This window comes from Choloepus didactylus, chromosome 3 (genome assembly GCF_015220235.1).
Source record: "Choloepus didactylus isolate mChoDid1 chromosome 3, mChoDid1.pri, whole genome shotgun sequence".
In the NCBI taxonomy this organism is placed as follows: domain Eukaryota; kingdom Metazoa; phylum Chordata; class Mammalia; order Pilosa; family Megalonychidae; genus Choloepus; species Choloepus didactylus.
This window is the reverse complement of record NC_051309.1, coordinates 4,459,969-4,529,364: the sequence shown is the minus strand read 5'-3', so window position 1 is coordinate 4,529,364 and position 69,396 is coordinate 4,459,969. Positions and strand designations below refer to the sequence as shown.

Below are 69,396 nucleotides of genomic sequence, written 5' to 3'. Positions count from 1 at the left end.
AAATGACGACAAGTTACAGAATACCAGCAGAATCCTTGGTGCCAGCAGGCTTCATCTCACACCATCCTGCAGCCGCTCTGTAAGGTGTGGTCATTCTTAGCCCCATTTTACAGAGGAGGAAACTGAGGCACAGGGGAGTTTGGAAGTTGCTTGGGTCACACAGCGAGGCTGCAGTGGAGCTCTGGCTGGTGGCACCAGGCATCTCACCCCCAGATGGGTGTCTTGTTGGTCCCTCCCCGAGTTCCACAAGCCCCTCATTTCAGCCTTGGCAGCGCCCGAGGGTCCCCTGGCCCAGACTGCTCGCTGGCAGCCGGGAAGTGAGGTTCAGGGTGGGGTGTGGGGGTTTGCAGGGAGACCCGGCTGCTGATTCCTGGTGCAGACCCTCTGGGTGATGCCTCACAGAGACGTGCCAGCACAACCTGGAGCACAAAGTACACCTTATCCAGGAACCTGTCCCCTCCGGGAACTCCTGAGGAAGCCGCGGGCTGTGTGGCTCACAGTGAACCCCCAGAGGTGGTCGGCCCTGGTGTCGAACAAGTGTGACTAAGATGGACAATGTCTGCTGTCCCATGGGACTTTAGGATGGTTCAGGTAACACAGAGTTAAGATACTTAAGATACATGATGAAGATCTGTGTGAGCTAGGGGCACACAAGCCCCAGAGAAGCTGAACCGAGCTGTGGGCTGGAGGTGATGGGGAGTGGGCTCTTGGAGGGGTCACCACTGAACTGAGACCCAGGGGATGAGATGGAGCCAGGCTTGTGAGCACCCAGCCAGAGAAGAAGGTACAGCAAGTGCAAAGGCACTGGGGCAGAAGGAGCCCATCGCGTCCGAGGACAGTGGGGCCAGGGAGGGGAGGACAGGAGAGGGCTGGAGGCGGCAGAGCCGGAGCAGGAGGTTCTGCGCAAAGGCTCTTCCACACCTGACTGTTTCTCAGCAAGGTGAAGGCCTGGCCCCCTGCCCTGGCCTTGGGGCCCTGGGGGAAGGATGGAAACCCTCAGGCAAGTGGGGGGTCCCGAGGGCTGGAAGGACCACAGCCTGACTTCACCAGGAGACTGAAAAACTACTCAAGGGGCAGCCCTGTCCCTCACAGCCCCTGAGTGCGTGTGCATGTGTATGTGTGTGTACGACTGCATGCGTGCGTGTGTGCATGTGAACATACATGTTTGTGAGTGTGTAAGCATGTGTGAGCATGTGCATGTGTGACTGCACGTGTGAATATGTGTGAGTGAGAGCACGGGTGTGCATGTGTGAACATGTGTTTTCTGTGAGCGTGCTCACATGAGTATGTGTGAGAAGGTGTGCAAGTAACTGTGGGACTGTGCATGCATGTGTGTGGTGAGTGCATGTGTGAGTGCGGGTGTGCTTGTGTGAGTGTGCAAGTGGGTGTGGCTATGTGAATGTGTGTATGAGTGTGTGCACATCTGTGGGTGTGAGTGTGTGGTGAGTGCATGGGTGTGAGTGGGTGTGCCCGCAGGTGTATGTGCACACACCTGTGCCTGTGTTTGGAGACTTCAGGTTGACCAGGTGGCCGTGCACGAGGAGCCGGGTTCCACGTGGAAAGGGGCAGCGTGGCCCGAGGAGTCGGTGCCTGTCTCCCCTGCAGGGAGAAGTGGGCTGCTGAGCTGTGGAGCTCCGCTGGGGGGGCGTGGAGGGAGCTGCGTTTCTGCACACCCAGGCCTTGTGCCCTGTGACAGCGTGGAGCGCTCACCTGCATCAGCACAGGACCCTCCCCTCACCGTCATCGTGGGCACAGAGCCCGGGAGCGGAGGACAGGCCTGCTGAAGAGGCACCACGTGCTCAAGCCCCGCAGAAGCTGCTGGGCACCTGGCCCTGGGTCTCCTCTGGGTTACCCCTTCTTCTGAGCAGCCCTGAGTCAGGGGCGAGGATGCAGACTCCACTCACACGGGGTTTGAGGTCCTACCATGGAGGGGTCAGGGCACCAGGAACAGCCCAGGGCTGGGAGGTGGCGAGGACCCCAACGTGAGGTCCCAAACCCAGGCTCTTCCCCAAGTGCTGGGAGAGCAGTTTCCCTCCTCCCCCTGGCCCACGGGTCCCCCCAGCAGTGACATACCGAGAAGAACGTGTGATGTGATGGGGCTGGTGGCATCCCGCCCACCCTGACACCTACCGTCAGCACGCCCCGTCCACCTCGGGTCTGCAAGTACCACTACCCTCATTCACCTCCGTGCCAGCCCTGCCCCTGGAGGACCACAAACCCCTCCGGCCTGCTGTCCGGGTCTCCCAGGGGAGGCACTAACAGGACCATGCCCGACGGGGGTCCTGCTTGGCTGCCCGCCTGTCCACCCCACCCCGTGTCACATCAAAGAAGACGCAATGGCTCTTCATTTGGGCTCCTGGTTACAGTTCATTGGGGGAGCCGGGTCTGGGTCCCGGGACCCCAGCCTTCAGCCCACCCAGCCGTTGGTGCTCAGCCCGTCCTCTCCTGCCTGAGTCCCCAAGCTCGAGTCCTTTCCATGGAGTCAGTTTACTCCTTTGTTTTTTACCCCTGAGGGCCGGCCTCACTTGCGACCACCCTGCTCCATTTTCCCCACTCCAGACCCAGGAGAGGCCTTGGGGTACCCGCTCTTCTCTCCAAGGCCTTGAGGCAAACTGAGCCCCCTCTTCCCCAGCCCCCAGCTTGGCCTGCCAGGGGTAGTGTTGGGGTCTATGTTTCGCGCTGTTCCATGGGGTGGGGGATGGACGCGCTCAGGTGACTCCCAGGAGGGCAAAGTGTGTGCATCAAGGTGACCCTCTGCACGGGCCTCCACTGGGCAGGTTTAAAATCGGCCACCTCGGCCCTCGCGCAGCTCACGCCCCTACCTGGTCCCGGGAAGGCAGGCATGGCCCCCGCCCTCCTGGAGCACCCAGCACCCAGCCAAGCTCTGCCTTCAATGTGCCGTTATTAAAAATTCACCAGGAGCTCACACGTGAAGGTGCTGGGGAGAGGGGACTGGAGTGTGCCACTGGGAGCCCGTGACTTGGGGACTGTGCCAGTTTGGATGTATTATGTTCCCCAAGACACCATGTTCTTTGATGCAGTCTTTTGAGGGCAGACATATAAGTGTTGATTAGGTTTCCATGAATGTTCTGATGAGTGTTTCCATGGAGATGTGACCCACCCAACTGTGAGTGACATCTTTGGTTAGGGTGTGACCTCTGATTGAATGTTTCCATGGAGGTGTGGCCCCGCCCATTCAGGTTGGGTCTTGATTTAATCACTGGAGTCCTATAAAAGAGCTCACAGACAGAAGGAGCTCAGAGCAGCTGGGAGGGATGTTTTGGAGACAGCTGCTGGAAGCAGACTTTTGCTGACACTTTGGAGACGCCAGCCCAGTGTTTGCTCTGGAGAAGCTAAGAGAGGACAAAACGCCCCAAGAGCAACATTTTGAAGAACACACAGGAGCTGAGAGAGGAGCTGGAGCACAACCCGGGATCAGCAGATGCCAGCCACATGCCTTCCCGGCTAACAGAGATTTTCTGGATGCCATTGGCCTTCTTTTGGTGAAGGTATACCCGTTATGATGCCTTAATTTGGACATCCTCATGGCCTTCAGACTATAAATTTGTAACTGAATAAACCCCCTTTACAAAAGCCAATCCATTCCTGGTGTTTTGCATGACAGCAGCGTCAGCAAACTGGAACAGGGACTGAATAGATTTTGTGGGGTCAGGGCGTTATGCACTGCAGGAGACCTGGTTGAAGACTCAGAATTATTTCAGTGCCCAGCCCAGGGGGCAGGAGGCAGGGAGCTCGTGGCCACATCTGCACAGGGTGGGAGGCAGCCAGGGGACAGGAGGTGTCTGGAGTTTTCAGATGTCACATCCAGCCCTCGTCAGTAGCTGCCCCGGAACCTGACAAGGATCCCGGGTCATCAGTGGTGGATCTGTAATTTCCCTGCAATTCTCTTCCCTGCCCCTGCCCTCACAGTGCTTTCCTGTGGTGATGAAGGCTGGGATGCCCTGCAGGGTGGAAGCTGGGAGCAGGCGACGGGGCCTGGGTCCGAGCTCTGCTCGAGGCTGGGTTTGGCTGGACACCACCCCCTCTCCAGCCGCCGTCACTGGGGACCCCGGTCAGCAGCTTCAGCCCGCCCAGCCAGGGCAGTGACAGGGCAGCGAGGGCTGCAGGGCTGTCGGGACCTCGGAGGGCACCTCGCCTGCTTGGGGAGGGCTCTGTGAAGGTTTCCGAGGGGTGAGACCCGAAGGAGGGTTGGAGTCGGCCGGGGGAGTTGGAGGAGAACCAAGGGGAGGGGCAGCAAGTGCAAAGAACGAAGGGGAAGGGGAAGGACTTCTGAAAAATCAGAATAAGGGGATGAGCCACCTTACTAGCAAGTGAGCTGCTCGTTCCCAGAGGCATCCAAGCAAGGATGGATGTCCAAGGAGATGGACAGGATCTGCACAGCTACAGAAACACAGAAATAATATATGGGCGGTGGCTTATGCCCCCCAGTTTGTGGTAATGTGTTGTGAAGAATAGATGACGAATGCATAAATGAAACGGAGTAACATCAAACGCCTTCACCCAGACTTCAGGGTCCTTAGTGAACCCCAATGCCCCTTGCTCTCTCCTGCTATGTGCTTGCCGCAGGACGTTTCTCCCTAACCTCCCCTCCCCCGAGACACTGCTGTCACCTGGTTAAGCCGCATTCGTCCCCCCAGGCTCTGTTCAGTCGTGCCTCGGGTGGCCCCAGCAGCCCAGAGCTCCGGCCCCGCTGGCTTCGTGGCACCAGCCCTGCACCCAGCGGCAGAGCCTCCACCCAGCTGCCTCCCGCGTTAGCCGCCCCCCCGGCAGTGCCTCCAGCTTTTTAATGACAGAAAACAAGAGCTCCCTGGGGCTTTCCAAGCCACCAGCGCGGTCTTGGGGCTGTGGGGGGCCAGAAGCGAAGGTGTTGGGGAGTTTCTCCATCAGCCAGGTCAGTGTTGGCACAAACCTGTCCCGTGTGCCCGACGTGGCTGTGCGGGAGGAGGGGAGCAGCTGGGGTGCAGGGCTGGGCCCGGCAAGAGGTGGTGAAGCCTGAACCAAGAAGTCAGCCCACAGCTCCGCAAACAGACTGTGGTTAGAGACCTGGGCAGGTTACTCAGGGGGTCCTTACGAGGTTCAGGGCACTAGGGTGTGTGAAATGCTGGTGACAGTGCCTGCAAGGAGTCAGGGCTGTATCCCTGAGGGGCAGATTCTGGAAGGTGGAATTCTGAGATGGCCCTGAGCCTCCCCTCTGTGCGCATGCCCTGTGTAATGCCTCCCCTCCAGTGGGCACCAGGAGGGTGACTCTGATGGGATTTCCCAGCTGACTTTAAGAAAGAACAAGTATCCTGGGTGGGCCTAACCTGATCAGGCGAGCCTTCAAGGGGACTGAGCCTCTCGTGAAGAGCGGGATATGACTACAGGGAGATTATCCATCACCGACTTTGGAGCTGGAGGGGGCTGAGTGACTAGGGCCTGAGAGCAGCCTCCAGAAGCTAAGAATGGTGCTGGTGGCAAACTGGATTCTGCCAACAGCCCCGTGAGCTTGGAAGAGGACCCCGGGTTCCAGATAGACCACAGCCTCAGCCAACGCCTTGGCTGCAGAGGACACAGCAACGTCAGGCTGGACTCAGACCTAAAGAAACGCCAAGGTCATAACTGGGCTGGTTTAAGCCGCTATGTTTGGGGCAATTTGTTACATAGTATAGAAAAGGAATGTAGAAATAAAATGCAGTAACAGCGAACTTCATCAGGACTTCCAGGTCCTTGGAAGATGAGCTGACGGCCCTGGTTCTCTGGGCCATGTGCTTCTGTGCAACTCCCCCTCCCACTTTGTTTCCACCCGGGCAAGTGCCCCTTGCAAGGCTCTGTTCAGCCATCCTCGGAGAAGCCTCCCAGACCCCTTGACTGGTGCCCCTGAGCTACTTCTGTGGGTGACGCTGCCTGTGGGTGGCAGCTTCTTAGGGACCGAAGCCTGGGGGTTGCCGGACCACCCTGGCATGCAGGACAGCCTCCGCCTTGGAGGAGCCCCCACAAGTGTGCATTGAATCAATGGCATTGTAACCAGAGCCTAACGACAGCCCTCGGGGCTGCCGCCCTCTCCCCACAGTGTCCCTTGGCTGGGGCAGGTGGCACAGCCAGGTAGGAGGCCTCCCAGCCTGCCAAGGACATGACTCCAACCTGTTCAAGCTGGAAAGAACCTAAAAGAACTGATGGGTAATTTTCCATGCCTTCCTTGGGGTGGCTATATGGAGAATTGCTTGGAAAATAGCTTTTACAAAATCAAAACTGGAAATTCAGAAAAGAAAACAAAATCAGGCTGAACCCCATCCCCCAAATAGAGCAGTGTTGAACCTTTGGTTGGATGTTATGCCAGTTTGGATGTGTTGTCCCCCAGAATGCCATTATCTTTGATGCAATCTTGTGTGGGCAGATGTATCGGCGTTGATTAGATTGTAATTCTTTGAGTGTTTTCACGGAGATGTGACCCACCCAACTGTAGGTGATAACTCTGATTAGATAATTTCCATGGAGGTGTGGCCCTGCCTATTCAGCATGGGCCTTGATTAGTTTCCTGGAGCACTATATAAGTTCAGACAGAAGGAGCGAGCTTGCTACAGCCAAGAGAGACACTTAGAAGAACACACAGGAGCTGAGAGAGGAGCTGCAGATGAGAGAGAGTTTGAAGATGCCTTTGAAAGCAGACTCTTGTTCTGGAGAAGCTAAGAGAGGAAAAATGCTCCAAGAGCAACTAAGAGTGACATTTCTGAGGAACTGCAGTCTAGAGAGGAACATCCTGGGAGAAAGCCATTTTGAAACCAGAACTTTGGAGCAGACGCCAGCCACATGCCTTCCCAGCTAACAGAGGTTTTGTGGACACCATTGGCCATCCTCCAGTGAAGGTACCTGATTGTTGATGCCTTACCTTGGACACTTTATGGCCTTAAGACTGTAACTGTGTAGCCAAATAAACCCCCTTTATAAAAGCCAATCCATTTCTGGTGTTTTGCATTCCGGCAGCATTAGCAAACTAGAACAGATGTCATTTCGGGGTTGTTCTGGGCACACACGCCGTCACTCCATGCACACGCTCACCCCGCCCCCCCATAGACATGGGCACATGCTGAGATGGGAGCAGGGCACGCGGTACATTTTCTCACTCAAGAATGTGCCTGGACAGATTCTGCATCACACACTCCGAACTAATCTGCGCTCTCCTCAGCTCCCTCGCCTTCCCTGGGGAGGGGAATTGATCGTCTCCAGGTGTGTGGGTTGACAGCACCCCCACCTGCTGGAGCTGTAATCTTGTGTGGGCAGACATATCAGTGTTGATTAGATTGTAATTCTCCGAGTGTTTCCATGGAGATGCAACCCACCCAACTGTAGGTGACGACTCTGATTGGATAATTTCCATGGAGGTGTTGGCCCACCCATTGGGTGGGTCTGAATTAAGTTACTGGAGCACTGTATAAGCTCAGACAGAAGGAGCGAGCTTGCTACAGCCAAGAGGGACACATCCGGGAATCGCGTACCCATCTCATTGGCGTTGAATTCCTGGGTGAGAGTCCATCAGAAGGTTGGGGGCACTCAAGAAACACTGGCAGGATGGGTTTCGGCATTTCTGGGCCAAAGGGCAAGGCTTTGTGAGCACCCACTGGCAGAGCAGGTGGTGCCAGCTCACCTTCGTGCCCCCACCGGGAAGCAGCCCCACACCCAGGGGCACTGCCAGGCTCTCCTTTCCTGGGGACCGGTGATTGCTAGCAGTTGGAACAGCTTCCCACCTCATTTTTCATTAGCAATTTGTTTTCACTTTTTATGGGCCTTTACCTTGCATGTTTTTCTATTGAATATTCTAAACAATTTAAAACAATTCTGAGAGGTCCAGCTGGCTGGGTCCCGGCGCTCAAATGTGAGAAGCAGCCTGAGCCTTTGGTGCTGAGAGCCCAGGGCAGGGGTGGCAGGGCCTGCCGGGGGGTGTGAGCCCGGCTGCTGCGGCCACCCCTCTCTCCCAGGGGAAGCAGAGAGCCAGCTACCGGGGAGAACCTCTAGTCCAAAGGAGGATCTCGGGGGCCAGTCCTTCTTGGAATGTAGAAGGAGAAATGACCCACCCAAAGATGATCAAAAGGAAGCCAAACTTGGTGGTGGTGGTGGTGGGCTTTCTTGCCTCAGTTTTCTCATCTGTGAAATGGAATGGGTGATCACCTACCCCCACCCCTCCGCCCCCGCCAGCTCCCAGGCTCGGGTGCTTGTTGGCTTCTCACCAGAAAAACGCAGCAGGTCCCCACCAGCCTCGGGGCTCCCCTACACACACACACACACACACACACACACACACACACTCACCAGTGTCCCCTACCTGGCACCAGAGGGAGCCTTCTAAAGACCTGCTTTGGGATCAAGTCCCCAAGTCCCACTTCGCACACATGCCCTCTGAGGGGTGCTTTGGGCTCTGGCGCAAGCCCCTGCCCCCCGACACCTCAGCTCCCTCTCCTGGGACACTATCCCTTCGTCTTCACCAGCCCCCCCCAACCCTTGTCTCCCTGCGCACGGGGTCTGTTCATGGCCCCCGCAGGGCTGTAGGATCTGGAGGCCGCAGCCGCGTCTCTTGGATGTGTTGCTGTGGACCCAGGGCTGCTCAGTCCCCAGGACGGGCTTACTGGCTGGCAGCAGAATGTGGCAATAATGAAGAATAATTGCGAGGGGCCAGAGCTGGGCTTCCTGGAAGGGGCAGCGGCCGGGACAGGCTGCACGAGCTGGCCCCGCAAACTCCTCGCCCTGCCACGCTGCCAGCCCCTCCCTCTCGCTCAGCCTCGGTTTGCCCCTGAGGGATCGGGATGAAGCATCTCCTTGTTCCCAATTTTCAGGGAAGGATTCAGGGGCCCAGGAGGAACTGGGGGCGGCCTGGGCTTTACACCGGGGAAAGGCTGTTAGAATTGCAATGCTGATGGCCACCTCCCTGCTCCCGCCCCGTGCTGCCCGTCCCTGAGCCACCCGGCCCCTTCCGGGAAGCTGGCCAGAGCCTTCCGCAGAATTCAGTCCTCCCGACTGTGGAGCCACGTCCAGCCCTGGGGGGCGCAGCTCGGCACCAGGACCCACGCTAGCCCAGGCCCCCCGGCCAGCCCCAAGCTATGGGATGAGGGGGAGAGTCGCACGGCAGTGAACAGTTGCTCTAGAGAACACTGTGTGAGTAGTGTCATCAACCCATTCCACAGATTAGGAAACTGAGGCTCAGTGAGGCAAAGCGGCACACTGAGCTCCCAGAGACCCGCAAGCTGTGTCTTCTGGCTCCAAGTCCAGGGATGCCCCCACCACCTTATGCTGCTGCAGGTTGGGACCTGGAGCCCTCCACAGAGGCACACGCTATGCCAGGAGGGCAACAAGTCAGAAAGCAGGCAGGGGTGGGCGGTCAGCTGGCAGAGAGCCAGCTCTTGGGGACAGGACCCCCCATGGGCCCAAGGGCTGATGCCCAGCCCTCCTCTCCTGGACCAGCAGACATGGGCATCCGTTCTGGCACTTGATGGACAACAGTCAATCTCAAAGGCTCACCTGTGACAGCGGACACGAGAGCCTCCCTGTGGTCCCAGCCTCGTCCTCCCTGCCGGCCCCTCCTGGCGCAGGGCTGCATGGGGCCGAGCCGTCAGCGGCAGCTCAGCGCAGGCCCTGGTGGGCAGTTGCCTCTCCCGGTCAGCACCGTGCTGGTAAATGTTGCACAACCAGCTCCCCAGGACCACAGAGAGGCCCTGGTTTGTCATGTTTGCCAACTTCCATGGCATAAGCACCCCCCCACCCCAGCCTATTTCAAGCTCCCTGCACGAGATTACTGATCGCAGAGTTGAGAGGTGTGCAAGGCCAGCACCTCTGCCGGGCCAGGCTTCTCAGGGGCTCGGCTGCTGCAGGGGTGCAGGCTCCTCCTGGGGAAGGGGCAGTGTGGAGAGGGGCCCGAGGCGCCCAGGGCCCTGGGTGCAGTCCAGCTCACTGGGCACAGGCCTGGGGCTTTCCCTAGGAGCCCCCAGCCTTCCTGGGCCCCTCAGTAAATATTTATTGAGTAATAAATGATGGATGTTAACGCAGCTAAGCAAACCTGGCTCTGGCCTGAGTCAGTCTGTTTGATGTGGGCTCAGGGCTGCAGGGTTTTCCAAAGTGGTATCTAAAGATATTTAGTTATTTCACTGATGCCTCAATTCTAATTTCCAACCCCCCTGTGAGCTGAACCAGGCCTCTCTAGCCTGGGTTCCAGGCAGGGTCTTCAGGCCTGGTCACCGTCCTTCCCTCGTACCTTGTGGTGTGCCCCAAGTGCTTGCTTCCTGCTGAAAAGTTGCCAACAGCCTCCAGCCTGAAGCCAAGCCGTGTCTGTGTGGGTCTCAGGCTCTCCCTCCGGGGTGGCCCTGCTGCCCCCCACAGCCCCCTCCCTTTCCCCTCCTGTCCCACTGCTGCTTGCCACTGCCTGCATCCTGCACCCTGCTCTCCCTCTGCCTGCAAAGTCCTACCCGTCCTGCAATTTTGCCATCACCTCCACAGGGGCACGGATTTCTCCCCTCTGCTCTCCTGGCAGTGGCTGCCAACTGCTTACACTGCTTTGGGGAGCCCTGTTCCTGCTTCTGTCCTCGTCTTCCTGCTTCGTGGGGCTATGCAAGGGAACAGGTGCTGTGCCCCCAGTGCCCAGCTCGGAGGTGGCCAGAGTGGGGTTCACTCCATCCTGGGGGGTGGCTGGCCGAGGGACTGGGTGCTGTGCACCACCCCCGTCCACACTCCCCTTCCATGTTGTAATCCCCTCTCCTTGCCCCACTGCAGAGACAGGGCATGGCCGTTCCGGAATCTGCTGGTGAAAACTCCCCCTCCCCTTTCCACACTCAGGGCTTGGGGAGGGGGAGGGCACCGACATCTAGTTGGCACCTGCTGTATGCTCAGTGACAGCTGCTTTTACTTTGTCTGATCTCATTGCTCCTCTGCGAGAACACTCAGGAGATGGCAGCTCTTGCCATTTTTCAGATGAGGAAACCAAGGCTCAGAGAGAGGATGTGGCTTGTCCAAGTCACACGGTGACCAAGTGGCCCAGCCAGAGCTGGACTTGCTCTGTCAGATGCCTGGCTCCGGATGCTGGCAGCGCGCGTCTCCCAGGCTGACCCTGAGTCACCACCGCAGAGTGAAGCTCGGTTTGACTCATGTGTTTATCCTACTCAGGGCTTTAATTACCCATCTCTGCTTCCCGTGCCCTGTTCTGGTCAGTTATCAAGGCCTCTCGCCTGGGGCAGCTCCCGCGCCCCTCAGACAAAGGCTTTCGGAAGTTTGGGGTGATGTTCATCGGTGGCTGAAGCAGAAATGATAAGTGGGTTCTGGGTTGCACAAAGCGACAGGGGGTTTGAGTTCCCTCCAGGAAACGTGGCTTGCAGTTCAGCAAGTAGAATTCCCGGAAGTCTGGCTGCGGCGATGGGGAGGAGAGGGCAGGGCCCTGCAGCCAGCTGGCGCCCGGGGGCAGGGGCTGGGGCTCGGCGCCCAGGCGCTCTGGCTCTTGCCAGCTGTGCAGTCTCAGGTGAGACCCTCTGGGTCTCAGTTTCTCTGGTGGCAAAGTGGGGCGAGCCCTTCCCACCCAGGCGTGTGCACGCCACATCAGAGGGCATGAGCAGGTGAGCTGCCGGCTAAACTCTCAGGGATTGTAAAAATGGTTTCTCCTGCACCTTTGTCTGGTCACCATATGTGTGCAGTGGCTGAGCAGGTGTGGTCAGGGGGACCCGGGCAGGAGGACCCACAGCTCACTGGGCAGCCGGGCAAGTGGACAAGGGGATGTGTGCCAAGCCCCCTCCGGCCAGCCCTGGCTCTAACTGTCATCATTAAAACCAAACTATGAACTATGAGTTACTGATTCTCATGATCTCTGGAGACACATTTTGTTGAAGGTGGGGGGCTGCCCTTGCCCTTGGTGGCTCATCATGGGTGAACCAGGCACCTTGGGGTGCAAGGCTCATTCTGGATGCAGTGGAGGGCGTGAGGGAACACTGTCGGGGTGGGGTTGGGGGGCTACAGCAAACTTCATGTCGATTCTGTTGAAAAGCGTCACTGAGCTTGGAATCAGTGGACCTGAGTTCCAGCCCAGGTTTTTCTGGGTCATCCCATCCCAAGTCCTCAACAGAGACGTGTGCTGCACACACGAAGTGTACACTGCGAGCCCCACGTAGACGCGGGCCCCAGGCTGTGCTCCAAGCACGTGGTGCCTGGCCGGGGCCTCCGCCGTGTGCACGCCGCAGCCAGCTTCTCGCGTGGGCCCACCGTGCCCGGCACACTCCAGGTAAAGCGCCTGCCTTAGGCAATGGCATCTTGAGTGTTTATGGAGCACAGTCCGTTTAGGACCTAAATTGCGAATCCCCAGAGGACCGACATCACCTCAACCCATCTGAGACCTCAGACCCGCACTGGCTGTTTCCTGGATGAATGTATGAGTGAACAAATGGAATATTTATCTATACTAGATGGACCCAGCTTGAGCAAGGGGTCCTGCTTTCTGACGCAGGGAGCCAGGGTACATGGGGTTGGGGGTGTCAGGCTCTCCGGCCGGCCACGGTGCCTATTTCTGTCTGGCTCTGAGTCGGCCACGTGGCCATCAGTCCCCATCTGCTCTGGGCAGGTCGGGGGTTGCTGGGGGGGGGGGCACCCTGGCTTTGCACAGGCCATCAAACTTCAGACCAGATTCCCTTAGCCCTGAATGGGGAGACTCACAGATGCAGTGTGTGCTCTGCTTGGAGGCGTCCGCAGAAAGCAGCCTTCATCCTGGTGGGGGGACCGGATGCAGGAGCACAACGTTGCCTCTGATGACATGGGTGCCAGAAGTCTTCCCAGCTCATTCCATGGGGAGCTCCCCCTCCCCATGCCCTCGGGGCCTTGCACTTGGCAGTTGCTCCAGGAACACGTTCGGTGGAATCAGAGCCACGAGGACTGGGCTTGGCCAGTGGGTCCGGAGGGAGATACACTTGCTCAGGTGGCCTGAAGGAATTTTCTGGAATGGGCAACACATGTCCTCCAAGTGACCTGGGAGCACTTCTAGAGGAGGAAGGAGACGTGGCAGCCATTATGGGTGATGGGCGTGGGTCCCTTGGTTATGAACTGACGAGACTGCATGAGCTGGTTCCTTTCCCCCGTCACTTCTGCAGAGGCCCTGGTCATCTGTGGGCACGAGTCTCACCCACCCGGCCCCAAGCTGCCTGCCTCGTGCTCGGCACTGCGATGGTCCAACAGCCCCTTCCCCTGGGGTGAGGCAGGAAGGGGCAGGGGGCAGGGGGCAGGGGCAGCCGCTTGTTGTGGACTGACCTCCATCAGCCAGGCTTTGCAAGAACCAACACAATGGCTCCACAGGGCATTGCCACCCCTTTTACAGATGGGGAGACTGAGGCTGGGGATCAGAACTTTCCCCCAGGCCAGATAGCTGCCAGGAGGGGTTTAAGGGTGAAAATCCTGTCTCTGGTTCTGGCTTTTATGCTCAGGACACGAGGCAGTGTGGGGTTCTGCTCTAAAGCCGTTGCCATCCCAAATCCTGGGCCCAGCACGGCCCCTCACTGGACCTGACCTCCTTGTCTGCAAACACCAGCCTCCTCAGCTCACCTGATGCCTATTTAAAGATTCGGCTCCAACTCCCCTCCCTTGGCCGGAATGATAATTGAACGTTTCTTCTGGCGTATGTAATGCTTCCTGTGTCTGGGCTGGGCTGGGTGTACGTGCAGGATCCCACTCAGCCCCAATGCACGGCACGAGGTTGTTCCTCCCACAAGGATGAGCAACGCTCAGAATGGGTGCGGGACTTGCCAGGGCCACAATTGTCGAGGCCGCGGGGAGAGGGGGATTTGAACCCTCGTCCTTCTGACTTCAAAGCCCACCTGAGGCTGTTCTTGACTGTGCTGGTTGTGGCCAGTGCCCCTCCTCTGAGCCCCAGTGTCTCCCCTCCCCTGGTGGCACACTAGGCGGGAAGGGCGCTCGCTGTCCTCACATCCCTGGTTCGGCCCTGGGGCATCGGAGGTGCTGACACCTGTGGAATGAATGCAGGGCAGGAGACTGCAAGTTTCCTGTCCCCTAGACTCCTGGTTAACACGTCCACCCCAGCTCCGCTGTCTGTGCACCGTGGAGCATGTCAGTGTTTCTGGATGATGAGTGTGGACAGGCAGCTGCACGCATGGCCTCTTTTGATCGTCACAGAGACCCTGCAGGGGAGGAGCCCTGTTCTCATTTTATAGACCAGGAAACTGCGGCTCTGCAGTCTGAGGCCACGCCTGGGAAGGGACTGAGCCAGAATCTGAGCCCAGGTCCGAACAGTCCTGTCTTACTTTCCCAGCTGCTAAAACAAATACCACCTACTGCATTGGCTTAAAATGTGGGTGTTCTAGTTTGCTAAAGCTGCTGGAATGCAAAATACCAGAAATGGATTGGCTTTTATAAAGGGGGTTTATTTGGTTACACAGTTACAGTCTTAAGGCCATAAAGTGTCCAAGGTAAGGCATCAACAATCGGGTACCTTCACTGGAGGATGGCCAATGGTGTCCGGAAAATCTCTGTTAGCTGGGAAGGCACATGGCTGGCAGCTGCTCCAAAGTTCTGGTTTCAAAATGGCTTTCTCCCATTTCTCTCCTAGAGACGTTCCTCTCTAGGTTGCAGTTCCTCAAAAATGTCACTCTGAGTTGCTCTTGGGATGTTTGTCCTCTCTTAGCTTCTCCGGAGCTTTCAATGGCCATCTTCAAACTGTCTCTCATCTGCAGCTACTCTCTCAGCTTCTCTCAGCGTTCTTCAAAGTGTCCCTCTTGGCTGTAGCAAGCTCGCTCCTTCTGTCTGAGCTTACATAGTGCTCCAGTAAACTAATCAAGGCCCATGATGAATGGGTGGGGCCGCACCTCCATGGAAATCATCCATTCAGAGTTATCACCTACATTTGGGTGGATCAGATCTCCATGGAAACACTCAAAGGATTCCAATCTAATTAGCACTGACACATCTGCCTCACAAGATTGCATCAAAGATACGGCTTTTTCTGGGGGACACAATACATTCGAACTGGCATAGTGGGTATATCTTGGCTCACAGTTTCAGAGGCTAGAAAACTGGCTTCCTCCCGGAGTCGGTCGTGGTCTGGAGGGCCGGCAGTCTTTGGGGTTCCTTGGCTTTCCTGTCACATGGCATGTTCTCTCCTTTCTCTTTTGGGTTCGGTTGACTTCCAGCTTCTGCACCCCACCCCTCCCGTGGCTTTGTCTCCCTAAAGCCTCCAGGAATAAGATTACGACCCAGTCTATTCCATTGGGCCAGACTTTAAATCAAAATATCTTCAAAGAGTCCTACTTACCATGGGTTCACACTCCCAGGAATGGATTTAGATTAAGAACATGTCTTTCTGGAACCCTTCCTTAGCCCCTTGCAGTTTCCGGGTGTTGATGGCAAAGGGCACCCCTCAATGCTGGCTTGGGGAGCCCACCCAGCAGGAATCTTTCCATCCCACTGTCTAGGAAGGAGGCTCCATCTCCTTTCTTATGTGGGTTGGGGAGGGGGAAAGCAGGAGGCAGGGCCAGGACATGTCCCCTTGAGGGGTCAGAGCGGCCCCCAGAGCGTCAGCTGCTGACTGTTCTCAGGTGCCTCTGGGAACAGCTTTCCCAGATTGCGAGTGCTCCAGGGAGTGGAACTGGGCTGGGAGGATCCATGGGCTCTCCTGGCAGCAGGGCTGCCCTTCTGAGGATGAATGGGGGTGGCGCAGGCAGGGGTCTCCAGGACGCTTTGCTGAACTCCAGCCACTGCACCAGGGCCCCTTGTGGACTCTTCTGATGGCTCTCCCCCGTCCCTCACCCTCCTGGGGGAACCTTCACACAGGGTGGGTTCCCATGCAGAGCTGACCGGTCCCTTCGGGGGACCCTCAGCAGCGGGAGCCCAAGCCTGGGCTCACCTAGCCTGGCCCTGGCTCTTCAGGGCCCGCCCCATTCACCACCTCCGGAGCGTCGTATCCCACCAGACCCTTCTGACCTCCCTCTTTAGGCTCTAAGTGTCTCTTGCTTTGTCCCTCTTTGGCCTGACTCTTGTCCTTGAAATCCCCTTGCTCTGGGGACACACTGGCTGGGTCAGGCTCTGCCCCCAGCTCCTCCAGGAGCCTGGGCCTCCCTCTGTCTTGGCCTCCATCCCATGGGTCAGGCAGGGGGTCAAGTCCCACATCTGGTCCACACCCCATCTCCACCCTGCTGGGTCTGCTCATCCTGGCACTCGCAGGTCCCGCTCTGCACCGGCTCACTGAGAAATTAATAGGAATGTGCTTCAGCGAAGAGGTGGAGATTACTGGTGAGAACAGATGATCTCACTGACTTCAATACTTTCTTACCCTTCTGCTATTTTAAGGAATTCCCTCTCCTTCTTTCTCTCCCTCTCCCTCCCCCTCCCTCCCCCCTCCATCTTTCTCCCTCACACACTCTCTCCTCTCCCTTCCAAGAAGTCGGTTTCTACTAAGATCTCACAAAACTTAAGATGCCCCAAAGCTAGAAAACCACAGCCAGCCGCAGCAGCAGAAACCAAGGTCTGGAAGGAACAATGTTGCTGAGTTTTAAAGGAGGACTTGAATGCCGATCTTTGTTGAATTATTTCCTTGATTTCAAAGCAGCCCAGAGAATATGGAAGTTATAGGAAAGTAAAAAGAAAGAGGAGAAAAAAAACCCAAAAAACTCATAATCTTCTCAGCCCCAGGTGACGCCGGCTGACAGTTTGGTATATTTCTATCCAATACAAAAACGCCCTCCTTTCCCTATTCCTTGCCCACCCCTGTTTCCACTTCCTGTGGCTCTTCTTGGTCCAGCAAGCATCTGTCTGGGTCCTGCCCGGAGGTGGGCACCGGGGATGAGGGAATGAATCCAGTCTGCACCTCCTCAGCTCCCTGCCCGTGGCGCTTCTGTTTCTTCTCCTCCTGCCATCCCTACACAGCTCCCCTCACCCACATCTGTGTCTCATCACCTCCCCCAAACCATCCGACTACTCCCATTTGGTGTCAGGGCCTGGGGAGGGAGAGGAGCACGGCCGGAGGCGATGCCTGTGAGGAGGCGGGGCCCGGCGATCCCGCTGCTGCGATCCGGCTGATCTCAACCGGTCCGAGTCACCAGCAGGAGGCTCAGGCGGAGAGGGTGTGACCAAGGCAAGGACTGACCCAGTGGGAGGCAGAGGGGCCCGGGTTTCCCTCCTGCCACAGCGCCAGGAGGGAAGGAGAGAGAAGGCGGCATCAGGGACATCTCCGTCCGTGGGCGCGCGCGCTCTCCCGCTTCGTTTCCCGCGTGGCACCGGCGGTGGCCGGCAGTCAGCGGGTCCTCAGGACGCCCGGCGCGGGGCCGGCGAGAGCGCTCAGCACCCTGGACAGCGCCACGCCCGGCGCTCAACCCCGAGGGCCTCCGCGGCCGCGCTCCGCCTGCCCAGCGCGCCCGGGTCCCGCCCACGGCTCTGGCACCCCGGGACTCCGCGGGCGCCTGGCGAGCTCTCCCCGGCCCGCCCGCAGCCGAACCACGAGAGCGCCGGGCCCCGCCGGCCCAGGCGCCAGCCAGGGCGCCCCTGGCCCGGCTGCTGCGCTGGTACCGGCCGTGGCGCCGCTGTCCCAAGCGCGAGTGCTGCGTGCGCGCGCCTCTCCCCGGTGCGCCTGACTCGGGGCCACCTGCTGCTGGCCGCGCTCCACCTGCCTGTCACTGCGCTCGGCGTGCTGCGCGGGCGGCCGCCGTCGGGGCCCGGCGCCGACCAAGTCGTGGGCTTCCCGGACCACTCCTGGCGTCCCCCGCGGCGCTGAGCACCTACCCGTAGCTGGTCGTGGGCTGCTCGGGGCGCTGCGGCCGGCGCCTGCGACCCGGCGGTGTCCGCCTGCCGCTAGCCTAGGCCCGGGGACCGTCGCCGCGTTCGCCTGCTCGTGGCTCGCTACGGCGGCGCCTTGGCATCCTGCTCGCTAAGCTGACCGCCAGGGCCGGAGCGCCGCGCTCCACCGCCTTCACCGCCGCCCTCCTCGCCGCCGGCTCCGCACCCGCGCTCGCCATGCTCCGCCTCACCTCGCTCAAGGAGCTGCGGGTGGGCGCGGCCCCTGCTGTCGCATCGACGCCACCACGCAGGCGCTCGTGCTGCTCATCCACCTGCACCCCCGGTAGCCGGCCCGCGCTCCCGCCCAGCCCGGGGAGCTGTACCTGCGCCTCGCTCTCCAGGGCGTTGGCTCGCAGGGGCCTGGGGCGCCGGCGCCCTGGCCTCGGCCTTCGCTCGCAGCCTGTGGGGGCTTCCCTGGCCGGCTGCCCACAGGGTCTCCACATCAACTTCCCGCACACCCCTCTGCGCGTCGGGGAGCCGGGGGCGCCAAGTACTTCTCAGCGTTTGCATGGGCCCCTGGAGCGTGCACGTGCTCCTAGCGGAGGGAACTGGTGTGCAGGGCTGTGAGGTCGCTGTGGGGATGCGGGTTCTCCGTGTTCCTGCTGTGTGTGTGGGGGGGGGCAGGGGGGCAGTTTCTGCTACCCACCTCCTGGTGCATGTGGGTCTCTTCTGCACATCCTCACCCTTTCTGCCCCAGCGCCTTTGCCCCAGCCTGGGGCCCCATGTCGTAGGGAGGGTCTGCCACACGGGGCTCACTGCTTGGCATGATGCGTTTGGCCACTGAATTTCCAGCCAGTGTCATTGTGAGGCTTGGCCCCACCCCTTCCCCATGTCCCCTGGTGTTCCCCCGTGCACAGGGCTCCCACCCAGCAATCCTGGGGGTGGACAGGCCCAGGGGGGTTCTCTCTGGCTGGGAATCCTAGCCAAGCTGCACATCTGACTCAGATCCCCCTGCACAGAGGGGACAGATGGAGTTCAAGGAAGAGCGGAGGAACCGGGGGTGGGAGATGGGGTGAGAGGCCCTGGAGGGAAAGAGGGAAGCAGTTGGCCCCTCATTCCTGCCCTCTGTGCCGCCTTATTTCACCTTTTTGTTTATGTCTTTCCATGGATTCCTCTGTCTCTTGTCCTGTATCCCTGTCTTCCCAGGCTCCCAAGCCTGAACGTCCCCCTTGCACCTGCACCATGCCCCCGACCCACCCTCCACCCTCTGACCAGTGGGCCCCCCTTTTCCCTCTGCCTCAGTGGGCAGAAACTGCACCCCAGGGGCCACCAAAAAGACAAACATCTCCATCGGGTCCTTCGCTGTGTGCTTTGCCCCATATATCATGACCAGTTGGGTCCTGGCGGTCGGTCCCCTCCATGGGAACCACCAGGGGGCTTGCCAGGGCCTGGGTCGGGCAGGCCTCTGCAGACACCTCCTCCACACCTGAGGCACCTGGCTGGGTGCACCGCTCACCCCAGCTCCTCTCAAAGACCCTGGGATGGAGGTCACCAGGGCCATGGCCTGTCCTCTAAATCAGGGAATGGCCTTTACGGAGGTGGGGCCGGGCCCCAGAATCAGATCTGCTGGCCTGGATTCGGGGATTCTGGGGGGTGGGCCAGGCAGGGCTCTTTGCTCCTTCAGCCCCTTTCCCTGGCAACCCTGGCCAGAGCACGCAGCAGTCCAGGCCAGGCCCGGAGGAGCACATAGGCAACCGGGGAGGCCGCTGTCTGAGGGAGCACTGTGCACTGTCGTCTCAGTGCTGGTGCCTGTGGGCTCCCTGGGTGGGGTCCCTGCATGGGCCCGTGCCCGGGATGGTCTCCACACCCCCTGTCTTGGGCCCACAGCACAACACCCTGACAGAGCACCCCCTCGGGGTCGCTGAGGCTTCTCAGCCTCATGGGCCTGGGCCAACCCAGCCAGGACTCCTCTCCCAGGGGGCGGCCCTGAGCCTGGGGGGCGGCGGCTCCTGGGCTTTGCAAGGTTCTCCCTGGGGCTGCTCCCGGTGCCACGGGCGTGACCCCAGGCTCAGAGCACATACCCCGGCTTGCTGCCTGGCTCCGACCTTCTCCAGGCGGGCACTCTGTTTTCTCACGTGTAGGATGGGACGGTGGCAGCTTTGCCTGGGGGGTCTGAGGCGGGGAGGAGAGGAGGTCAAGCAGCACAGCCCACCACCCTGCTTTGCTCTGAGGTGCTGCTGGTGCAGAAGATGCAGAGCTGAGTGGATCTGGAGAGGGGCCTGCCAGCTGGAGTTTGCTGTGTGCACCGAGCACCCTGCAGCACCCCGCTACCCCCCAGCAACCTGGAAGGGGGCAAGGAAGGGCATGCGCCCCCTTTGGTAGAGGGAGGTGCTGGGGACCAGCTACGCCATGTGACTTGCCCAAGGCCTATGTTCTAGTGGGTGACGGATGGTTCCCAATTGCATCTGGACTCCTGCTCCAGTGCTCTCCCCCTTCTCAGCAGCACCAGGCCCCCAGCCCCGTATGTGCCAGTGAAGGTGGGCTATCGCTCCCCACTGTAGGCTCAGAGGGGTCTGTGTCCTCCTCTGCCCAAACTCAGTGCATCCATCCAGGAAGGCTGTCGGTCTGCTCGGTTGTGTTCGGGTTTCCTGGCTGTGGTCAGCAGGGGATGTGATGTTTTCCATTAAGCCGGGAGGCTCCTGGAGCGTCTGCACTGCATGGAGCAGAGGTCTCTCCTCCCCTGGCACGTCCCCTCCGAATGCCCTTCAGGGTTGGCGTTCAGGACGGAGTCACACTGCTCTTACCGCTGATGCCGTCTGGCTCGGGGACACTGAGCTGAGATTCCCAAGGGCCACAGGCCCTGTCCTTCCTCACCTGGGACCTGGAGGAGGCCTCAGGTTCTTAGGAAACTGCGCGGGTGCCCCTGTAGACAGAGGGAACGGCAGCGTGCTGCTCCCGCGAGCCTGCTGTTTATCTCTGTGGCATGACTGTGTGCGTCTGTGCATGCGTACATGTGTGTGCATGTATGAGTGTGTATGCCTGCACACATATGCACTGTATGTACATGTGGGGCGTGTGTGTCATGTGTGTGTGCCCATATGTGTGTGTCTGAGTGTGTAGAGGTGGGTGCTGGACTTTTGAGAGCATCGGCCCGTGGACTTAGCTCCAGCATTTATTTTTTAAATTTGCAAATGAGTAATGAACAAGCCTGGCTTACTCACCACAATAATATGTTGATTCATGGGTCATATTTTAATTTTCATTTCATGTGCATTGACCAGAGAGTGTGTGTGGGTGTGAGCCTGTGTGTGCACATTGCATGAGTGCACATGTGTGTGCAAGGAGGCCAGAAACAGCCAGAATGCTTAGCTTTGCAGCCTGTGACTCAGGCAGCTTGTGTTATTTCTCTTCTCTTTGGCTCACATCCCTGAGACCCTTATGAAAAATCCCAAGGATAAAATATGGAAGATAAAATATGGAGGATAAAATGTAGCCATAAAATGGGGTGTGGATAGTCCTTTCCTGACTATCATTTCATTGGAACCTCACCACCAGTCTGGGGTAGGCAGAGCTGTGGCCGTGTCCCCCAGGACCCGAGTCCCAGCCCCCACTCTTGGCCTGCAGCTGCCCCTTTTCTGGACCCGGGGTCCCTCTGGCTCCCTGTCCTCTGGCTCAGCTCACTGCAGCGTATATCGTGGCCCATTGACCTCTCTGTCTCCTCCAGGAGGACAGAGGCCCAGTCACAGCTGCTCCTGAACCCCAGAACCTCCTGGTCTTGTGGGTGCTAAGGGTGGTCTCCAAATGGATGGGTGACCAGACCCCGCTTTGTAAATCGCAGTGGGGAGAGGTCTGAGTGAGGTGGGACATCCTGGGATCGTGAGGCTGGTGGGGAAGCCATGCCCTCCTGTGTCCCCTTGGCCAGCGGGGAGCTGGGAGCTGGGAGCTAGGAGGGCTGGCATGGGCAGATGTGGAGGTGTGGTGGTGAGCAGCTCTCTTAGGCCCTATCCCCACCCCACTGCGCCCACCTCAGCAGACAGCAGGAGGGACAGAATCAAAGGCCCTAAGGGAGAGGCTGCCTGAGCCCAGAAGACAATCCCCCCCACCCACTCACTATCCCCTCCCGTCCTCGGTACAGCCCATTCCCCATCTGATATTTATTTGCTGTGTGACCATGGAGACACTGCTTGCCGTCTCTGAGCTGCGTATCTTCGTTTATAGGATGGAAGTGACAGCAGTGCCTGGGGAGCTTGCTGAGAAAATCTGTCCCACTGACAGTTGCCCAACCTGGGTAGTTGGGAGCAGCCTGATGAGGGGATGGTGGGCCAAGGCCTTTGCACCAGTGACCACGGTGATGGCTGCCGTCACTGGGCGCACACTGTGTGTCTGGCAGTTATCTCGCTTGATCTGACCACTATCCCAAGGGGTCAGCGCTGTTACCCCCCTTTAGAGAAGAGGATCCTGAGGCCAGGGAGATTGCACAGAGTCACTCAGCTAGTGTCAGGGCTGCAGCCTGTGTGCAAGTCTGGGAGTCTAGAACCTTCCAAACCTCTAGAGCACAGGTGCATGTTGGAGAATTTTCGGCTCGACTTTCCGCATCAGCCCTGATGCTCACTGTGGCACCCTGAGCAAGCACCTGGCTGACAGAGAGGTAATGGCCGGCCCGTCCCCAGCGTCTGCCCCCAGTGCTCTCTGGACATGGAGGCTGACTTCTGCCTGCAGCGGAGGACTGGGGACCCAGCGGGTCCCCCTGCCACCCCCCACCCCCATCGTGAGCAGTCCCATGGATGGGGCACTGGCCATGCAGTGGAAATGCCACTGGGACCCCAGAGTGGTAGCCTGGCTTCAGCAGGGAGGAGGGAGGGGTGGGGAGCCGTTGGCGTGGACAGACGGCACGGGGCAGCTCCGTGCTCGGCCACGTGGCTGCTGGGCGGCCCCAGGCCAGTGGCCTTCCTCTCTAGCCTGTTTCCTCACCCTTCTTCTGGGATGGCTGCGATGTTTCAAAGTGGTAGGTGGGAAAATACCTGCACAGGTGCCTGGCAGACAGCAGGTCCCCTGTACGGGCAGCTGTGTTCACAGACAGGGTAACCGAACCCTTTCGGCCTTGCTGAGAAGTCTGCGTTAAGACCACCTCCATGCCACTTCTGTTTATTATGATGCACCTTGGCTTGCACACGGAGGTGCCTGTATCCTCTCTGCAGCTTTTGGTTTACCAGGAGGAATCAGAATCCTGGGTGGGGAAGGATGTGTCGCATATCCCTGCACCCAGAGCCTTTCCCGGGGAAGCTGCTGCAAGGGCCAGTGGAGCCCGTGCCCTCCCCTCAAAGCCCACCGCCGGGCCCCCTGATCATGGCCATGGGATTGTCCAGCACCCGGGACCCCCAGAGCCCTCACTGCCCACTGCCAAGGAGGGAGAGAATCCCCTGGGGCAGCGAGTGTCATCCTCAGTCAAGTCACTGCGGGGGAGCCGTTCCCGGGGGTGGGGGCTGTTCCTGGGGTGATGAGTTCAGGAAGCAGTGCCCTTCTGTCATAGCTCCCTAAGTTTCAGTGTGCTGAATGAATGAATGAGTGTGTGAGCGAGTGAATGAATGGACAACCCCCTTCATTTCCTGCTTTCTTTACTGTGTAGGCCCCAGGGCCCCCCACGCTGGCCTCATACCCCGAGGGCCAGGGGCAGCGGGAAACGGATCTCGGAGGCTCTTTCCTTCCCCAGGCTCCATCTTCAAAGACACCGAACGTTCAACCCACTCCCTGTGGCCAACCAACACGCTGGTATCAGTCCTGTGCCCGCGATAGCCAGTCGGACAAATTCTTTTTCAAATGCCTGAATATTGCTTGTGGCTGCTTTTGGCTGATTCTCCAACCCCTCCCGACATTATGTATTTGGAAGTGTTTTTAAATTACAAAGCACAATTCAAGTAAAATAAATCATTTCAGGAATAATTATAACCATAGGCCTGTGGTCAGGAAGCAGTTTAAAAAGTTTAAAGCAAAACAGCCTACCGCCGCCACCCAGCCGGCTCAATCAAAACCCGCGGCTCTGGGCTGAGAGACTGGGTGAGGGGCTCGGCCCCTCTGGGCCACAAGCCACTCACACCTGGGGCTCCCCAGTGGCCGGCAAAGCAGGGCAATCCCCTAGGGAGGAGGCTCGGTCTGTGTGGCTCACGACTGCAGAGCTCAGACCCTGAACTTGCAAGTTGAATCCTCTCCTCTTCCCCGTGAGCTTCGCCGGGACAGCAGAAGCGTGTGGCCAGCCGGGCCTCGTGACGCCATGCTAGCACACCCTTGCCAAGTTAAAATCCGCTGTTGCCACCTTCGATCCATTCTAAAAGCACAGGCATACCCTGTCCTCTTGGAAAGTGCAGGAGTTAAAAAGAGGCAAAGTTGCTTATTAGAGATGGCACTGTTTCCTATGTTGCCTTCCCCCAAAACCTGTATGGAGTTCTCTAGAAGACCACCCTACACCATCCCCCAGGGGAGTGCCGGGTACCACCTGCATTTGCTTTAGATGAAGTTGCGTCCAGGCTGGGTGTTCTAGAACACTCTCTGTCCCTCTGTCAGCCAATTTGGTTCACATACTCACTGCACTTTCTTTGGCTTTATGCTCATGGTCTTTTCTTAATTTGAAAAATCCTTTCCATATGCACGTCAATGTGTTGCAAAATCCTGTCATGTTCTGAGAGCTTCAGGAGCCAATAAACGTTTTATTCAAGGGGATGCTCAATTCTCTGAAAAGGGGAAAATTGCAGCCTTTGCGCAAGCCCGAGGCTGACTGTTAATTACCCGGCAGGCGGAGCATCCTGACCTCTCGGGCTTGCCCGCTGCCCCCTGGCCCGGCCAGGCGAGGTGTCCAGGTGGGTCTAGATGCCCGGGTGTGGGCAGGACGCCTGCTGGCTGCTCTGCAGTGATCCGACACAGTGCTGCCCACTCCGGATGCCTTTCCCGGGGCACACTCGGAAGCAGAGGGGCCTGCTGGGGCCGGCGCCCAGGGGCTCCCAGGACATACTGCTCATTTGCTCGGGGTGGTCAGGAGGGCACGGCAGCTGCAGAGCGAGGCCCTTGGGGAACGTGGAGGGAGAGTTTGCTGGCTCAGCTCATTTCCTTGACCTTTCAGACCATGAGCTGTTTTCCCCGAGTCCCCAGCCCTTTTGGACAGGCCGGCAGACCCGGACCCCAAAGCAGTGATGGCCCGGGGGGTTATGAGCTGGGGCACCCTCTTGTCACCCCGCATCGTGCCATCTGATCTCCCACCCCCAGATGAGGGGGTAGTGAGAGAGGAGGCTAGGAGGCTGGAGACAAGGAGGCTAGGAGGCCCAGAGGCCGGGAGCCAGGGCACGTTGGCAACATGGACGCTGCTTCCTGAGGCTTTGGGAGACTGAGCGCCCCTAAGTCCCTGTCCCCCTGACCTGGTAGGGCACCCTCCACCAAAACGCAGCAAAGAGCAGGCCTGTGTTCCGCAGAAAGCCCTGCAGTGGCTCTGAGCCCGGCATTCCCGGCCCTCTCTGTTCTCAGCCTCCTCCCCCAAAGCCCCTTCCCCCTAATGTGGCTAAAATGCTGATGTCCCTGCCCAGGAGCTGCTACCCGCTGGGCTGCCAGCCTTCCCAGCCCGGCCTTCCCCTGAGGGCTTCCTCCTCCTTCTCTGCTTAGCAAAGCCCCTTCCAGCCCACCCAGGCAGCGGCCCCTCCCCCCAGACGCCTCCCCTCGGCCCCCCGGCCCCCTCCCCGTGGCCCCCTCACCCCAGTCCCCTCCCCTCGGACCCTGGCCTGGCCACAGGGCGTCTGTCCCTGTTCTGGCCAGAGCAACATTGGCACAACTTCTACCCAGCCCCTGCCATCAGTAAGCACTCGGGATGCATGCATGCATCTTATCACACAGGAAGCATTTATTGAGCACCTACTGTGTGCCAGGGCCTGGCTGGCCACTGGTCAAGATGAGAGGATGCCCGAGGCGTGAGAGTCAGCTCTGGACTGGGTCCCCCAATACCCCAACAAATACTCCTCCCGCGAAACCCCCTCCACCTACCTCCCTGTGCCCTGGGTCCCCACCGACTAGCCCAGCGGGAGGGGGCCTGCACCCCGAGGGCCACAGCATGTGCCCCTCTGTGGAGAGCCATTCGCCCCCATCAGACTCCCCACAGGGCCTGAGAGCCCACCAGGCAGGATCCTCGAGAGGGGCAGCGCTGGCTTCCTGGCTGCCCCTGTGGTGGGGGGTGGAGGTGGGAGGGAGCTGGGGGGAGCTCCTCCAGGGCAAGCTGAGTGTGAGGGGTCTGTCTCCCCAGGACCCAGCGCAGGGTGAAGTGCGAGCATGGTTGGGATCACTTGGTGGATGGATTAAAGACAGCTCAAGTGCATGGAGGGGGGGCGGGGACAGGGTCTTGGGGGAGGGCTCCCTTGGGCCAGCATCCCAGGAGCAGGGCCCAGGGACCACCGGTGAGCTGGGGAGAGGATCGCAGCCCTCCATGGAGCGCCTGCTCGCTGGCGAACTTCCCTGCCCCCTGACGCCGAGATGGGCGTCGAGACTGTGTCACTGTGGGCACGCCAAGGCCGCTGAGGGGCTCGGGTCCCTGGACTGGTGAAGGGCTGAGATGGGATTCCCAGCCTGACCTCCTGGAAGACAGTGTCTGCGCTGGTTCAGGAGCACCATGAGCCTTTCCCCTGCGAGCTTGTCCACTGTGGCCCGGCCCCAGACATCTGAGGTCTCGTGGACTCAGGTCCCCGATGGCGGCCAGCCTCCTAATGGTGGCCTGGCTGCCCAATGCCCCCACCCCATGGCCTGTCAACGCCGGGTTTGGTAGCACAGGGGAAGGGGGGAGGAACTGGCCACCTCCTCACCCTTGGTGCCGTGCGGCCCAGCAAAGAGTTAACACTGCCGGGTGCGTTGCCAGGGCAGGCTGAGGGGGGCCCTGGGTACAGGTGCTTCCTTCCTACTCAGTGTGGGGGCGCGAGATTTACCAAATCCTCCTCCCGGGGCCTTAGAAAGTAACACAAGCTGACACTTACCCATTCCACCAATCTAAAAGGCCTTTGATTTTAAAACGTGTCATTACTCAGAAAAACACCCAAAGCCTGGGTGAGGGGTGCCCACAGCAGGGCTGGCAGGGACTGACCCTCAGGGAGGAGGAGAAACCTCCCCTATGGGCACCCCCCGCTGGTCCCCAGGGAGAGGGTGGTCTGAACACCCCCTACCCACCCCCATCAAGGTCAAGGTCAAGAAGCCTCAGGCGGGGAAGTCAGAGGAACGTGTCCTGTCCTGGGTGGGGGTGCCCCTGGGAGAGTGGCTGGGGAAGGCATGGATGCTTCTGGAAGGACAGGGCCATAAGCCAGGCAGCATTTTGAAACGTGCCACTCAAGTGTGGGGCGCACATCCAAGCCCCTCCCATAAACTTCTACACAGTAAGCCCACCCCCCAACCCAGGCTAAGCGGCTTGTCCAGTCTTAGGGTTTATGGCATCTGGTCTGGGGTCCGTGCCCACACATCTGGGTCGCAGCCTCCACACTGCCCCGCCACTTAGTCAGAAGTGACCACAAAGCTTTGTGCCTCCCAGAGGTGGCCGAGGACAATGGCTCAGGGATTGGGAGCGCTGAGGTCCCAGCAGGGAGGGGTCTGGCCCAGGCCACGAGGCCGGGCTGTGGCCCCAGGTGTCCAGCCGGCACTGTCCCACAGGTGAGCAGAGTCTGTCTGCAGCTGTGGGGCTCGAGAGCTGGCCACCTGGCAGGTGTGTGCCCACCTGGACAGCAGACCTGAGCCCACCCAGCTCCATGAGGGAGGGGCAGCTTCCATGGCATTGGCTGAGCCCCAAAGCAGTCTGCCCCTGGTGGGGGAGTGGGCTCTGGGTAGCAGCCTGTGAGGGCTCCAGCCTGCCCCTCCCTCGCTTCCCTCCCTCACCTTCTCCCTCCCCGGGGGCCTCCTGCCTGGAGAGGTGAGCCCCCACCCCCAGGTCAGCACTGGGCTCTCCAGGCTCCCCCCACCTTTGCTCCCTCTTCCAGGGAGGGGAAGTGGGGAGGGAGGGGAGACCACCCCCTGTAAGTATTCAGGCCACTGGACCAGGGACTAGTTCAATCATCTGTGGCCACTTTCCTGGGGACCCCTGGGGGCCTCTGCAGCCCACTGCTGGGCCAAGCCGGGGGTGGGGTGGGGTGTGGTGGGGTGGGGGGAAACTTTCCCCAAGGGGCAGGTCAAGACCTGGAGGCTCCCGGAGGCCACGTGAGAGCTGCTGGAACATTGCCCATCATGGACCAGCATCGGGTGGGGAGGGGGTGGGAGCCCTCGCTCCCTCATCTCACCAAGGCCCCCAAGGGTGCGATTGGCAGCCTTTGTCCTGGGCCCCCAGAAGCCCCTGTGCCTGGAATCGGGGCTTTTAGGCAGGATCTGCCGGGAGCTTGGAGAGCAGCTCCTCTGGTGGGGAAGCTGACACCCAAGGGGGGCGGGACCCCTCGGAGGGGCAGGTCCTGGGGGGGCGGGGCGCCCAGTTTATCTGCCTCCCTCCCCGCGGGGCCCTGGCTCCCTCCCCCGGGCCTGCCCTGTAACCCGACTCCTCCGGTTCCTGGCGGCGCCCCCCCTGCGCCGGGGCGGGAGCCGAGTGAGCGCAGCCCCGCGGCCCGAGTGCCACATCACTGCGCCCTCGCGCTCGGCGCCCACCATGCCGCCGCCGGGGCCGCTGCTGCTGCCGCTGCTCGCCGTCCTGGCCGCCGCCCGGCCCGGGTGCGAGCCCGCGCGGGACCCCGCCGGTAAGGCCAGAGCGCGCCCACCCGCCCCCGGGCTCGCCCCGTCGGCCCCGCGCCTGCGGCCCGGGCGGGGGCCCTGCGGAGTGCGCGCGGGGGACCCGGACCAGCTGCCAGGAGGGGTGGCACCCGGCTCCCTAAGACCCTCGAGGCCGGGACCCCGCGCCCAGTGCAGCGGGCACAGAGGGACAGCGGCTCGGGCTGGGGCAGGGGCTGAGGGGTGGGCGCGAGTGGGGTCCTTCCAGGTCAGGACACGGGGAGCGGGTGCCCCTGCAGGCGGGTCCCAGCGAGCAGGTGCCAGGAAGCTCTCCCGCCTTCCAGGAACAGGGCATTTGAGGACTCTCGGCCCCTCCCCTAACTCGGTGATGTGGACAGCAGTGTCTCCGGATGTGTCCAGAGGGCCCGGGACAGGGACGCTGCATTCCCCCAGGAGGGGTGGGTGCTCCTGGAGGGCTGGGGACAGGCAGGGGGCCCAGGGACTCTCTGGGGACGGGTCTGCACCTGGGAGGGCCCGGCTCACAGCCCGGGGTGTGGAGGAGGTGACAGCGCAGGAGGGGCCTGGGGTCCTGGGTCCCTGTCCTGGTCACACGTGCCTGCCTGTGTGGCCGGTGGCAAGTCCCACCCCTCCTGGAGTGGGCCTCAGTTTCCCTGGGTCTTTAAAGATGGGAGGGGGAGCAGCCAGTCCACTGTGCTCCGGGTGCTGATCACCAGCAGACATCTGCACTTCTGGAGGGCAGGGGTCACCTTGGGTGGGGTTGGCGGCACCGGGTCAGTCCATGGATACCTGAGAACCTGTTGGGACCTGCCGGGTGGATATGGTGGGATCGGGAAGCCCCCTCCACTGTGCTGATGCCAGTCTGTTCCTTTTCTTCTCTCCCAGCTTGGCTTTTCCCCTTCACCTCTGGGCTCGCAGGGTAGGAGGGTGTGTGTGTGGGGGGTGTGTGTGTGGGGGGGGGAGGGTGTGTGGTGTGTGCACGTGCATGCAGGTGTGTGCAGGTGTGTGCAGGTGTGTGCCTATGCACTGAGTACAGGGCATGCAGATGGAGCTCACACTGTCACAGATGGAGCCTCCCTTGGACTCCTGGACCCCTGAACTGTCCAGAACCTTAGGCTCGTCAGGGGCCTTGGCCCCTTCTTTTGGAAAGCTTTTCCTGACCCTTTCCGGGGAGATGTGCAGCCTCCCCACTCTGGATTTGCACGGTGCGGGCCTCCTCCTTCTGACCAGCCCCCCTCTGACCTGGCTGGGAGCCCCTCACAGGGAAAGGCAGGGCGCATCCATCCGGAGTGAGCACCGGTGACTTTTATACACCGAACCTTTTGTCTGGCAGGTCTCCTGTCCTTCCAGCCAGCACTGAGGTCTGTGGGAGACCAGGGCCTTCTCCAAGAGAAGTGGCCAGGGCTGGGCAGTTTGCATCCAGGCTTCTCCATCCAATGACTGTGGTGTCCTTACCGTGCCCATCACTGGGGCTTGGAGCAGGTGACCCGTCCTCCTGCTCCTGCCTCGTCCCCTGGTCTTGCAGAGGGCTCTGGGTCTTCTTGGGGAGCCTGGGGCCTGGGGTGACTTTGATTCTCCTGGGTTCAAATCCCGGCTCCTCTGCTGTTAGCTGTGTGGCCTCGGACAGACGGGTTGATCTCTCTGGACTTGTTCAGGTTTCTCATCTCTCAGAGGAGGAATAAAGCCCCTCCCCAGGTCCTGGCCGGCAGGGACCATCTATTGTCGGCTTCGAAGGGAGGGAGGGACGTGTCCAGCCTGGAGCTGGACCCTTCAGGTGAGGAAAGGCTGACACAGCGACCCCTGGTGGTCCCGGGAACCACAGTCGTGAGCGCGCTTTACAAAGCGGCTGTCAGGCCCCAACGCCAGCTGCACGTGTAGTTTAACATTTCCCAGTAGCCACATTAAAAAAGCAAGAAGAAACAGGTGGAATCAGTTTTAACGATACATTTTAGTTAACTCACTGTGGCTGTGGTATCATTTCAACCTGTAATCAATATAAAAATTATTGGGGAAATATTTCTTTTTTGCACAGTCTTTGAAATCGGTGTGTATTTGACACAGCCCATCTCCCTTTGGACTGGCCACATGCCAAGGGCTCAGTAGCCACTGTGGCTTGTGTCTGGCTCACTGGACAGCATGGCTTGACACCCTTTGAGGGGCCTTTCTGTGTTTTGAAGGCTGCAGGGGTCGAGTCTCGCTGGGCATCTCTTTGGGTCTGGGGGAGGGGGCTGGGCAGTGCAGTGAATAAACAGCACCCCCAGTATCTCGGGCTCTGGCGTTCTGTGGCCACGGGGCCTATGCCACTGAGGTGGACAGAGGGAGGACGTCGGGCATGCGGGTGCATCCCTTACCTTATGGATGGAAATCAGGCCTGGAGAGACCAAGCTGGCCATGGCCCCGCCCTGTCACGGGGCTGGCTGAGGGGTCTCGGCAGGTTGCATAGCCTCTCTGCACCCCCAATCCCTGCTGACTCCATCGTGGCTGGAACAGCCCAAGTCCCCTCTTGCTCCCCGGCAACTGTGAGCTGAGTGCTTACTGGGCACCAGGTGCCACTCTCGGCATTGCCCCATTGAATCCTCAGCCCTATGAGGTAGGTCACAGAGGGGAAACTGAGGCACAGAGCAGTCCCTACTTCCCGGAACTTCCGTGAAATAGGGAGACTCAGGGCCACGGGAGACCAGGAGAGGTCAGCTTGTCAGGTCCCTCTGTGAGGGGCCGGTCACCCATGCCGGTGATGGGTGGTGAAGAAGCAGATGTGGGGTCTGAGGGTTGCTCCTCACTTCCTCCCTGCACATCTCCCTGGGATGGGTGGGGGTCCGGGGTCAGGACCTTCCACTCCCTCCACCTCTGCTGAGGGTCTGAACAAATCTTCAGATCCCCCCATGCTCCACTCTGAGCCGGCATGCAGTGGGTGATGCGTCAGAGCTCAAGGGATGACTGGGCGAGTGTGTTTGGTTGACATTGACATTGTCCGCCTGACAAGGCCTCGGGCCCTGAGCTCACTTTGTGGGGTGCAGCTTCTGCCTTGCCCTGAGCTGTTAGGTGTCAGCTTTGGAAATGGGCACTCGGTGGTGGAGCCCTGCCAGACGGACGCTGGGTGGGGGCATGCTGAACCTAACAGATGCTGGTGTGAGGCCCTGCCTGGATTTGTGTCCTTGGTCTGTTCTCACCAACACTGGCCTGTTGTCTTTAGCTGCACAGACAGGTGGACAATGGTGCAGTATTCTGGGCAGGGTCCTTGGTCCATTTACTTTGCTCTTCTTTTTCCCAGAAGTTTGGGTTCAATCTGTCACGCCTGCCTCATTCCACGGAGAGCGGGTGGGAGCACAAGTCTGGGATATTTAAGACCATAAAGGCTGGTGAGTCACACGAGGCTGCCAGCAAATGTACTCAGGGACTCCCGGGCTGCCTGCCGAGCAGAGTGGGGTGGTCATGCCCACTGGGTGGCATCGGGGGTGGGCCCGAGCCCCTCACCCCAGCCTGCACTCCTGCCTGCTTGCACGGCGGGTGTCCAAGGGCCTGGGGCTGGACTCACTGCAGCCCTCTATTGGCTCAGGGTAGGCTGCCCAGCACCCAGATGCCTTAGGAAAAGGGTTCTCCTGCCAGCGAGGACGGCCTGGCGTTCTTTCCCTCCTGTTCTCCTGGCTGCTATAAAGCAGGAACAGTACTCGCAGGAGCTGTTGTTTCTGGAGATGGAGTGTCTACCCCATGCCATCCCTGCACTGGGAGCTAATCCTGGATCATCTCCCAGAACCATCCAGAATATCCCCACAAAGCGAATATAGCGAACCCCATGCAAATCAGGGAAACCGAGGCACAGGGTGACTTGTCTAGAGTCTCCCTGAAGTGATGGGCAGGGTGGGTTTGAACCACACTGACTGCGGGGACAAAGCTATCCTGCCAAGCCGTTTGCATGAGGAATGGGCAAGCCCAAGGGAAGCCCACTGCCCCATGCCCAGCTCCACGCTGTGCAAGTGTGTGTGTGTGTGTGTGTGTGTGTGTGTGTGTGTGTGTGAGTCTTTCTGTCACCAGTTGCGATGGTGGAAGCCAGAGTTGTCATATGATCCCCTGAGGGGGAGCTGGTCCTTACACTTTTGCATCCCACACGAAGCTTTGTCGGCAGAGGGATCAGGGACTATGGTTCATCAGCCCATGATGGGGAAACTGAGGCACAAGGAGGTTCCTGAAAGAGGGCGACTGGCTGGTCAACAGCAAGGCCACAGATTCTGTCTCCCGTGTCCTTTCCTCCTTGGGGAGTTGTTGTGTTCAGTCACGTTTTCCTGACCTACCCCTGCAAATCTGAAGGTGACTTCCTGAAAGCAGCTCGTGCCCTCCTGGTCTCGCAGCTCAGGCTGGATCTGGGCTGAGCTTCCAGGGTTGGGACGCAGGCCTGTCTGCCCTCCCCGCCCCCACTCTGTGGCTCCTGCACACCTGCCAGGTCATCCTCCGCCCCGTGGCCCCATGTCCCCACCGCCCGGCCTGCCCCTCCCCTCCAGGGTCAGCTGGGATTTAGGCCTGACACCGGTTTCCCGCTCGGAGTCACTGCTTCCCTCTTGGTGTCATGGAGCCCAGGGGACCCGCTCCTGGGGGGATCCCAGAAGGTGGCACTGAGTGAATTCTGTTGTACTTGCCTTCCCAAGTCTACATGTCTGCGCTTTGCCGGGGGCATTGTTGTGTGTGGGGGGTGGCTGGAAACACCACAATTGCAAGAATAGTTATGTGGTTGATTCTTTTTTCTGGGGAGAGGGTCCCTGACCCAAGAAACAGTGGCGCACCCCACCCCTGGGGAACGTTCTTGAAGGCAGGGAGCCAGTCCTGGAGGGAAACTTTAAAAATGTGGGGTGAGGGTCACGACCTGCCGGATCCCTGGCGCAGCTCGCGGCGGCTGTGGCAGAAGCATCAGCAGTTAGGAAGGGCCGGCTGTGGGAGGGTTGGAGCTCGAAACCGGCCGTGGTGAACGGGCTGATAAACAGGGGCTCCCGCGCCCTGTGAGCCAGTCCGTGGTACTCTGCGGGTCACCCAGGCTGACCAACAGGCTGCGTTTTGCTAGGAAAGCCAGGCCACCTCCCTGGGACTCAGTCTTCTCATCTGCAAAGTGGGGTGACAGTAGTGTCTCCCTCAAAGGGTCGTTGTGGAGATGAGCAGGCGGAGGGCCTGGCGGAGGCCGGCACCCAGCGAGCCTCGGAAGGGGTGCTCAGCCCTGGGGCACGTTTCCCAGGCGGGGGCTGTGGGTGAGGGATGGGGAAGGCGCCGGGCCCTGACGGAGCTGCCGTCTCTCCTCCAGGTGGATGTCGCAGGCCCCGAGCTGCGGACAGCGGTACAGTACCTGGACTTGCCTCGCTTTTGCTTTTAGGAGTGACACGGACCCTCCCTGCTGTCAGAGCCTTTTAGAGAGTGGAGCCCACAGTTTCTGAAGGGGGTAATTGACAGTGTGGCCCATAATCAAATCCAAACCCCTCCTTGATGCGCTAGAGAGAAATCAGACGTTACAGTAGAGCAGGGAGGGACCTCTCCCCCTGCGGAGCCGCGTGTCCTAACCCTGCCTCTGCCCTCCTGTGTGTCAAATGTGGACAAAAGGAGAAGGCAGCACGAGAGAGGATAGGGGAGAACTGCTGTGCAGGGACACAGCTCCACCCCAGAGGGCTGGCTGGCTGGCCGGTGGCCGGATGAGGGCCTCTGGAGCTGGGGCGGTCACTGGGCTACGTATCCATCCTGGGCTGGCAAAATAGCATGAAAATGCCTCCTGGCATTGAAGACCCTGCTTCCTGCTGGCTGCGCTTAAAACTTCCTGGCCAAGGCAGGGCAGACGCAGGGCCGGCTGAGCCCCAGCTGTCTAACCTGGCTTCTCATCTAGGCACCCAGCTCAAACTAACCAGTTAGGGGTCAGCTGCTTTCCCCAGAGGCATGAGACGGCCTGACACCTGCGCATCTGCGGGGACTGGTTTGCTTTGTGGCTGTGTCTTCTGGAGGGCTCCACCCATTTCTGACAAACTTCTTAGTATGTCAGAGAGGAAGCCCAGGGCTGGCCTCTTTCCCATGCCCCAAGGTGAGCAAACCCTCAGCAAGGCTGGCTTTCCGGTCCCCATTCTGCAGCTGTGGAAGCTGAGCCTCGAGGAGCCATCTGCCCCAGCTCCCCTGCCACGAGGAATTGCACCCAGACCGACTGGAGCCCTCTTGGGGTCTCCCACAGGCTCTGGATTCCCCAAAAGCAGCCCGTGTCCCTGCCTCCTGACCTGGGCGGGCTCCGCGTGGGCAGAGCAGACCCTTAGCAAGTGTCTGACCAGGAGCCCCTGGTGCTTGTGAGAGGGAGTGACCGCTGCCCCCGCCTTCCGCAGCCAAGTGCGTGGCCCTGCAGCTCAGCACCTGCAGCGACGCCTCCTACAACCACACCGTCTTCCCCACCCCGCTGGATCTCCGCTCCCGAGAGGCGGTGGAGTCCAGCTCCGAGTACATCCTGCTGGGCATCCTGCACCAGCTCCTGCAGGGCCAATGCAGCCCCGACCTGCGGCTGCTGGGCTGTGCCGTGCTGGCCCCCCGCTGCGAGGGTGGCCGGGTGCTCCGGCCCTGCCAGCACATCTGCCAGGGGCTGCGGGAGGCCTGCTGGCCCGCCTTCGACGCCATCGACATGGCCTGGCCCTACTTCCTCGACTGCAGGCGCTATTTTGCGAATAAGGAGGAAGGCTGCTACAACCCCCTGGAGAAGCTGCATGGTAAGGAGGGCAGGCGGGGGGCCTGGGGCTGCGCAGTTGGGATGGCCAGCAGGGGCTCTGAGGACTCAGTGGCGCTGGACAGTCGGGTGCCGAGATGGCCCGTTAGGACAACAAGCCTCCGTGAAAGTACAATCCCTATGCACTCACTATCATGCTGCTGAAAGAGGCAGGGGAGGCACCAGCTCCGAGTGCTCCTCTCTTCCCTCCTGGACGGCACTGGGTGAGGGTCAATCAGGCGATCAGGACAGATTGGGATCAGCTCACTCCAAGGAGCCCTGGGGACCGGGGGGGAGAGGGTTTGGGCCAGGAGTGGACAGGCACTAAGTTGGAGGGGGAAAGGGCCTCAGCCGAGACCCTGGTAGGAGGCACCTGAGCTAGACAGGCAGGGACAGGCATGAGCGTAGGGGGCCGGGGGCCTGAAGTCTTGGCCAGCTCCCTCTGGAGACCACCATGCCGGCCGTGTCCCGAGCCTGGGAGGTGGCATGCAGGAGGGCGGCTCCCCCCACGAGGCTTGCAGAGACTTTGCACCTGCCTGTGGTCGGGCCTACAGGATCCCACCCGGGGTCTTGGCCAGGAGCGATGCCTCAGGAGGGGCTCGGGGGCCCATGTGCACAAGGAAGCAGGCAGAGGGGCTGCAGAGGGACAGACGCTGGTTTCTTGCGCAGACATGCTGACGGAGGCAGAATGGACCACCCTGGTGACGGGGAGTGAGCCCCACATCTCTGAAGGTGTGCAAACAGGTGCTGGGTGGCTACTTGACAGCGATGCTTGGGGGGACGGGGTGCAAGCCCTACATGGGGCAGACCCCATGCACCCTCTGTGCCTCTCCACGCAAGTCTGCTGTGCCCCCAGCTACTCTCCAAAGCAGGGATGCAAATGACGGTCTCCTGAGCCCCGCGGTAACCCTCAGCAGCCCCGTGCAGTAGAATGTTCCGTGACAAGACAAACATTCTGTTCCGTGCTGTCCCCGACACTTGCTGCTAGTCACGGATGGTTGGTGATGCTCAGGGCTACACGTGGCGCACGTTCTTATCCCGCCTTCACGGATGAGCAGAGGCTTGGGAAAGGCAAATGGCCGCAGCGTCCTCAGCCGGTTGCTCCCTTGCTGATGGGTGGGGCGATTTGTCCATCCAGCAAACAGCTGTTGAGCGCCTCCTGGGTGCCTGGCTCTGAGCTGGGACACGGAGGCTCGAGGGGACACTTGGCCATGCACAGGGGTTGCGGTCGCAGTTGATTCGTCTGGGGGGGGGGTGGCGGCCGGTTGCTAAATCCTAGGCTCCCAGGATTGCTCGGAGGGTACCGGCGGCGGGGGCTCTTTCCCGGAGGCGAGGGCGAGGCGGGGGACTTGGCCAGGTCCCCGGCGGGGTGGCGTGCAAAGTATGGAGGGCGGCGAGAAAGGAACAGGCGGGACACGGTTCTTTTAGGGTGAAGAAGCCAAGAGAGAGAGCTTTATTAGGGGAGAGTACAAGCTTATATCGGGCGGTTTAGAGGGCGGGGTAGCTGTAGGGGTTAAAGGCTTGGATTGGTTCTGAGAGGGCGCGGAGGTTGATTGAAAAGGGGCGAGAGTTGCTCCGGTAACAGTGTCTGGCAACAATGTATGCGCACTGGTGGTAATGGGAGTTGCACTGGCAACGGGGAGTGTCGGGGCAAGATAAGGGGGTGGGGAAAAGGCGGTTCCCTCCGGCAAGCCTCCCCTAACAGTGTTATTTTGGGTGAGGAAATGGGGCCTGCCTCCGGCCTCACTTTCCCAGGCCCGGGGGGCTGCGGAGGGCGCTGTCGCCCGTGCCCACCACCCTCCCCAGGGGCTGATCAGGTCCCCCAGCCCAGGCCCGCCAAGTTGAAGCACGTAATCAGTGTCCCGCATTTCCCCCTTCTTTTCTAATTAAAGGAAGAAGCTTACCGGAGAGGCCCGCTAAGGGATGAGGGAAGGGGGAGGCCGGGGAGGGGAAAAAGGGGCTGACAGTGGCTCAGCGAGGCTGGAGCTCGGCGTTGGTGTGGCGCCCGGGCGCTCGACAGGGGCCTTGCTGCTTGCGGGATGGACGAGGGTGGGGGGTTTAAAGTCGGAGGTTCAGAGAAGCTGGAGCTCGAGGTTGGTGCGATGTTCGGACGATCGAGAAGGGCCTCGCGGTCGGCGGGTTGACCGGTGGCGGTGAGGTCGCGGAGGGTTGGTTGTCATCTCGGAGTAGGGAGCGTCAGAGGTGGCGAGTCGCTGGTACTGGACTTGCACAAATGAGGAGAAAATAGCACCCGTTTGTTTCCTTACAAGCTGGACAATTCTTTCGAGCGCAGGTTTCTTCGACTCTGGAGACAAAGGTGGCGAAAGGCTTACTCGGCTCCTGGAAGAGCTTGGTGAATTTATTAGGCCGACAGGCGGAGCAGTTGGCAAACGCTCGTAAGGCGATTCCCCGAAGGATAGGCCAAAAGGTGGCAGGTACATTAATATAAGCAGATGCATTTATAAACGCTCCCGTGCCTAAGTAGGCTTCGGGGTGATGATAGACTCCAGTGGCTGCGTCTTGCTCGCTTTGCTTAGCTGCTTCCGCCTGGAAGTGAGCACGCCAATCAATGAACTGGCCGGGGTTAAGAATGGAACGGGCAAGCGAGGCCCAGTCTTGGGGGATGCAAAAGTCCATGCCGAGATCCTGCAGTATTTGGGAAGCGTATGGGCTACCTAACCCGTCCTCCTTGACGGCCCTGCGAAGCTGCTTAATAGTATCAGAGTCAATGGGATACCAGTCATACGGTTTCTGTGGTGTGGGGGTAAGGTTAAGAGGAAAGCAGCGAAAAGCACGAGAGAAAGGAGGACGCGCTTGCAGAGGGCTTGGCGCGGGAGTGGGGGTAGGGGGAGCGTTGCCCCAAGGGTTGCCTTGAGGTGTAGAAGGCAGCCAGGGGTTGTTAGTCGGTAGGGTGGGAGGGGCGGCGGCAGCTGCCGGTAGCGGCTCCGAGGGGGAGCTCGCCGAAGGGGGAGGCGGAAGTGGGAGGCCCCAAGCGTCGCAAGACGGCGGCGCGGTGGGAGTGGCTAAGGCATAAGATGGTGGACTAGCTCCGCCCTGTGAAAGGGCGGGGTAAAGCGCTTGCGGTTTCCGGCCCAGCTTAGGGCTGACGTCATCGCCGGAGCACTTCCTCCCCTCGATGGAAGAAGAAGGAGGAAGTTAGCCATCTTGGCGAGGCTCAGTGTTATTTTGTTTTTTGGGAGTCACTTCAAGCGCGTTGTTAATCTGCTCGACTAAGGACTCTGTGTCCGAATCGTGGTCTACATTAGTATCGCTATCTGAATCTGTTGACTGGGTTGATAGGGCCTCCTTGGATTTAATGGGGCCTCGATCAGGGGGGAGGGAGCCTTGAAGGCAGGAGCGGACGGTTATTAAGGTGGGGAGCAAGCCGGGAGGGAAGCGCTTGCTCTCATGTTCCATGGCGTTGGTGACCTGATTAATAAGGCGATCATAAGTAACAGGGTCCCAAAGATGGCAAGTGGTGAGCCATGGGTTCAAGGGCAGCAGGAGGTTTTAGTATACTTGCAGCTGCCGGACAGACACCTTACAGCGATGTGTATCTAGGAGACCAGCCAGAGCACGAACTTGGGGTGCTTGGCATGCAGATAGACGATTACCCATAGCGGAGTGAGAAAAGAAAAAGGGGGGTTGATTATTGAGTAAAGAAAATGAGGTAAACCGTGGTCGCGAGGCCGAAGGAGACGGCGAGAATAGAAGGCAGGAGCCTCTAGTAGCAAGAGCAGTTTGGGGGGGGCGGTCGCAAAGAGGCACACCGCGCAAAACAAAGAAACAAAGACACAAAGGACCACAGCAAAGTAATGGAGGGGAAGAGGGAAAGCTACTGGAGGAAGAGTGTTAGGAGGAATGGGGGGACATAGGAAGAGAAGACGAAAGGTAGTCGGGGGTAAGAGTTAGGTTAACACGGGAAAGGAAGAGCGGCCCGGGCGCGGAGCGGTGTGGGAGAGGCGGCTCCGGACGTGGAGCGGCGAGGGAGAGGCGGCTCCGCGGGGCGGCGAGGGAGAGGCGGCCCTTACTTTGCAGGCGAGGAGAAGGGGAGCTGGAGAGGCGTCCGGGCGAGCGGGTGGTTTTACTGGACCGCTGCGTGGAGAGGACTTTTAATTCCAGGGGGCCCCACGTTGGGCGCCAGTTGCGGTCGCAGTTGATTCGTCTGGGGGCGGGGGGTGGCGGCCGGTTGCTAAATCCTAGGCTCCCAGGATTGCTCGGAGGGTACCGGCGGCGGGGGCTCTTTCCCGGAGGCGAGGGCGAGGCGGGGGACTTGGCCAGGTCCCCGGCGGGGTGGCGTGCAAAGTATGGAGGGGCGGCGAGAAAGGAACAGGCGGGACAACGGTTCTTTTAGGGTGAAGAAGCCAAGAGAGAGAGCTTTATTAGGGGAGAGTACAAGCTTATATCGGGCGGTTTAGAGGGCGGGGTAGCTGTAGGGGTTAAAGGCTTGGATTGGTTCTGAGAGGGCGCGGAGGTTGATTGAAAAGGGGCGAGAGTTGCTCCCGTAACGGTGTCCGGCAACAATGTATGCGCACTGGTGGTAATGGGAGTTGCACTGGCAACGGGGAGTGTCCGGGCAAGATAAGGGGGTGGGGAAAAGGCGGTTCCCTCCGGCAAGCCTCCCCTAACAGTGTTATTTTGGGTGAGGAAATGGGGCCTGCCTCCGGCCTCACTTTCCCAGGCCCGGGGGGCTGCGGAGGGCGCTGTCGCCCGTGCCCACCACCCTCCCCAGGGGCTGATCAGGTGCCCCAGCCCAGGCCCGCCAAGTTGAAGCACGTAATCAGTGTCCCGCAAGGGGTCATGTCCAGGCTGGGCTCCAGTGACCCCTGGGTTCTGGTTCTGCCAGTTATTGGCCCTGTGGGGCTAAGGGCTAATCCTGGAGCTTCTTGGAGTCTCGGCCCCTCCTCTGAGAAGGAGTGACTGTTCTGGTTTGCTAATGCCGCCATTTTGCAAAACACCAGAGATGGATTGGCTTCTATAAACGGGGTTTATTTGGTGACACAGTTACAGTCTTAAGGCCATAAAGTGTCCAAGGTAAGGCATCAACAGTGGGGTACCTTCACTGGAGGATGGCCAGTGGTGTCCGGAAAACCTCTATTAGCTGGGAAAGCACGTGGCTGGCGTCTGCTTGCTCCCAGGTTGCGTTTCAAAATGTCTTTCTCCAAAGTATCAGCGTCAGCATCTCAGGGCAAACTCTGGGCTAGTACCTCCAAAGCTTCAGCAAAACTCTGCTTTCAACAGCCATCTTCAAAATGTCTCTGTAAATTGCAGCAGCGAGCTCCATCTGCTCTAGTAAACTACTCAAGGCCCACACTGAGTGGGTGGGGCCATGCCTCCATGGAAATGATCTAATCAGAGTTATCACCTACAGTTGGGTGGGTCACATCTCCATGGAAACAACCTAATCCAAATGTTCCAACCTAATGAACACTAATATGTCTGCCCACACAAGATTGCATCGAAGAGCATGGCTTTTTCTGGGGGACATAATATATACAAACTGGTACAGTGACCCAGCTCCACGGGCTCCTGTGCCTTACAGCAGCAGCGGGCAGGGGCTGCCCACCCTCAGAGGGCTTTCCCCGTGCAGGGGCAGGAAGCAGGAGGTGGGGGTGGCTGGTGAGGGCAGGGATGGAGAGGAGGACAGCCAGGCGTCCCCAGGGCCCAGCCTACCCGCCCTGGGAAAGCCCGCGGAGTCGGCTTGAGGCAGGGAGATTATCTGGGGGCAGCTCCACCACCAAACTGCAGTTTCCATCGACTTTCCTTCCCCTCAAAGACCATTTTGAGCTGAAACAAAACCACAGGTGCAGCAGATGCAGCCAACCACTCAGGGAGAAATGTTAGCTCTTCCTGCTCCCAGGATGCTTTCTGGGGGCCGGGCTGGGAGCCCCCGGGCCGGGTAGTTGGGGCGACCGCAGGCTCAGATGCCCTAGAGAGAAGGTGGGAAGCAGGAGGTGTGTGGAGCGTCGGCGGAACAAGGCCCCTGCCCGAGACCCGGAGGTCTGGAAATGTCCCCTGAGGAAACTATTGAAAGTATTGGGAAAACCCTTCTCTTCCTTCCTTGCTTCTCCCCCCTTCATTTCCTTCTTCTTTCCCTCCCCCCTTCCTCCTGCCCCCGCCCCTCCCCTCCCTCCTTCCCTCCCCCGTCCCCTCCCTCCCCGGGACAGGCGGCTCACCTTGAATCAGCCTTAATCAGCAAACACTGGAAGGCTTTGCTCTAGCGGAGCACGGAATGGAAGGAGCCTTTCCGAATTTTCTTTTGACTGACTCGCGGTGGTGTTGAAACTGTTCCCCCCGTGATGTTACGTGAACCAAGCAGAACATGCAACAGCCTTGCTCCCTGCTTACCGTCAAGCACTAAAGACTTAGCCAAGAAAGACAAAAAAGACAGAAGACAACACGCCAAACTGGTTTTGAAGACTCTGTAGGGAGGTTTTATCCTTTATCTACTGCCCTGTCTTTTTAAAATGTTCCTGATTTATTCACGATAACCTTAGGATCGCCTCTTGGGTGATCTTACTAGCTGTCGCTATCGTTATAAGTATTAGAAAGGAAAGTTTAATTGAAAGCATAAATGGGATGGCCAGAGAGTGGTGGACGCGGGGGTGGGCCCCTCACGGGGATGGGACCCTCAGGACCTGGTGCGGTGGGTGGGGGGGACGCGGGGTGCTGGGGGGCCGGGCCGCCCTCAGGCAGTCCTAGCAGGGTGGGCGGGGGGCAGGCGTGACCCCGGCGCCCCGACTCTCCCCAGGAGACCGGGAGGCGGAGGACGCTGTGCCCTCGGGGCTGCCGCCGACCTTCATCCGCTTTGCCCACCACTCCCACGCCCGGATGCTGCGCCTGCTCAGGAGGACGGCCGCCCGCTGCGCCCACATCGCCAAGACGTACAGCATCGGGCGCAGCTTCAACGGCAAGGAGCTGCTGGTCATCGAGTTCTCCAGCCGCCCCGGCCAGCACGAGCTGAGTGAGCCGCCGCAGGCTGTCGGGGGGCCCAGACGAGGCGCCCCACTCGGCCCTGGGGTCTCGAGCCCCACCAGGTCCTGGTAAAAGCCCCAGGGTGCGGGCAGGGGCTCGGGGTCTGCTCCCAACACGGGGCAGATGGCCTCGTCCGCAGGGCATGCCAGCCGCTGTCCATAAAAATGGGGCATTTGCCCCGAAGAGCCATTTTACTTGCAGGTTTGGAGGAGATGAGATAATCTGTACACTAATCTAAGCTGCTACTAGGAGGACTGAGTAGAATGCAAAATGAAGGAGGCACGTGACAGCACAAGGCAGAGCAGGGGTTCCTGCTTGCGGGGAGCTGGCTGCGTCGCTGGGGAGTCTTGGGGAGCCCCGAGGGAAGAGGCACCTCCTGGGGACCAGGGAGGCAGGGAAGCCAGTGGATTTACAGGAACTGCGGGAACGCTGGGCCGTTGTCCGTTTGCAATGCGAATTTACCGCACCCTCTGGAGGCGTGTTCTCACAACCCTCCTCTCACCTGGCCCCAGGTGGGCACATGCCAAGCTCAGCCCTGGTAACTTTGCGGCTGAGTTTCCAAGATGCTTAGGGAGCATGATATCAGGGTGATATTGTGAATAAAGCCGCTTGCCTATTTCAAACACCCAAGTCCATTTGAATTCCTACCAGGTTTAGCGGTCCCGTTTTGAAATAGGAGAGAGCACTGCGGTAAAGCTCCTCTCTTTTGTTCCTTTGGAACTGCCTTCTTGCATGGAAAACAAATTAAACTTCATTGCAGCCATAGTTTGCTAGCTGTGAACGAGCCACCCTGGCTGGCAGAGCTGGTGCTGAAGACGGTGGTAAAATCGTGTGTTCAGGGCCAGGCAGAGGATGAGGCAGGGGGCCGGGCAGACAGCATGGGACCCGGGGGACAGAGCTCCCAAGAATCTAGAATGTTCCAGCAGAGACTCAGCCCTCCCTGGCTGGGTGGCCGTGGGTGGTAGTCAGACTTTCTGTGCCTCTGTTTCCTCCGTGGCCAGGAGAGGGTGACGATGCAAACCTGCAGGGCCATCCTGAGCTGAGTCCCGGCCTCAGGGGGCTGATGGACCGGTGGCCGAGTCCTTCCCTGGCCCCTGCCCCTAGAAGGTGGAGGGTGTTGGACAGGGGCTTTCGCTCCCCCAGCCACAGGCAATGGGAGGCTCAGAGAGGCAAGGCAACTTGCCCAAAGCCACACAGCCACCAAGGCTGCCAGGTCCCATGCCCATGCTCCTTCCCACAATTCACTCATTCATTCATTCATTCATTCATTCATTGCCATCCCATCCAAGAGCCATGTAAACCTTCAATTGTTACACGGGTGAAGATCCCTGATGCTGTATGTTATATTATTATTGTATTATGTTAGTATTAATTGATTCCCTGATTTAGCATGCTAATAATTATGACTAAACAAAAAAATAAGAGCTCAACAAAACAATGACCTTAATGAGACCCTATTTTCCCCAGAGACATTTGATTCCAAACAATTACGAGTTAATCCCAGCCCTGCCCTCCAGCCCCCTTCCTGGGCTCCGGGGATTCCAGGTCCTGAGACGACCCCCACCCCCACCCCCGCCCCATCTCCTTGTCTCTCCCCAGTGGAGCCCGAGGTGAAGCTCATCGGCAACATGCATGGCAACGAGGTGGTGGGCCGGGAGCTGCTCATCTACCTGGCGCAGTACCTGTGTTCCGAGTACCTGCTGGGCAACCCCCGCGTCCAGCGCCTGCTCAACACCACCCGCGTGCACCTGCTGCCCTCCATGAACCCTGACGGCTACGAGGTGGCATCCATGGAGGTGAGCGCCCAGCACCGCAGACGTGTGGGGTCACTGCCTTCACCGGCCCCCGTTCGTCCACGTGCTGACAGTTATCGGGGTCTGCGGGTGCCTGCACGGGGCCAGGGGACGAGGATGCAGCGGGCTCGGGGCTCGGCTGGGACCCGTCCCCACGAGTAATCCCCATGGTGGATTAGACGTGACACGTGTGCAGGTGGAGAGGGGAGACGGCGCGTGCAAGTGTGTGTGTCAGCTGGGTGGGCAGGGAACTCTTGGAGGACGGGGTGTGTGGGCAGAGCCCCCCGGGAGGTGGGGAGTGGGGGGGGATGGGAGAGGAGGTCAAGGTCAAGGTCTAATGCTTCCTGGGTCATTGCACGGAGCCAGAGAGAAGCCTCCATCCCCAGCCCAGCCCTGGGGCGCTCTCTGCACAGAGACGGGGAGGGGTGTCCTGACCCCTAACTGGGGGAGCATATGTTTTTAGGGTGCCAACCTCAACGGGTGGATGAGCGGGCGGGCAAACGCACAGAACCTGGACCTCAACCGCAACTTCCCCGACCTGACGTCGGAGTATTACCGGCTGGCCGCGGTCCGGGGCGCGCGCACGGATCATCTGGCCATCCCCCAGCACTACTGGTCGGGCAAGGTAGATGCCCTCCCCATCCCCCGGAGGCTCCCGCCAGTGCCAGGGCCCCAGGGGCCCCCGGGCATCATCCTTCCCCAGTGGCCTTTGCTGCCTGTGCCTCAGTTTCCTCCCTGGGCTGCGGGTGCTCGCTGAGGGGGCTGAGGCCATGTCGGAGACCCCCCCGCCCGAGATGTTCAGAACTCTGCCCTGCAGGCTGCTTGACTGAAGACTTCAACAGAAGCTGCTCCTCTGCCATCGAGCACCGCCGAGCGCCCACTAGGCCCCAGGCATACCTGGCAGGGAGTGAGACGGTGGGGGGGGTGGGTCTTTCCTGGGGGGCATCACCTGCCTGGTGCTGTGCAAACGCCCTGAGGAGGCACCTGGCCCTCCTGGAAGCCAGGGAAGGCTGCCTGGAGGCGGTGACTGCTCCGTGAGGCGGGAGCTGAGCTCCAGGCACTAGGCCAGGCAGACCGTGGGTGGAGTCCTGGAGGCCGGGGCAGGCCGGGCTGGCACGGGGGTCCCAGAGGAGGCTGTGGACACCCCGCTGACATCCTGAGAGCCGCCTGCTCTGCCCTGGGCAGGTGGCCCCCGAGACGAAGGCGATTATGAAGTGGATGCGAGCCATCCCCTTCGTGCTCTCCGCCAGCCTCCACGGGGGCGACCTGGTCGTGTCCTACCCCTTCGACTTCTCCAAGCACCCACAGGAGGAGAAGATGTTTTCTCCCACGCCCGACGAGAAGGTAGGGGTGGACATCGCGACGGGTGCGCAGGGGAGCCCGGGGGTCAGGGAGGGAGCGGAGGAGGGGGGCCCTTGACGCCGGCCCCTGTTCTGGCTCCGTGCAGCCCACCTGTGGCATCTGTGCTCGGGCCTCTCTCCTGAGCTGGCCACATCCCACCCTGCAGCAGGGTGGCAGGTCTGGTTGCCCCTCGGGGCGGGGACCATGGCCGAGCCCCCTCTCTGCCCCTGGGGGGGGTCCCGGCTCTGGCCCCACAGCCTGGGAGCGGCTGGTGGGGTTTCGTGCCCGGGGGTGAGCTTCCGCATGAGGCCGGCAGAGGGCGGTGCTGCCATGCGCATGGCCCTTGCTCTCCTGTGGGCCCTGCCAGGTCCTGGGGGGCAGCGGGGCGCACTGCGACGGGAGAGGGAATTCTGCCCTGGCCAGTCCCTCGGGCCCCTGTGCCAGGGTCCTGGTCACGGCCCCATCTGCGCGATGGGCAGGGATGCGACGACACGACGAGTGGGACCCCTCCCCAGCTTGCTCGTTCCTTAACTGCCAGGCCAGCTGACAGTGCATGGCCCCCAGCCCGAGCCGGCCCCCCGTGCCTGGTGTCTGGAACCCCTGCAGGCCACCTGCGGGTCGCCCCCTCCCATTTTATGGAGGACAGGGCTGAGGTGGAGGAAGGGGTGTGTCCTGTGAGGGGCTGCGGGTTTCCCTCGAGTGCAGCTCACCCACACTGCACCCCACCCCCCCGCAGGTTGCTCCTGTCCTCCCCCCGGTGCTCTGTTGACAGGTCTGAGCATCCCTGGTCACTCGCCAGGCCTCTGGGGTCAGACCCGGGGCCGAGAGCCCGGGGCCGGCCTGCCTCCGCCTGCCCTGGCATTTGCACCCGGGAGTCAGGGCAGGGTCTCTGCAGGTGTGGGGCACCCCGCTGGCGGCTTTCACACATGGCTTGTTCACCCCTTGGGTCGCCTGGCAGGGGACACGGCTGGGTGCTGGTCAGCAATCAGACACCAGCCCCTCCCACCTGCTCCCTTCCTGTGTGCGGCCAGCAGTGCTGGTCCCTGCCTGTGGGGGTCCCCTGCCGAGGGTGGGGGGCAGAGCCAGAAACAGGCAAGGGCAGGATGGTGTGGCCGAGGCCCAGGCGACCTGTGCGCAGAGACCCCGAGGGAGTGCGACCCAGGGCGGGCGCCACGCGCAGGCTCCGTGCCCTGCGCCCCTCCCTCACCCATTCCTTCATTTTCTCATCCACTCATTCATTCATCCTCTAGTCACTCATTCATGCATCCACACCATCACTTATTCATTCCTCATGTATTCACTCATCCACTCATTCATTCATTCATCCTTTAGTTCATTTGCTCACTCATTAACTCATCCAGCTCTCCATTCATTGACTCCATTCATTCACTCAGTCCTTTACTCATTCATCTATTCACGTATTCATTCACTTGTTCATTCATTTGCTCATTCATTCATCCATTCATCCATCTATTCACTCACCTGCTCATCCATCCATCCATTCACTTATTCATTCACTCCATCACTCAATCATTTGCCCTTTCACTCACTCTTTCATTCACACACTCATTCACTCTTATTGCTACTCATTCACTCATCCATCCATCCATCCATTCCCTCACCTCCTCGTTCATTCCCTCACTATTCACTCCCATTCATTCACGCTCTCAGTTGTTCACTCCTGCAGCCAGCACGGGGGAGGTTCTGTGCTCAGAGCTCAGGACGTGCCCCTGGGTTGGCTGGGGGTCTCAGGCCCCCTGCACTGCCAGAGAGCGGCGGCAACACCGGGCATAGCGTGTGTGTCTGGGCAGTGGGAACCGCCCACCTGGGGTCCAGTATCTCCGAGTCTCGGGCCCCGAGGCCGAAGATGTCCTGTGGGAAGCAGTTTGCTCAATGAGTCCCACTGGAGTCAGGGAAAACGAGCCTCTCCTCCACCAGCCATCAGTCATCGATCGATAATCATTCGCCTCGCAGCCAGCGGTGTCTCTGTGGAAACCAGAGTCCCCGGAGAGGCACTGGGGTGGGGGTGTGGGGGGAGAAGGGCTGGCCGTGGCGTCCCCAGGTCGCCCCTCCCCAGCCCTCCATGGCGCCCCTGACCTCAGGGGATTCGAGGCCCTCTGGCCTGGTCATGGCCGCCGGCTCCACACCTCTCACCGCCCTTCCACCCGCCACTCTGCCGAGGTTCTGCTCCGGACTCAGCCACGCTCGGTCCTTCCCACCAAGCCCCGGCCAGTCGCATCTCACGGCCCCGTAGCCTCGTGCCTCGGGTGGTCCGCCGGCTGCTGGGGCAGGGCCGGCTTTCTCCTCGGTCCTGGGCCTGCGATCCCAGAGCGCCAGGTCGGCCGAGCTCTGCCCCCTCCCACGGCCCAGCGTAGCCCACCTTGTTCACTTCCAGACCTTCTAGCTGTGTCTTCCCTCACCCCTGCTCCTGGCAGCCAGACCGGGAGCTCCGGAAACATCCTTGTCCCATTTCCACTCGCCCCGTCCGGTCCTGCGCTGAGCCAGGCCTGCCCCTCAGGCACCCCGAGGGTTGGGGGACTGGTACGGACTTCCTCTGCTCCCCGAGAGCTTGCGGGTCAGCAGCTGCCTCCCAAGCCCCAACCAGGGTCCTACCAGTGACGGCGGGCGAGAGGGAGGGGGCAGGGGAGGGTTTTCAGGGGACAAAGAGTAATGGGGTGCTGCCTCAGGAGCAGGCTCTGGGGACAACCTGCTACTCCCCCTGCCCCCAGAACCCACAGCCTGTTTTGCAGATGAACAGTGGAGGGTTGGAGAGCTTGAAACATGGGCCAAATTTGAGCAGATATAGCTTTTCCGGCACCTGCAGAAAGAAGGTTCTCTCTTTTTGGCATGTTCATTCTAGCTGGGGAGACCCTTGGAGATGCCTCGGCTGTAGGCTGGAGCCTTCACCCCCTGGGTGGTGTTGGCACGGAGCAGCCAGTGGTGGCAGAGGCTGCTGGGCTGCCACCTCGGCAACCAAGGGACGTGCGTGGGACATATTGGGGTGCTCAGACTGTGTATGTGGGACCCAGCCTTACCTCAGAGAAACAAGACCCATCTTCTGCCTCGCCCAGAATCCCCCGATCCCGGGTTCTGAGTCTCCGTAGCCCCTGCTGGGGCCTGGAGCTGCTCCCCTAACTGAGCCCGCAGCTCTGCCCCCTCCCGCCAGCCTTGTCCTGGGCTGTGGGGCCCTGACGAGCCCAGGGCAGGTAGCCCCATTCATCCATCTGGCCCAGAGTGGGGGGCTCTACCCCATGGCAGACCCTTTGCCCAGTCTGGGGACATGCAGATGGCTGAGACCCTGCCCCCAAGGGAGGGCACAGGGGAGGGGCAGTGACTAAAGGGCACTCCAGGCTGGAAGGGGGTGGTCTCTATGGGGGAGGGGGCCTCTGTGCTGTCCAGGCACCTCAGCCCACACCCAGAGCCGCCCCACCCAGGGGCTCCTACCCAGGAGGCTGGGTGCTCTGTGAGCTGTGTCTACTCTGCCAGCAGCCATGGAAACCACACACAGTCACCGAGTCCCGTCAGGAAGCTGCTGGCGCTGACTGCCCCCCCCCCCCCACCGGGGACTTGGAGTGACGGTTCTCTCTAGTTTGCCCCCACCCCAGCCCCCATCCCTCCAACGGCCCCTGTTATCTTGCCTCTCCCCACAACCTGTCCCCTGCATGGCCGCAGGGAGCACTGCCTGAAATGCAGAGGTGACTTGCCGTGTCCCCTGCTGCGCCCTCAGGACAAAGCCCCGACTCTGCCAGATGCCCGGGGCTCCACGTCGGGCCCATGCACCCTACACAGGAGCCCTGAGCTCCAGGGTCCCGCCTCGGGCCTCTGCACGTGCCGTGGACCCTGGCCCTTCTCCCACACGTGCCGCAGCGGTCAGCTCCGATGGCCCCTCCACCAGGAGGCCTTTCCTGAGCCCACTGCCCCCTGGCTCCTGGTCTCCGCCCGGCGGAAGCCTCTTTCACAGTCTCCTTTCCAGATGTTCCAGCTGTTGGCCAGAGCCTACGCAGATGTGCACCCCATGATGATGGACAGGTCGGAGGATAGGTGTGGGGGCAACTTCCTGAAGAGTGGGGGCATCATCAACGGGGCTGACTGGTACAGCTTCACTGGAGGTGCGGGCCCTGGGTGGGCATGGCGAGGGCTGGGGGAGGACACGCGGGGGGCACTGGCCTCTTTCCACAACTTGCTTCTGGAACATTCCCGGCGAGCAGACACGCCCTGAACCCTGTGGGGAGCTTCCTCTCAGAGGATGTGAGCATCAGGGCCGGGCCGGCTTTAGCTCTAGTCGCTGCCGGGATTGGAAAGAGCGCCATGTCCGCCGTTTCGGAAAAGTGCGGCTGTGACTCCCCGTCGCCATGTCTGCAGCTTATTTAATGGACTCTCACAGTTCGTGATTCTAGCTGAAGCCAGTTCCTCTTTTTTCCTCCTGGGAGTTAAGTAGGGTTGCCAGATGAAACTCAGGACACCCTGTCAAATTTGAATTTCAGAAAAACGATGAGTTATTTAGTACTGCGTAAGTATGTCCCAAGATTGCAAGGGATAGACTTATACTAAAAATGGATTTGTTGTTTCTCTGACATTTGAATGCCACTGGGCGGCCTGTGCAGGTGAAGATGTTGAAAGTCATGATGTGGGGTGTGCTTTCCACCCTGCCCTGCCCCATCTTGTGATTTGTGCATTTTGCAGATGAGTTTGAGCTTGGTGAGGGAAGGGACCTGTCCGAGGCCCCACGCCACAGCAGCAGAGCTGGGATTCCCACTTGCCACCACTGGGTGCCCTCTGCTCCTGCTCAGGCTGGGTGGATGGCCCCTGCTGGGTGGCCTTTGACAGCTACTTGGGTGCAGGCTCCTGGCCTGGGTCCTTCCTGGAAAATGGAGCTGATAAGACCTCCCCCGCCAGGCTGTTGTTGGGACACAGTCTGCGGAAAATCTGGGGAAAGAGATGCAAGGATTAACTGGTGTGCAAAGCTCCTCGGGCCTCCAGGCCAGGGGAGGGGACGGTTGCTCAGGGCCAGAGGCAGCTGGGGCCCCGCGGGCTGCCGGCTTCCCTACTGGAGACGGACGCGCTTTTTGCACATAGAGAGGCAACGTGGGGTGATGGGGCTGAGCCGCGGACCCTGGGGCCACACCGCCTGGGCTCAGGGTGCTGACCTGGGGGTCTGTCCACTCGGTGACTGGCTTCTCGTCTGTACAGTGGGGTTGGGGGGAGCAGCGGCCACTGTGCTGGCTGCTGGGAAAGCCGTCCAGCCCCTGCCTTGACCCCCGTGATGTCCCCCCAGGCATGTCTGATTTCAACTACCTGCACAGCAACTGCTTTGAGATCACGGTGGAGCTGGGCTGCATGAAGTTCCCCCCCGAGGAAGCCCTCTACACGCTCTGGCAGCACAACAAGGCGTCACTGCTGAATTTCTTGGAGACGGTGAGTGCTCGGCGGGGGCAGGGGCGCTGTCTTGGCCATGCCCGGGTGGGGGTGGGGCCGGCTGGGCCCCGAAAGCTGATCCTCAGGCCTCCTCGCCCTGGACCCGAGGGGTGTTATCCTTGCCCCTCCACGTATCCAGTGCATTATCCTTCATTCATTCATTCATTCATTCGGTCACCTCTCCTCCCATGTGCCAGTCTCCTGCTGGGTGCTGGGGACACCAGGGGGCAAGCGTCAGAGCCTATAGGATCATGATTAAACAAGGGGCAGCCCAGGGGAGCTGCCTGACCCAGTACCCGAGACCTGGGGTCTTCCTGGAGGTGGCAGCACCTGGGCTGCGTGTTGAAGAATAAGCAGGAGAAATCAGGCAACGGGACGGGGAGTGCTCCAGGCAGAGGGGATGGCACGTGCTGGACCCAGGCCTTTAGGAGACCACAGGCCATTTGAGATTGTTAGGGTCCCCATGGTTGGAATGAGGAGTCATGGTGGCACTGGGGGAGGGGCCGAGGCTCTTGGCACCGGGGTGTCTGTGTGGTCCAGGCAGGGGCCCTGGGGTGAGTCTGCCCCCCGGGCAGGGAAAGCACAGGCAGGAACGGGTTGGCAGAGGTGCAGGGGGGTGGCAGGCCAGGCCCCCTGGGACTAACCCCCCATTGTGGGGCTGAGACCACCCCAGAAACAGGCAGGTGGGCCGTGAGGGGGGCCACTGAGAACTTAAATTTTCCCTGGAGAGCCAAGCCTCCCAGCAGTTTAGGGACAATGTCAAATGTCCCACCGCCTAGGCCAGCTCTGTCCCATTCCTCAGTTTCCTCAGTGTTCCTCCCAGCAGGGTTGTGGCGGGATTTTAAATGAGGCAGTGCTTGCAAAATGAAAGATGATACTGTGGTTTTGTAGAAGTCTCTGCTCCTTGGTTTTTTGAGTATTTAGACACCTGCACGCTGGCACAGGTGTCTAAAGTCCAGCAGGCCCCAAGGGAGAAGCAGGGTCATCCTGAGCCAACAGTGGGTGGTGAGCGGGGCTGCCTGTATTACAGACAGAAGGACAGGGCGTGCTAGGGAGGGCAAGGGCTGCTCAGGGGTCACTGGGCCTTAGTAGGGCTTTGTTCTTGGCTCAGCACCTGTGAGGCAGCTGGAAGAAGAGACTGAGGGTCAGAGAAGAAGAGACTTTGGTTGTGCCCTGTACAATGCCAACCAGCCACTGCTGGGAGTTCGAGCCCAGATCTGCCTGCCCCAGAGCCCTGTTTTTGTTCGTGAGCCCCTCCTTCCTAAAAGGACCAAAAACGTGACCTAGGGGAGCCTCCCTGAAGCAGCCCCAGATAAGTGACGGTTACTAGTGCTGTTTTAGCTTCCTCTTTATGGCTGTGCCAGCGACCTCTCGCAACTTGGGGTAATTATGATCATTCAATAAAGTCTCCAGGCCAGACCATCCGCTCATTTCATTTTACGGCTGTCTGGTGAAAAATGAGTTTTAAGGAGCCTTAAATGGGGCTGGGATCGCTCTGTGGATATTGTACGTGAAGCCTTGGGATAGACAGATTTAATGGTGAGCATGATGCCGTGGAAGTCTGGGCCGCAGCGTGGCCGGCCGCCGCCATGGACGACCCTCCTGTCAAGCCGCCGATGCCGTCTGATAAGCGCTGCGCCTGTCGAGGCCAATTGGGGCCGCTTCCACGGTGATGCTGACCAGGCCTGGGGGGCCTCGGGGTGGGGCAGGCATCGCCAACCCCCTTTCCCTGCAGAGCTGCCCACCCCTATGTGTGTGAAGGTGACACGTCAACCCGAGAGCAGGGACCGAGCAAGATCTCCCCGTGCAAGCTGACATGGAGAGTGGATGTCGCGGTCAGCCAGGGACACAGGGTGCCCAGGGCCTGGGACAGCATCGAATGTGGGGGATTCGTGAACTCTGGTTGCTGACTTGGGGAGCTGGAGGTGGGGGAGCCTGCAGAAGGGAGGGGCAGCCCAGCTGGGTCATGCTGGGCCCCCCGGGGACCAGGTGGGGGCCGGGGGACCCTCCGTAGGAGAGCAGGAGCACAGACGAGAGGATAGTGTGGCCTTCACTGCCCACCAGGAAAACCTCACTTTTAGCTCCAGCCCCCCACAAAGGTCCCTAAGGGGTGGTTTTGGGGTTTACCTGTATTGAGCAGCCACCCATGAGTAATGCAGGGCCTGGAACACCCAGGTGTCGGCAGGAGGGCAGCAGCCAGCCTCCCCCGATCCACCACGGTGGGGGGGCTGAGGCCCCACTCGGGAGGTTCTGGTCACAGATTCACGTGCTCCAAGGTTGTGTAATTTTTCCATCGCTTTGGATTCAGCCAAGAAAGAGGAGATAGTTGATAAAGTCTGGTTCTTGGAGCCCTGCACACTGGGAGCTAACGTCTCCTTCAGGCCTCAGTCCAGCCCCACAGCCCACCAGCTGCAGGCCCTGGGCAGGCCACTCACCCTCAGCTTCCTCGTCTGAAAAGTGTGGGGCGAGGAGGATTAGACGTGTTCGTGCATGCTAACACCTTAGAGCTGGTAACGACAGCCAGGAAGTCCTATAGCAGCAGCCTCTGGTTTCATTTCACTTAAACCCATTTCACAGGTGAGGACACTGAGGCACAAAGAAGCAGGTGACTTGCCCATAACCAGGAGCCCCTGGGACAAGTGGGTTCCCTCGCCCAGAGGAAAGCAAAGCCCCTCGCGGGTGCACATTCCTAGGCAGGGTGAGAAGAAGGACGTCTCTTGCCAGGTGCATCCTGACTCCTGTGGACTCGAGGCATTTTTGGCTTTGAGGACCCCTTTCCTCCATTAAAAAATATTAAAAATTATATTTCTATGACTTTATTGGTATAAAGACAATATATTAGCATTATATGTTATATATATTTCTTGGACCTAAGATTTTGATTTTATCTTCAGACTTTGAAAGAAATGAAGCCATTTTCATGGCCCGAGGGAAGGGTGGGCCCTGGGCCTGAGCCTCTGGGGGGGATGGCCCCCGTGGGCCTGCGTTCAGCCTGGGGCCCCCTGGAGCTTGCTGGGCCGAACTTCGCTGTCACCCCACTGTCCTAGTCTCATTGGACAGACCCCAGGTTGTTCTCAGCTGACCAGGGCGAGGGCACTTTGGCTTGTTCACTGTCAGTTTTTCTTTTTAGAGGAAACGTGGGTGGTGTCCGGCAGGCCTGGCAGGTGCTGTCTGTCTGGAAAGCAGGGCCTCGGTGACCATTACGCTGTCTGGGTGCAGAGCACAGGCTGCTGTGCTCAGGCCGGTCCGTGGGGACGGCAAGGCAGCCTGGGGTCCCGGGCCCGTGGCTGCACCCCCGTGAATTCATTCTCACCCCAGCCTTGCGTGGGATGGGGCAGCCCCTTCTTGGTGGGCAGGAGGTGCTGACGTGCAGCAGCCCCAGGTCTGAGGTCCAGGACTGAAAGCAGGCTCAGACCCCGGGTCCGTGTCCCCCCGCCGTCCCCCACAGACTGCCATCACTGGGCTCGGGGCATACGCAGGGAAGGGGCTTGGGGGCTGGAAGACGAGCATCACCCGGCGTTTCCACTTGGAGGTGGACTTGGCCAGACCCTCAAGCAGAGTCACAGGGTCACCCATAAACCCGGAATGTTCCAGGGTTGCTTACCGATGGGCGGGGGATGGCAGAGGTCGGGTCACCTGCCACCCTCGTTTCACAGAGGAGGAAACCGAGGCCTGGATGGGAAGCCATTTATTTAAAATCGCAGCGTGGGTGGGACGGATCCCAGGCCTCTCAGCTGGGTGCTTTCCCAGAGCCCCGGACTCTGAGGAGCGTCACAGGGAGCGGGATGGGGTGTTGGGGTCTCCTGGGGAAGATGTGTCATCTCGCCCCATCCTGGGTCTCCCCAGGTGCACCGAGGAATCAAGGGCGTGGTGATGGACAAATTCGGCAAGCCGGTCAAAGATGCCCGCATCATAGTCAAGGGCATCCGCCATGACATCACCACAGGTAAGGCCTTCCCGGCTCTCGCCCGCAGCCCGTGCTTCCCAAAACCGCAGCCAGGGCACCAGGAGCAGCTCAGTGTCTGTCTTCAGGCCGGCCCCGGTCCGCGGGGCTAGGAGGGGACCTGGCTGCCGCCCGGGCTTCTTGCCATGCCCCCTGCAGCACTGGACACGGGGGGAGGAGCCTGCTCGGGTCATGGTCGCCAAGTGACAATCGGCGTGCATTCTGTATTTCTCGAGAAGTGCCGGTCTGCTGGGAAATTACCCCCTCAGAGACTGCAGGGGTCGCCAGCTCCAGTCCACGAGCCCTTCCATTTATATCCCAGAGCTCACACCCTATCGATCACCACATGCATCCAGCCCAGGGTGGGCTCTGGGTTCCTTCAGGGATTTCAAGTCGATTGAAAAATTACAACCCACTGTGACATGTGTCATCAGGCAGAGATTCAGATGGGGAGGCATTACCAACTCTGCGTGAATTGGGGATGGGGGACAGGAAAGTCAGTGATGGCTGCCCAAGTGGGGCTTTGAAGAATGAATAGGAGTTCCACAGAAGGATGAGATGAAAAGGACGGTTGAGGCAAATGCAAAACAAAGTACAAATTTGGGGTCTGCCTGCCCCTAATGCTGACCCCCTCCCTCGACCCCACCTGCCCATTGTGCCAAGGTGGGATCCTGAGTCTGGCCTGAGCAGTGTTTTTATTCTGTTTCTGCATAGCCCCAGATGGCGACTACTGGCGACTGCTGCCCCCAGGCTCCCATGTCGTCATTGCCCAGGCCCCCGGCTACAGCAGGCTCATCAAGAAGGTCACCATCCCTGCTCGGCTGAGGCGGGCGGGCCGGGTGGACTTCATTCTGCAGCCGCTGAGCGCAGGTCCCAGGAAGTCCCTCCACAGGCACCGGCCTGAGCCCCGCGACCCCCTGGAAGACGGCACCCTGCTCGGGGAGGCGGGGGGGGCGGGCCGCGAGCCCCCCGGGGCCCGGAGCTCGTCCTCTGCCGGCGGTGGCAAGCCGTGGTGGTGGCACTACTTCTCGGTGCTGGGCCCACACAAGCCGCGCTGGCTGCTCAAGTACTAGGTGCCCGGCCGCCGCCGCTCCCGGGGCTCGGGCTCTGGATTTGGTCTTGCACAGAGATTCCACAGAGCCGTTTCCATTTTATTAAAAGTGTCTTTACCACCCTCGACGGTGACGAAAGTCTTTGTGCGTGATGGATGTGCTGGAGGGGACGGGGCACACCCGGGGCAGCAGAAGCTGAGACGTGGGGTCCTGGGCTGGAGTCAGACGGACAGGAGGATGGCACGGTGCGGGGATGGGGGCATAGCCAGTGACCACCACGGCAGGGTCAAGGCCTCAAGGCCAGGCCTGCTGGCAGGAGCCTCAGCCCTGTAGCCTTGCCCGACATCACACTTGGGGGTGGGGGTGTCGTGGGCTTCTGTGGGGTCCCTACCAGGAGGATGGTCTCTCTGCAGCTCGTCTCATCCTTTGATGCTGCCTTCCTGGGTCCAGGTCCACCTGTGGCCCCGACTCCCCCCAGGGTCCCCTGCCAGCCTTCTGCTCATCCTGGTGTCTGCCAGGCAGGGAGTTGCATGGCCTTGTCCCGGAAGGCGCGTGTAGAAGGCACCCGGTCCACGCGGTGGGCCCCTCCTTCCCTCCTGTGTCACGGGGCTGACCCCACGCAGGAGCGGGAAATCCAGTTTTGGAGGGCTTCCTGCCAGCCCACGCCCCAGCGCAGATAGCTTCAGGTCCATGGCCGAAGTTGAGAGCAGCAGGGGCTTGCGGTCCTGACATTTTGCAGGTGGGAGAAGGGGCTGGGGCTCCCTCCGGTTAGAACATCCTGCACCATTCGGCCCTTCACAGATTTCCCAGCAAGGCACGTATGTACCCAGTTTGTCGACATCTCACAGCTTTCTGAACCCCTCCTCCCGTACCCTCACTCGTGTCTGGTGGGTCCAAGGATTAGCATTTATTCGGCCCCACTGTGTACTGGGTGCTGTGGAGCAGGGATTTCCACACCCACCCTGCAGATGTGGGTGCAGCGCAGACAGCTTGAGGGACTTGCCCAGGACTTGGAGCGTGTTGGTGGCTGGCTCTGTCCACTGGCAGGACACGTGTGTGTGGCTTGTGGCTTTCCCTGCAGGTTCACCCACGTGCTCCGTCCCCGGTTGTCCGGAGGAGAACAGGCTCCTGGAGATGTGGTGGAGTGGAGCTCAGCCAACACCTGGCTCGGGCTGGGAGCTGTGGACTGGGCAGGGGTTAGAGACCAGGATGAGGGCACAGCCCCCCGTTAGGGTGCTGTGGAGGGGAGGGGAGGGGGAGCAGGACAGCGTGGAGTGGGGGATGGGGGCAGCCAGGATGGGCGTCCTCTCCACAGTGGCCCTTTATTCGTGCTCGCCTCATCCAGCTCTGGCCAGTGGGAGGCTCCAGGGGGTCGCTGTCCTCGACGACGTCATTGCTGGCTGGGGAGGTGATGCTTCTGTCTTCTCTCGCTCATTGCCATTTGCTCCAGTCTCCCCTCTTATGGTGGAAATTCTATGTTTTATTCTCTAGTCTATTGTTTTCTGTATCTGGGAAACAGAACCCGGGCTCCAGGGGTCACAATGGCTCCTGGGGTGGTCATAGTTTCTATGCCTTTCAGAGGACAGAGCTAGGAATGTTAATTTTAAAGGGAAAATACAGCCTGAGTTCAAATTGGCCCTTCCAGTTTAAAGCCAGGATTTCTGACTTTATCTTAACTCCTTTCTCCTGTGTTGAGGATCCCAATTTTCAACACCAAGAATAAAGAATTAGCATTTCATATAGTTGCTCGTTTGTTTTATCACATAGAGCACACAGTGCACTCAGGCTCAGAATGACATCACCAACCCAACCACCACCACCATGATTACTGGAAAGTTTAAGATTGTCTTTATTTTTCTTTGCGGTTACTCTCGTCCTGCAGTATAGCCCATTAGGGATTGTTGGGAATTGAATCGTGCCGCCCACAAGGCGTGTTCAAGTCCTGCCCCCAGGCTTGTGGTGAGGACGCATTTGTAAACAGGGTCTTCGAAGATGCTATTAGGATGAGGCCAAACTGAACCAGGGTGGGCGTTAGTCCAACATGACTGGGGTCTTTACAAGTAAAGGAAAATTGGGCCTGGAAGTGCAAACCACAGGAGGGGACAGAGAGAGAGAGACGGCCGTGTGATGGAGGCAGGGACTGATGGCCGCCGGCCCAGGACACGGCAGGCTTTGAAGAGCAAGTGGCCTGCTGACACTTTGATGTTGGATTTCCAGCCTCCAAACTATGAGCCAATCGCTCCCGTTGTTCAAGCCAACCAGCCGCGGTGTTTGTCGGAGCAGTGCTGGAAAACAGATAGGGATACGAGGTCAAATTACTAGCTTTTGCTTTTCTTGGCAGCTGAAGATACCAAGTGCCATGGAGCAGCAAAGAACCACAACCACCTCCAGAAGCAGGTCCCGTGACAGGGGGAAAGTGCAGGCAGAGCAAAAACCCAGAGGAGTGTCCACTAAGGACAATGAGCCTTCTGGAGGAGATGGGCCATCCCTCAATATCCAGCAATGAAAAGGCAAATACATAGACTCCAGAGCCATGTGCAGACATTCTGGACCTAAAAATCGTGGTCTGTAAACCAAAATCCATTTATTGGCTGAAGTAGAGGAGAGACGGGTCCCCTTGAGTTCTGAATTAGTGTCGGGGAAGGCTGAGTAGGAGAATACGCAGAAATGCAGGGCAGAAACGCAGCCATGAGGGAATCAGGAGGAAAAGAGATTTTAAGGACAGATACAGCAGCCCTGATATGCAAATAATTGGGGTGGGGGAACACTAGAAAAAAATGTTTTTCCAGCTAAAGAAGTCTTCAAGCCTGCAGACTGAAATGGCTCACGATGTTCTAGGGAGGGCTGGCATAGAAAGACACAGAACCGGGTGTGTCCTGGTGAAATTCCTGAACTCTAAGAAAAGCAAAAATCCACTAAGCTTCCATGAAGAAAAAGAGAGGAGAAAGAGCCAGACTGGAAGACACTTGTCTCTGTTTCCTGTGGCCACTGGAACAAATTACAGCACCCATGGCCACGTAAAGCAACAGATGCTGATTGTCTCACTCTTCTGGAGGCCGGATGTCCAACATCCAGCAGGCCGTGCTCTCTCGGGGCTCCGGGGGAGAAACCAGGACTGGCCTCTCTCCTGATTCCTGGGACCGCCATGACCTTGGCTTTCCTTGGCTTGTAGCCACCACAATCGCCGCTTCCATTGCCACTGGGCTTCTCATCTGGGTCTCTGATGTGCCCCCTCTGCCTCCCCATGAGGACACCTGTGACGGCATTTAGAGATAATTCTTGGATAATCCAGAATCCTCTTCTGTCTCGAGATCCTTCACTTAATCACGCCCGCAAAGACCCTATTCCAAGGAAGGTCAAACAGGTCCGGGAATCAGGATGTGGCTGTGTCATTATGGGGGCACTGTCAGCCCAGCAGGATGGTGGGCAATGTCCTCCGAGCGCTTGGAAGGAAGGCTCTGCCTCCACACTCCCACACCCCAGGCGGGTCATCCTAATAAACGACCATCTAAACAGCCGACACCCACTGGAACTTTTCCTTGTCCAGGCCCAGAGCACTTCACCAGTATCAGTTCGTTTAATTCTCACACAGCCAGAGGCGAGAGGTATTACAATTTGCACCACTTTAAAGGCACAGAAAGGTTAAGTAACCTGCCTACAGTCACACAGCAGGGTTGGAAGCCAGGACATCTGGCTTCAGGGCGGCCCTGTCCCCCAAGCACTGCCTGAATGCCTCTTCAGAGAGAATTCCTGGGTCTCAGAGAAACAGGTTTCCAGATTTTCCAAGAGTAGGGAATCTAGCACCCACAAACTCATCTGAAGAAGGATTTGAGAAAGAATCTCGAGCAAACAGCTGCCAACTTAGCACAGACACCCAGCCTAGAGGCCAGAGATGAGGGCAGCAGCAGGGCTAGCCTGCTGAGCTCCAGGTGAAACTGAGGGACACCCTGGAATGGGGGGGACATGTGGTTTAAGGGCTAGCAAGGAGCCTGGAGGCTGACTGCAGAGCCACTGGCTGCAAAGCTGCTCAAGTTTCCTCCATAGTGGGTCAGGGCACAGAAGGGAGAAAGGGGCTCAAAAGGCCTTGTGCAGGGGGTTTGGGGCAGAGCCTGCAGCCAAGGGGTTGTAGGGGGTTGTTGGGTGGGTGTTCTGATTTTGTATAATAATGTAGAGCCTGGAGTTTGATCTCCAGATTGGAAAAGGGAAGGTAATCCCTGGTAGAACAGAAAAGCCGGGAGAACGCACAGATGCCAACAAGGGGAAACTAGCAACGTGAGCAGGCAGCTGAAACACGGTGTTGGGGATCAAATCGTTTCCCCATGAAGACATGCCCTGGTCTCAATCCACAGCCCGTTTGTAAACAGGACATGGGAAGCCGCTGTGATCGGTCAGGGTATGGACTCACCTGGGGAGGAAGGTAGGGCTGGGTCCACGTGGCTTATACACCTTATAAACGAGGGCAATGGAACTGGGGAGTGGAAGCCTGGGGTCAGCGGAAACCAGGAGCAGTCCCAAGGAGACGGAGGTTGCCAGGTGGGGAGGATGGCCGAACGCTGCCGCCTCCAGGAAGCCAGCCCTGCCAACGTCTTGTGTTGGACTTCCGGCCGCCAGAACCATGAGACAACACATTCCCGTGAGTTAAGCCAAATGGTTTATGGTCATATGGTCCCTTTCATAGCAGCCCTGGTGAGCTGAGACACAAGAAAAAGGCAAAAGAGGACACAGAAAGGAAAAAAAAAGGAACATAAAACAATACGGAGATAATAAAATGAGAACTATCAAAATGTGAACAGGCTGAATTCTGTTAAAAACAGAGACTACCAGGCTGGTGAAAAGTCAAAAAGTAGCTACATGTGCTTTAAAGAAGGCTGCTTACACGGCAGTGAGAGAGAATGCTTGAAAATCAATGCAAGGCCACAGAAATACACAGCAAATACACAAAAGGAAAGTGAGGTTTTGTTTTTTGTACAGAGAAGGTGGATTTAAAGTTCAAAAGCACTAAACAGGAAAGAAAGACATGTTGAACAATAAAAAGAACAATTTATGAACAAAAGATACAATAATAAATTTGTATTATACACTAATCAACTTAGCAGCCAACCGTATGAAGCCAAGTTATTTAAACATACAAGGAGAACTTAAAGCATAATTTCAGAGAGAATCGCAATGTACCTTTTTCAGATTCAGATCAATCTATGGTATAATAAATCATTCAATTAGGTTTTAACAAACTGAATCACATAATCAACAAACTCAATTTAATAGCTGTATACAAAACATCTCATACTCCAAATAGACATTATACATTTTTCAAAGACCCAGTGAGCATTTATAGAAGTGGATAATGTGCTTAGCCACAAAGAGAACCTCAAGAAAAATTTACAAGGTAAAGACTTAATAGGTCACGTTCTGTAATTGTATTTTAGTAAAATTAGAAATAATAAAGCAAATGTTACCCAAACAAAAGCTTTGCACTTGGAAATTAAGAAGCACACCCTTAAATTAAGCTCTGTAGTGGAGAGGAGGTGCAGCCGTGAGGTGGAGAGCCAGTGGAGTGGATTAACCCTGTGGAGGTCTACTTCTAGTGGAAGAGTCTGGGCTCTGCCTCACCAGGTTGTCAGCTCAGGATGCCCCACGGGAGGCCCAGGGTCCTCCGTCTGTGGCTCTGTGATCCCAGGGACGCCCTCACCCTCCAGGCCCCAAATGCCTCACCAAGACTCCTGCACTCAGGAGGGAGAAGAGCTGGGCAGGGCCCCCGGGCTGTCCCATGGCTTCTGCGCACATCCCATTGGCTAGAACTTAGTCACATGGCTATACCTGGTTCAAGGGATGCTGGGAGATGTAGTTTTTTTCCTGAGTGGGGTGTGCTCAAATGAAAACTGAGGGATCTGTTCCTATGGACAAAGAGAGTGGATTTGGAGGACTCTCTGAGGGGAGGGGTCTGAACTACATCCTTGCAGTAAACAGGACGTGAAAACCAAAATTAGAAACTATTTTGAGAGCAGTGAAGAGGAAAACTCTTTAATGAAAGGTGTACCCAGGGGCATTTTAAAGCTTTAAATGCTCCTTACGGAGGAAGAAAGGCTAAAAGTGAAAGGATTTGTTTATCACCTTAGAAACAGAAGAAGATAAGAAGAGGAAAATGTTAGAGATAAAGGTTGAAATGTAAGAGAGAGAAAGCAAACAAACCAAGAAAGTAGAAAGGATGAATAAACCCTAAAGCTAATTCTTAAAAAAAAAAAACCAACAAAATACATAAATATCTCATAAACTTGATTATGGAAGAAAGAGACAAGATTAGGAATGAGAAAGAGATATAACCAAAAAGGTGGAAGAGATTTAAAATATTTTTTAAAGAAAACTTTCTGTAACTCCATGGCCACAAATTTGAAGACCTAGAGAAAAAAAGATGATTTCCCAGCAAAATGTCAGTTACCCAAATCACCCCAAGAAGAAGTAGATAACGTGAGCAGATCACGTACCCCAGAAAGGATGGAAATGAGATTCATATCTACTTGGGGCCATGAGGTTGGGAGATTTGCTCTAGCTCTCCTCTAAAGAGCAGATGATGTCAATGTTGTTTAAACAATTCGAGACTGTTGAGAGAGACAGGACCTTCCCCAGCTCACCTTGCAGAGCCAGCATAACTCTTCTTCCAAAACTTGATACAAATGATGATAAAACCATGGACTTATTTCTTTCATGAATATAGACACAAAAATTTTAACTACATTTTATCTAAATCAAATTTAGCAATGGGTCAAAAAACTATTGCATTCTGATCAAATCAAGTTTTTTCCACAGATGGAAATATATTTAAATATGTGGAAATATATAAAAATTAATCCAAACATCATTACATTGGAGAAAAAAAATGAATGTTCACTTTGCTAGAAGGTACAAAAGCATTTGGTAATATTTTGTAGGTGTTTCTTATAAAAACCTTAAGTAAATAAGAACAGAAGCAAATTAATTAAATATTATAGTAAGTATTTATAAAAAAATCAGCAAGCATCATTCTAAATGGCTAAATGCTAAAAGCATTTCCATTAAAATTAGGAACAAGAGAGAGAAGAATAAGACTGGCATTGTTATTTAACATTGTTTTGAAGGTTCTGGAATATGCAATAAAAATAAAATAATTACTTTAAAGTTTGAAAAAACAGAGATAGAAATTATCTCATTTTTTTGAATGTTGTGATTGTATGCCTAAAAGTCCCAAAAGGTGATATCATAAAACTGCTAGAAAAAATAAGAGAATTTGGAAAGGTGACTGAATAATGATAAACATACAGAAATCAGTAGACTTTCTCAATAGTAGCAGCAATCAGCTAAAATGGTCATGGGAAGAAATTCTATTCACCATAGCAAAATAGCCTATGATTTTTTTAGAAATGTATTTGTAAAAAAGTGCAGTAGATATATATAGAAAAACTATAAAATCTGATTAAACAAATGAAAAGGCATACCGTGTTCCTGGATAACGAGTCATTTTAGTGTGAAAAGTCATTTCTCCCAGTTGGATTCCAGGAGCTTGGTGAAAGTTCTGGAAAGATTCACACGGACTGTTAACACTGGCTACCCCGAGACAGTGAAGGCATGGGACATGGGGCTAGAGGATGTGTGGAAAGGGAAGGAAAAGGGAGAAGAGAGGAAAATATAAAAACTTTACACGCACATAGGGGACTCTGAGCAAGTGCATGAGTTAAAAATCAGTCCACTGAATGTAAAATGGTGCAGCCGCTGTGGAAGACAGTTTGGCGTTTCCTCAGAAAGTTAAGTATAGGATTTCCACATGTCCTGGAAACCTCACTTCTAGGTATATACCCAGAAGAATTGAAAACAGGGACTCGGATAGATACTTTCACACTGAAGTTCATAGCATTATTCACAATTGCCAAAAGATGGAAGCAACCCAAGTGCCCATCAGCTGACGAATGGGTAAATAAGGTGCGGTATAGACACACGATGAAATATGGTTCAGCCCTAAGAAGGAATGAAGTTTTGATTCAGGCAGCAACACGAATGAACCTTGAAGGACTGTTGAATGTAATAAGCCAGACACAAGGGACAAATATCATATGATCTCACTGATATGAAGAATTAGAATAAGCAAACTCATGGAGTCAGAAACTGGAATATTGGTTACCAGGGGCTGGGGTGGGGGTGGGGAACAGAGAGTTGGTGCTTAATTTGTTCAGAGTTTCTATTTGGGTTTATGGTAAAGTTTTGGTAATGGCTGGTGGTGATGGTAGTGCAACACTGTGTGTGTAACTAACGGTACTGAATTACACATTTGTGGTTAAAGGCAGAAGTTTTCAATTGTGCATATATGACTAGAATAAAAACTTCAAAAAAAACTCCATAAGACTGTCCAACACAAACAGTGAACCCTAAAGTAAACTATGAACTATAGTTAGTAGCACAACTATAATAATACTCTTTCATCCTGTGCAACAAAATTACCACACTAATGCAAGGTGTTAATAATAGCGGGGTATATGGAACTCTGTATTTCCTGCACGATTTTTCTGTAAATCTACTTCACTAATAAAATATATATATATATATATATATATATATATAAATTAACCCACCAACCAACCAGCTGCAAAACAAACTCAGCCCTGGACGGTCGAGAGCCGAAGGGTTGACCCAGCCACCGGGGGTGTCTCAAGCCCGCCAAGCACAGAGTGCACCAAGGGGATGAGGACTGTCCCCAGCTCTCCCTGCCCGCCCCCCCCCCCCCGTGGATTAGGGGTTCTCGGGAGCTCCCCACGAGGGAGGCCGATCTGTGGCTATAGGTACAGGAAAACCCCACTGCGTTCTCAGATTCGGTCCATCTGCCCCAGTAGGGATGAGCCCCTCCCTCATGGGCACCCTGAGTCCTTTCCCCGGGACCCCTGGGGTTGAGCCACCTCCCCTGCTGACCCCAGCCCCACGTCCAGGGCACACCCATGCCACCGAAGGCCGAGAAGTTCTCCTGGGAAGAAACTCTGAGGCAAGGTCCATTTAGGTCTTTTCTTTTTCTTTTTCTTTTTTCAATCATATTTTTATATTGTAGAATATAACACATATACATAAAAGTGACAACTTCCCAAGTGCACTTTAGCAAGTTGTTAGAGAGCAAGTTTCAAAGAATATTACAGGTTACAGTTCCAGTCTCAGTTATTTCCTTCTGTGAAATATATGTACAAAAAGACAGTATCTTTCAAAGTATGATTTAACAAGTAGTTATATAGGAAATTTCCAAAAACGTTATGAGTTACAGCACTGTAATTTTGGTTATTTCCTTATTGTGAAATGTAACATACATACACAAAGGTGATAACTTTCAAATTACGATTTAACAAGCAGCTCTAAAACAAACTCCAAAGGACGCCATGGATTAAGTTTCACCATTTCAGTTCTTCTAGCTATTCTAGTACCCTGGCAACTAAGAAAAATAAAATTTTATAGAGATTCAGTATTCATAATCCTTTGTTAAATTCCATCTTGTCTGTTGCTACCCCTTCCTCTAGTTTAATCACTTTCCCGATCTTCAGGGATGTTTAGGCAGTGGCCACCCTAACTTGATGTTGGAAAGGGGTTATTTCGGTCTTTTTTAAGCTGCTGTTTTTGGAAGTGCCCGTGCCCAGGGGAGAAGCGCTAGAGTGAGGAGGGAGACGGGTGCGGGAGGCTCGTGCCAGGCTGTGGCCGTGGTCCTGGGAGGAGAAGGTGAGCTCTGATCCGATATACAGCTGGGGTCTGGGGAGGGCAGCGCAGGTGCCAGAGAGGCTCCAGGTGGAGGTGGAAGCTCTCGAGCATGGAGATGGGACAGAGTTTAAACCCGTGCCCTCGTCAGACCCATAAATCTGGAGCCCTGGCTGGGGTGGGTTCGGGGGTTGGCAGCACATGCGTGCTTACCTGAATGCAGGGGGGACGGTGGGATCAGTGGGCTGGTTTGGAGAGAAAGGAGAGCGGGATGCTGGGGTCCGACCCCAGGGTCGCCGTCTTCAAAGGGCAGCCGGGGAGAAGTCTCCACGGGAGAGAATGACAGGAGCATCCACAGCAGAAGCAGCACCAGACGATGGCCCTGGCGGGGACACGAGGGCTACGTGAGTTTATAAAGAGCAGGGAGGTCACGGCCGCTGGTCACACTCCACCATCAGCTGCTGGTGCTCCCGTTGACGTGTGAGCTCCCCAGGAAGGCAGGGGCTGGGCTGGGCCCCTCCGGCCGCCCCAGGTCCCAGCCAAGAGCCTGGCAAATCGTAGGGGCCCAGGGATGGAGGAATGAATGACAGTAGGGACCATCAACAGGACGGACACCAGAGAGGCTTGGTCCGGGCGGCACAGAAGTCATGGAGAAGAGCAAGGCCATCTCGGGGATGGCTGGAGTGCAGCCGTGAGCTCACGGGGCTGGGAGGCTGGCCCGGCTTCCCTGACCTGCCTGCACCGGGGGTGGTTTCTTATTTTCTGGAAGAGGGAGACGTGAGCATGACTCTAGCCAAACACTTCCTGAACCCCCACTGTGCTGATTATTTTTCTAAGGTCAGCGATGAGCCAGGGAACGGGGGGAGGGCAGTGTAGGAGCCAGAGGGCGGAGGGTTTTCTGATCCCTGTGAGGCAGAGTTGGGGGGTCCTCAGCCTGGGGAGTGGCAGGAAAGAAGGTGAACATGGGTGAGGTTGCAGAGCCTGGGTGGAGGGCGGGAAGGGGGGTGACTTCACCCCATGGGCCCCTCTTTTCTCCACAAAGGAGCTGTTTGCTTAGTGAGGGGAGGTAGGAGGGTGGGGGCCCCAGGGAGTCACCCCTAAAATGGGTGACTAGAGGGCCGAGCAGAATGAATGACCCTGCCAGTAAACAGTGTGTCGGCCCCTCACATTCACGCACCCCCTCCAGCCCACCCTCAATCCTGGTTGGCGGCACATTCTAGAATCATAGCCTGTTGATTTGCAAACCACCTTGAAGGTCATCTAGAGACACTACCAGCCAGCCAGAATCCACCTCCAACACTGGTCTTGCTGTCCTTGCTTGCATGCCTTCTGGGACGGGATGATCACCTCCTCACAGGGAGCCAGCACACGTTGGATGGTTGTCACTTGAGAAGGGTGTTCCATAAATGGGGCCTGTTTCACCTTTAAACTGCCCTCCAGGTGCTGCCCTCAGAGGCTACACTGGCCAAGCCCCCACCCACTTCCTCATGACAACTTTCCAACCATCCAAAGCCAGCTCCTGAGAACTTGCAACTCTCCTCCCTGCTTAATGTCCACGTCCATTCTCTGCTGGTAGGCAGTGCACAGGGAGAGAACAGAGGCGACTTGGGCCAAATCCCCACTTTCCACCACGCATTAAACCATAAACCACTCTCAAATGATTTTATGAGAGTCATTTGTTTCCTTCCATTTTCACGTACCAAATCTAATCTTTGGAGAACCCACTCCCTTCTAACTCACATATTATGGGCTTTCATCAATAATAATATACGATCAATTACCCAAATGTAATTGATTAGTCAAGAGAACCATATTTCCCCCTCTTAGTTCCTGGCTGACTGCAGAGGAGGGGCAGCAGTTGTGTGACATGGTGGCTTCGCCCTTTGGCTGTGGACTATCTTTACCTTTTAGCTGAGATTAAATTTATATACAATTTACTAATGCTAGCCTAAGAAAAATTCAAAAGGGCATTTTATATCCCAACTCTGCAGATGACACTGTCACGGGGCGCGATAAGGAGACCACGACGTGGATTAGTGGCCGAAACTGCCTTTCGCGTTTGCTCTGCGCTTCGTTCATCTTTATTTGGCCACACAGATAATTTTTTGTCATCAGAAAGTTGAGTTCCATAAATTCAATATCAGCCAATTCAATAAAGAGAATCAGAGCCTGTTTCAGCCAGTCTGCTTCTCCCTCAGCTGAAACAAAACCGTGCTCTTTTACCAAGATGGCGGTGACGCCAGATAACTTCCAGCCAAGGAAAGCTGGGTGCTGTGGACCCCAGACAAGGACCCTGGGCGAGGTGGGGGAGCCCCAGCTACCAGCCGCCCGTGCCTCTCTCCACAGCCAACTGAATGCCAGGTGCCAGAGCTGGTCACAATGGGGTTGTTCCTGCTCAGAGATGTCGCAGGTTTGTGACGAGCAAAACCTTAGAGGTGAAGGACCAGCTCTGGGCAGTGGGAGCCCACTCCTGCACAGCAGATGCTCTCGGTGGCTCCGGGTTCCCATGGCGGACGACTCTGGAGAAAGGTGGATGGTCAGCTACAGGTGCTGGTCACATTTGCTATCAGGTCAGGGCTACAGAGGACTTGACCTGAGGAACACTCAACAGAAATTGGGGCTCCCTGGAAGTCCTGACCCAGCCTCAAAGACCCTGTGCAAATTCCACCTCCTCCGTGCAGCCATTGCCATCATCCTAGTCAGGATTAATTTCTCTTTCCCCACTAAGCCCACAGAAGTTTGCTGACACCTCGCTTTAAGAGCTTGTTTAATCCTGCTTTAAATAGCAAGGAGCAAGAGGAAAAGGAGGAGGAGGGAAAGAAGACAGAAAAGAGAAACCTCCACGCTTCACCTCACCAACTTCTTCACGTCCCCGTCTTGAAATTGGTAGTGCCTCTTCTCTTCTGTGCCCTCTTCCTGACTGAGAGCCGGGAAAGAGTGGCGACAGGGAAGAGTCAATGCCTTCTAATCGTCCCCCTTCTGCCTCGTCCTGAGCGAGGGAGTCAGCACACCACTGCCTCGTGGATGCCGGCAGAAGACATGAGCCTCCTGGGTCAGAGACAAAGAGAGGGACTCCGCACGGCCCAGCCGGCAGGCGTCCTGGGCCTCACGCCGGCCTCTGTCCCCTGCCCCAGGCTGTGCAGGGCTGCTTGGTGGCAGACACCGTGCCCAGGCTGGTTTGCATCGCAGGCTGGGAGCGCTGAGCTGGGTGCCTACTGCTTTTGCATCTCCCAGGGGGCTCCTGCAGCATGCTGTCGGGCCACGCGCTGCACGCAGGGCCCTGAGGAAAGGCCCTGGGAGGGAGCGGGCAGGGGTCCTGCAGTCCCAGCCCACCCAGTGAGAGCAGGCGGGGGCGCTTGGGCCCGAGGAGCGTCGTCTCATCTGCCACCTGCTGCAACCTGGCGTCCCTCCCCAAGCCACCCACCTACTGAGCGGTGCCGCGGCTGACCTTGAGATGCTCTCCCCTCCCCTTGGCTTCGGGCCGCCCCTCTCTGAGGCGCTGCCTCCTCCCTGGTGGCTGCTTCTTAGTCTCCTTCGTGGCTCTGCTCGACTCGTAGGTGCTGGAGACCCACGGGCCCCTCTGGGTGGCTTCTCCTCTCTCCAGCCCCTTGGCAGGGTGGACCATGGCCTCCTCGGCCCTCACCGTGGGTGGACTCACCTTTCCCAGATGGACTGCACCTTGTCGTGCTCTTTTCCTTGTCGGTTACCCCCAGGCCGGGTGCTGTCGTAAATCAGCTCGGAATCAGGAGGGAAATACAGCACACCCGTGTGAGTCCATGCACACACACACACACACTCTTAGATGGTGAGCACACCTGTGTGAGTCCATGCACACACACATTTAGATGGTGAACACACCCGTGTGAATCTATGCACACACACACACTTAGACGGTGAATGCACCCGTGTGAGTCCATGCACACACACACACACACACTCTTAGATGGTGAGCACACCCGTGTGAGTCCATGCACACACACACACTCTTAGATGGTGAGCACACCTGTGTGAATCTGTGCACACACACACTTCGAT

At 58.0% G+C, this 69,396-nt stretch overlaps 1 protein-coding gene across 3 annotated transcripts; it reads left to right on the top strand.

The window, feature by feature from the left end:
* Positions 1–28,366: 28,366 nt before the first annotated feature.
* CPZ (carboxypeptidase Z) lies at positions 28,367–55,793 on the top strand. Of its 3 annotated transcripts, none has more exons than XM_037828879.1 (11): positions 28,367–28,454; positions 33,728–33,760; positions 34,779–35,153; positions 41,901–42,113; positions 43,724–43,920; positions 44,381–44,542; positions 45,103–45,261; positions 49,232–49,367; positions 50,534–50,673; positions 54,520–54,619; positions 55,331–55,793. In XM_037828879.1, the coding sequence occupies exons 1-11, from the start codon at positions 28,367–28,369 to the stop codon at positions 55,687–55,689; spliced, it is 1,962 nt and encodes a 653-aa protein (XP_037684807.1). In that variant the 3' UTR covers positions 55,690–55,793. The 3 variants fall into 3 exon arrangements, with proteins under 3 accessions (XP_037684807.1, XP_037684806.1, XP_037684808.1); XM_037828878.1 differs by having other exon boundaries at positions 33,728–33,765; positions 34,784–35,153; XM_037828880.1 differs by lacking the exon at positions 33,728–33,760.
* Positions 55,794–69,396: the final 13,603 nt, after the last annotated feature.

Bases quoted from the DNA above. Each gene is read 5' to 3' on its own strand.
- CPZ (XM_037828879.1), top strand. From the start codon at position 28,367: ATGCCGCCGCCGGGGCCGCTGCTGCTGCCGCTGCTCGCCGTCCTGGCC. The intron at 42,114-43,723 runs GTGAGCCGCCGC...GTCTCTCCCCAG, and splicing joins CCCCGGCCAGCACGAGCTGA to TGGAGCCCGAGGTGAAGCTC. The intron at 44,543-45,102 runs GTAGATGCCCTC...TGCCCTGGGCAG, and splicing joins AGCACTACTGGTCGGGCAAG to GTGGCCCCCGAGACGAAGGC.